Here is a 72,089-nt window from a genome sequence, read left to right on the forward strand (position 1 = left end):
TTAAAACAAGACTCAACAAATCCATCTCATACTTAGTGAAATGTTTAAACAAACATTTATACAGTAAAAACATTATATAATTTCAACAGTTATCTGAAATGTCTGGTAATAATAACCAGGAACCTGGAACCTGTCTCACTGAAATACACTATTCATTCGTTTCATTTCATTTAGTCATTTTTTTTGCTGTTTCATTTCATTTAATTCTCTTCATGAGTTGTGAAAGTCAGTGAAGCAGAGGAAAACTAAACACTTGGAGCACTTGCTTCTTACAATGCCCTTGCATCCTGGCATTTTGCATCTGCCCTTCTCAGATGCATGCAAGGGCCAGTGGTCTGTGCGGTCTCTGCGGACAGGATCTGGCGGGACAAAGCTTTGGGGCCCTCTTTTATTTTTCCCCACCACAACAGCTTGTGAAGGTCTAATGTTTTTACCTTTAAAATATAAGCAAAAGTTGTAAACATAGTCTCAGAGTAGTTTCATGCTATGTAAGTCAATGGGACTCCATTAGGTTGAATGCACCAGGATGTTTCCATATTTGCATATAGTTGCCATATGGCAACAAATGTATTTTAGCATATTACAAAAAACTTATAAAATCAAAACTGAATTTAATGTTAAAAAATTAAAGTTTACTTACCCCAGATACTGATTTAATTTTTTTATTTGATGAAAATTTTCCAAAATTCTGAATAAAAGGCTATCTTCAGGAGCCCCAGACAGTGATGTTTGCATGTCAATGTCCATGAGCAAAAAGGACTGGCAAACAGGATATCCTGGTCATGTGACCTCATAAATTGTATTTTCTTAAAAGTTAAAGCCCCCTTTTCACAACTAACTGTAAAAACATAGATTTTATATCACAGCTTTAAAAAAAAACTAAGATAAAGTAATTGTTGCCATATGGCAACGCTATGCAATAGAGGGTTAGGCAATTGTATGAGTTGTAAATGGCTGGCAACAACTTCATATCACAGTTAACTTAATATTGATTCTTACGTTTTTTTTAATAGCCTACTTACGTTTTATAAGAACTAATTTAAGTAGTCTACATAAATTATATAAAGTAAAATAATTACTCCTGCATTAATTTATTCAATTTAATAGTTTTAGGAGAAAAGGTCCGGTTATTAAAAAAAGGTCAAACGGTAAATCTGATTAAATAATTAATGATGACATTCTTTGATATTAACACACTCAATGTATTTAATTGGTCTACTTTAATGTCAACTAATTTTAATCAAATTTTTACAATGGGTTGTCTACAAAAAGTCCAAGGTTAAAGGCTAACGTTAGCTATCAAAATATTTTCGGGGAAAAAAAAGGCGAAGAAACATACATTAACGGCTCAAATTTTGTTACAAACTATCTTTACAAATATTAAATGGACTATTCATATTTTGGTGTATCGATGAGCTGTAAAGTAGTTTGATTAAAAAAGAAATCGAATGAAAATGATTCGCTAAATAAAATTGACGATACTCACGTTTCGGCTTAAGTTATTCACATGTTTATCCGATCCAATTTGATAGGAGGCGCTGTCTCGAAAAACGAGGGGTCTGAGAATGCGGGACTCTGGGTGCGGGACTGTAGCTGCGTAGTCAGAGGTGTAAAGTCCAAGTTCAGGCAACTTTGGATTAGAAACAGCAAATACTCCAAAGAGTTTTGCAATAAAATGTGCAATAAATAAATGTGAAATATGAATGTGTTTTTTGTTGATAGAGTTGTGTTGTGTGTCTGTTCTAACTTTCACTAAACCTTTGCAGTGAACTTTAGTGCAGTGACAATACATGTTTGGCTCTCTGTTAATATTGAAAAACATGATCAAAATCAACAAATAACTTACTGCTTTCACAATTGTGATTTCAGAGTCAGAAATGTTTCCAAAATCTTTTTGATCAGATAGAGAACATCACAAATCAAGTGCTCTCTGTGACTGTAAGTCTTCAAGAGAAAAATTATCAAATAATCAAATATTTGTCTTATTTGCTCTCTTGACATTTACTGTGACTTTATTTATCTGATCAATAAATTAGACTGTGACGGACATTTTGACTCAAGCCTTCAACACTTCAGTAGATATTTTAGAGTCATCATCATCATCATCTTCATCATCAGTCAGCCCAGCTGAACTAGCGTCCTATGGAAACCGTATCTTAAAAACCAGCGAGAAACTCATCTCTACATTGGTGAAGCCGACAGACACGAGTGACAATGTCAGTTTTACTCTTGCTGTTGTAGGTGAGTGGAGAAACTGATGATGAAACTGATATTATATATGATGTCAGGGAGTTTATAGACACTGTTAGACCTTACCAGGCTTTTTTACAGTAAAATACTGGCAACACTTTTTTTCTGATAATTGTACAATTCTTTACTGTAATCTACAGTATGCTACTGTAAAAATACCATGCACTAAATTAAAACTCGAGTTAACTAATGAAACCGACTGTCTTTAAATTGACCAACTGTTGTTTTAAATGTATTAACTAAATTTTTAATGCACTAATAATGTGAGCAAAGTATAACCATGAACTTTGAGACGACTAAAAATTTAATTTTAAACTAAATTTTAAATAAAGAGATTTACACTGGGTCAGCAACTACACAGTCACTGCATGTTAAATAAAGCAACATGCAGCAAATCTTAAAAGTTTCTAGATCTTCTCCTAGACTGAAGCACAGGCTCTACTCTTCTGCACAATGGTGACCCAAAAAAACTAAATTTTACAGTAAACTACTGGCAACAGTGTTGCCAGTATAAACCTGTTTTATTACTTACAGTTTATTACTGTTAAAATACATTCTGTGGGTGTGTCTTTTTATCTTACACTGTTAACCCTTTCAACCCCACAGGAAAATCCACACTACAAAGAGTAAAAGTAACATTGAGATAGTAGGCACGTTTCCATTACAGATTTGCGCAAAACTTTTGCGATTTTTTTAAAATATCGATAAAATCTTTTTCGAAATGATGTTATGCGACTACAGCGTCATTTTTCCCTCTAGCGATAAATCATTCCAAAAATCATGGCAACGGACGTTGGTAGGTTTATATATATCACAGCCACATACCGCACTAGACATTATTATTATTAATGGAAGGAAGCGTTATCCAAGCATTAATGGCAAGGAAAGACCCTCATACTGTGAGTGGCACATATGAGGTGTTTCTGGGTGTTTCTCACTCATTTCTGCTTCGAGGTCTTGATTGTGGCACCTCTATGAGGTTTAGAATCCATTATTTTTGTAATTCTTTTGTCTTTTATGAATTTAATAAAGAACTCTGTCTCGTATTCTGTCCAAACACACCGTGCCTTCTAAGTCAGGTGACTGTAAATGCGCAAAAACTGTTTCCATTGCAGTTTTGCGAAATATTCCTTTTTCGAATTGCCTGAAAAACCACCTCATGCGAGCGTAAAAACTTTTTTGCGATAAATTGGAATTTTTGCAAAATTGACGTGTTTCCATTAAGCGTATTTCCAATTCGCAATTTCTATTTGCGCAATTTGAAGGGTAAAGGAAATGCAGCTACTGTTGCAGTGAGATAATTAAGGGAATATGTAAGTGATTGTTGAGCATTAGTGATGAACACCTGCTGTTAACAAGCAGAATCACTGAAGGAAAGAGGAACACACAAACAGAATATAGAGAAACACAAGAAATACAACTGACTTCCAGCCATTACACATTATTACACTTATTATTAACCAGTATGACTTTATTTCTGTCATACATCTACAGAAGTTGTTATTGAGATGTTAACAAGCAGAATCACTAAAGGCAATAAAAACAAAAGAACTACAATTGAATTTCAGCCAGAGCCTTAGATGAAATCAACTCAAGATGAAATAATTAAATCTATCAAGACACACAGAGTCCTCCAATGATTATTTGTAGTAATGTTGTCATTTCTGTCTTCCTTAATTTTCTATTGCACTGTTAACCCTTGCTGTAAAAAAAGGCCAAATTCTGACAATATCATACCATTTTCCATTAAAACAGTAATATACCGTAGAGAACAGAAATAGCCTACAGGAATATACTGTAAATTAACAGTGCTCAAAGTCGACACTCAGAGGCTGTTTTCCCAATCACACCCTATACCCTCATTCACTATTCCCTGAACATTAGTTCACTAATATAGTCCCCTTGAATGTAAAGAAGTGAGTGAATTGAGAAACTGATGAACACCTGATAAGCAGAATCACTGAAGGACAGAGAAACAAGAACAGAAAAAAGAGAAACACAAGAACTACAACTGACTTCCAGCAACACTGTGTGTGAAACCAGTTTACAAACCAGTTTACGATTATTTCTTTCATACATGTACAAAAGTTCTTGTTGAGAATTAACAGAGATTTAGTTAATAATAAAGTTTGTTGTCACCATGATGGAGATCAGTATTTGCTTTAGTTGGTCTCTTGTCCCTTGACTACTTTCCATTCATTTCTCTCTGGCTGCTGTAAGAGTGAGTTTATAAAACACATTTGTTATGGCAAGAAAGAGCCAAGAGGAAGATGACCAGGTGTTTTTGGATTTTGTGATGATGTCACAATCATCCTGGACATGTCTGATTCTCTGATCTTTTCTCCATATAATATTTTAATTTATGGGTATTTCATACTTAGCATGTACCTGTCAATCTACAACATGAAATCAATATTTCTGTAATCAAGTTTTCTGAAGAATATCATAATCATATAGTGCTTTAAAACATTTTGAACTCCTAATTATCCTGGACACACACAGACATCAAACACCAGCACATGAATCTCAACAATGGTGACAATCAAAAGTTTCATGTCGCAATGCATGCTGGGTTCCAGGATAATATAAACTCCCAGCATGCACTGCTGCATGAATAAAAAAATATTGCCACCACTGTTGAGATTAATGTGCTAAATTGTGATATCTCTGTGTTTCTTTAAGACAGAGTAGTTCTGTTTGTCTGGTTATGCATGATGTGTTAAAAAAATGAGTCATTGTAATTTATTGCTGTAGTTTCACAGTAGTGCTAATGTAACACTTTTGATTGAGGATTAAACTCTGAATGAGTGAGAATGAATTTCCTTAGTGAATGAACAGGCATTATGATGATTTTGTCATCACAATCATTATAACTACAATCATTCATAAACTGTGTGTGTGTGTGCACAAGTGTGACTTGCACAAGCAGCTCAAGCAGCAACAAAAACACTAACGTTATAGCATCAACATCCCAACTAAAGCAAGCACTGATCTCTATAATGGTAACTTCAAACCAAACATTTTCAATTAAACATCTCAATAACAACTTCTGTAGATGTATGACAGAAATAAAGTCATACTGGTTAATAATAAGTGTAATAATGTGTAATGGCTGGAAGTCAGTTGTAGGTCTTGTGTTTCTCTATTTTCTGTTCTAACAGCAGGTGTTCATCACTAATGCTCAACAATCACTTACATATTCCCTTAATTATCTCACTGCAACACTGTCTCAGTGTTACTTTTACTCTTTGTAGTGTGGATTTCCCTGTGGGGTTGAAAGGGTTAACAGTGTAAGATAAAAAGTCACACCCACAAAATGTATTTTAACAGTAATAAACTGTAAGTTATTAAACAGGTTTATACTGGCAACACTGTTGCCAGTAGTTTGCTGTAAAATCTTGTTTTTGGGTCACCATTGTGCAGAAGAGTAGAGCCTGTGCTTCAGTCCAGGAGAAGATCTACAAACATTGATGATTTGCTGCATGTTGCTTTATTTAACAGGCGGTGACTGTGTAGTTGCTGATCCAGTGGAAATCTCTTTATTTACAAAAGTTTTGTTGTGGTTTCAAATGAAATAAATTCACAGTAACACTTTGCTCATGTTATTAATGCATTATAAATTTTAGTTAATACATTTAAATGACAGTTGGTCAATTTAAGGTAGTCGGTTTCTGTAAGTGAAATTAGTTAACTCGAGTTTTAGTGCATTTTTACAGTAACATACTGTAGATTACAGTAAAGAACTGTACAATTAACAGTAAATTACTGGCAACAGTGTTGCCAGTATTTTACTGTAAAAAAAACCCGGTAAGGTCTAACAGTGTGGGTAAGCTTTGGAAGTCAGGCTATAAAGCGGAAGGAGGTGGGCTCTTTGGCCAGCTTGTTCAATGCCATTATGTCACATTTAACTTTGTTCTCAGTTTGTAACTTTAGTTAGGAGCGGGGAGTCCCAGCTTGACTTTATTGTTGTCTTTCTTTTTCTTCTGTTGCTGAGTTCCCTGTCGCTCATGTTTGGTTACTTTTGTGAGTCGTTTGTATTGTAATTAGGGCTGGGAATCGATTACAATTAACTAATTAATTGCACAATTTGCTATAATCAATTGCAATTAATTGCATTTCCCCCAAGCTTGTAATCATCTATATTTAAACTTACACCTAATTAAATTAAACAAGACAGGAAAAAAAAAAGGAACAGAAAATAGCCCTATATTAAAATAATATTAAACATCAGTATATCGATATATTATTATTTTTTTTCAATAATCAATCAACATAATCAATTTAACAGATTTTTTTTTTATTTTTACTAATTATCAAAATAAAATATAATCCTACAAAGCTATTATTAGGCATATTTTCTGCCTTTTCAATAGCAGCCGCAACAGAAAATCATTAAAACGAGGTAACAAAAAGTGCTGCGTTAATTGTTTTTTTTTTTAATGCTTTAGACATTTCAAATGAATCGCAAAGATTAAAACGTTAATTCCAATACAAAAAGTATTGATTTATTTCAAAAAAAGAAAGAAAAAAATGTACTGACCCCAAATTACTGACCAGTAGTATATATTGTTGTTACAAAAGATTTCTATTTTTTTTTTTTAAATTGCTTATTTTTATTTTTATATTTTTACGTTTTATTCATCAAAGTATCCTAAAAAAGTATCACAGGTTATGACAAAATATTAAGCAACAGAACTGTTTCCAACTTTGATAATGAATCATCATATAAGAATGATTTCAAAGGATCATGTGATAGACTGGAGTAATGATCCTGAAAATTCAGCTTTGCATCACATAAATAAATGAACATTTAAAGTATAATAAATTGAAAAACAATTATTTTTCTGTATTTTTGATCAAATAAATGAAGGCTTGATGAGCAGAAGAAACTTCTTTCAAAAAACATTAAAAATAGTAATGTTTCCAAACTTTTGGCCTGTACTGTGTGTGTGAGTGTGTGTGTGTGTGTGTGTGTGTGTGTGTGTGTGTGTGTGTGTGTGTGTGTGTGTGTGTGTGTGTGTGTGTGTGTGTGTGTGTGTGTGTGTGTGTGTGTGTGTGTGTATCCAAGTAATACACATGTCCACTTTGAAACACAATGTTAATCCTGCCTCCTAGTAGGTTTAATTTAAGCCTCGAATTAGTCCTGGAGTAACTCTAGTCTTCCAGGAATCTCCAGGAAATCATCTTATTAAACTCTGGACTAAACTAAATCTAGGACTATTTAAAGCCTTGACTGAGAAAGCATATTTCTGTTAATCTGGTTTAAAGTGCAATTTTAGTCTAGGATTAAGTTTAATCTCTGTTCGGGAAACCACCCCTAAATGTTTATTTTTAGATTTAATTTGGCTGCTGTATCTGAGTTATAACAGCCAGATGAACAAAGAGAAAAGGTGATCAGGTGGTGTTGGTTATATTTTAACATAATCCTCATTAGACCTGAATCACTGATCTCATTTAGAGCCTAATCTCTGAATTAAATGTATATTGGTCATAACAGCATCACAGTGATTCTACAGAATAATATCCAGATTTTTCAATATTATCCAAATGATTTCTTAAAAGTTGTTCTAATATAAAAAATAAAACAATTATTTTTTGACAAAAAGAATATTACTAAGACAATTCAGATAATAATTTATTCATACTGCAATGCATGATGGGAGCATTGAATGAGTCTTGATTGGTGGCACCCAGAATGCACTGCAACATGCTTTATTATTGTCACCATTGTTGAGAAGAACATGCTGATTCTTGATGTCTGTGTGTCCAAATGAAATCCTATTGATCAGAACAACTTTTAAGAATTTTTTTGGATTATATTGAAAATAGTATACTGTAGAGTCACAGTCTGCTGTAATCAACAAGGTAAACCTAACTCTCCAAATGAGTTTTGTAATTCAGGTCAAATAATGATTATGTCAAAACATAACCAACACCACCTGATCTGTTTTTCTTGTTGTTCATCTGGCAGTTATAACTCAGATACAACAGCCAAACAAAATCTAATGTTCTTAGTTTAAGGCTCAAGAGGCCAACTAAAGCCAACACTGATCACCATAATGATAACTTTTAAAAAAAGAGACTTTCTCCTTCAGTGATTCTGCTTGTTAACATCAGGTGTCTTCAATAATGCTCAATCATCACTCAATCAATCACTAAATTATCTCATTAACTTTAACACTCTTGAGTCTGGAGCCAAATAAACTCCAAGGAGAGTTCATGTAAAGGTCCCCTACTATGTCCCTTTTCACAAGATGTAAAATAAGTCTCTGATGTCCCCACAGTGTGTATGTGAAGTTTTAGCTCAAAATACCCAACAGATCATTTTTTTACAGTATGTTTAAATTGTCATTTTTTGGGGCTCAGAAAAACACGCTGTTTTAGTGTGTGCCCTTTAAATGCAAATAAGCTGCTGCTGCTGGACGGCACAGGGGGCGGAGCTTCATGAGCTCGCGCTCAGTCTCTCAGGACAATTTAATCTCACGGAATGATGATAATATCAGAAACTCTCAGTAACGGTGTTCATTTCGACCCGGAGTTGGACAATAATGCCTACAGAGTCAGAGTGCTGTATAGAGATGGAACAGGTATAGTTTAGTAGTTTAATTACGGTTATAACGCATTTGTCATTTGCTTGTATCCATTATTAATAGCCTACAAGTCTGCTGTTTCGGACCAGGTCCAAATGATGATCAAACATATAGCAGCTACTGATGAGTTTAATAAAGTTTATTGTACATAACACAAAAGATGAAGCGTCAGTTTTACTTCAGAAAATCACCGTAAGAACTGAGTAAACACAGTAAGTTATAAGAAGTGCGCAAGTACATAAACAAATTTCGGTAGAGTTGAGGGAGCATTTTCTTTAAAAACAAAATAATTCCACCTCGTCTTCAGCGGCTGCCTCAGATTTCGGGAGTAAATAGAGAGAGCTATGTGGATTAATATATCCAGCCACACAACACCTACAACACTTGGGAGACATTCTCGTCAGTGCAGCAGCTGTGAACTCGATCAGGGTGGGTCTAAGTTGAAACGGCAGTGTCTGTCAACACTCGTGGGTGGGGCCTGTGCTTAGTGACGTCACTAAAACAGCATTCTGAAAACAGGTCGTTGGGAGACACTGCTGATGATTTATGGGGATTAATAAAAAAGGAGTGAGTGGACTTTTATCACTATTGGCTGGTTGTGTACACACACTGCCAACACACTTTTATGTCCAAACAGCATGCAAAATTTATTAATTTTGCATAATAGGGGACCTTTAACACTGGAGATTTTGCTGTGTGAGTTCATGGGTGGAAGAAACATATGGCAGGACTTTTACTTTCTGACCCCTGGACTTTCCACCTCTGCCCTTGACTCCTAGACATTTACATTAGGGACTGTAACAGTATGGTCAAATAATGCACTACTATTTTTCCTTAAGAAAAGTGGTCATTTGTTATTAATAGATTTTATTCATTATCAATATTTTGTTGCAAAAGAGCAGGTATTCTGATTTTTGATTTTTAAATAGATTGTAGGAACTTTTTTCTTAAGACACCCACATCAATCAAGAATCAGTATGTGAATTTTAACAATGGTATAACATTCATGGTTTCCAGCATGCATTGGCATGAAGCATGTCACCATTGTTGAGATTCATATGCTGATCCTTGATGTCTGTGGGTTTCTTAAGGAAAGAGTTTCTGCATTATACATACATATAATGTCAGGTTTGCATCGTCTCTCTTTATTCCAGAGCATTTGATGTTTTGGATTTATTGTCTTTGAACTGATAATGAAGTTGGCATGATACATTTACCTGGCATAATAAATTGTTACATTTGATTTTATTCAGACTGACTCTGAAATTGATTTCCCAAGTAGATTAAATGGATTTGTATGTTACCGCAAGTTTTGCATCAGATTAGTGATGACTAATATTTGGTACTGTTTCAAGTGTACTTGGTTTGCAAAGACAAGAAGTGAATTTCCGTTTAGGGCAGCAAACATGCTGCTTGACCAACCTAAATATGGGTGTGTCTTACCTCTTTTTTAATTTAATGTTACTTGTGTAAACGTGAATGTGACCAATCTCAGGTATATAGCAATTACTTCTGTTTGGTGACCAAAACTGATGAGCTTGTGATCGTGAGACCCGCGTTAAACTGAAGATGTGAGGACCTCTGAGCGACATAGTTTCGTATTCTGGAACAGGTAAAATATACTTAAAGGGTTAAAAAGAATAATCAAACATTTGCTCACTTTTAATGATGCTAAGATATCATTAAAACCTTTTCATTTTTGGAGTCAGATGAAATAACGAGGTAATATGAGAAAATGTATTTAATTTAATCTTGTTGTGTTGCGTAAAAGGAAAGGCAGTAACGCACAGAGACCTTCACCCGTCTTTGCAAAAACTCCCATTTGGACTGTTACAAAAGCAAAACCAGTTGGGAACTGAAGCACTTGAGTACTTTAGTATACAGTGTACTGAAATATCTATCTTGCATTTACATTTAAACACTTAGAATGAACTGAAAGCAAACCTGAAGGGTTCAAACTACATAAGAGATTAAACCCAAACACTTTAATTGTTTGTATTTTGTGCAAATTTAATTATTTAATTGGACTTTTAAAAAAGCAAATAAATTAATATATCACATAACTGCTTGTTTGTTTGTTTGTTTTTTAATCAGAGGTCGAAGTCTTCATGGTTGGACCACTGGTCAGCTTAGATCAAATCCCACGACTTACCACGACAAAATCTTCTGTAGACATTGATCTCATTGGGATCGCCAATACCAACAGTAAAAGTATGTGAAATGTTTTAGTTTGATTAAATTAACAAAAACTTAGAAAGAGTAGTCATAAGGCACAAAACCACATTTAATGTCATTTTTGAGTTTTTACAGCAAAATCCCCAGTGTTAAATTAACACTGGTCAGTGATTATATAATCCACACTTAGAGTGTTATGAGTAACACTGAAGCAGTGTTGAAGTTAATGTGATAATTAAGTGATTAATTGAGTGATTGAGCATTATTCTAGACACCTGATGTTAACAAGTAGAACCACTAAAAATCACTAATTTGAAGTTACCATTATGGTGATCGGTGTTTGCTTTAGTTGGGCTCTTGACCCTTACATTTTAACTTTAGATTTAGTTTGGCTGTTGTAACTGAATTATAACTACAAGATGAAGTAAGAGAAAATGTGATCTGATGGTGTTGGTTATGTTCAAACATAATCAATTTTTGACCTGAATTACATTTACTTTATTGATAAGATCAGCACTGGCCTTGTACAATATAATAATTTTAGCATTTCCAATATAATCCAAAGGATTTTTCAAGTTAATCTGACACAAAAAAAATAATAACTTAAAAAAACTTACGTTACGGCACACCAAGACATCAAGTATCAGCTTATGAATTTCAGCAATAGTGATAAACAGCATATTCAGATAAACAGATCAACTCCGAATATTAGAAAACAAGCGACTAAAAAGTCACATAAAAACAGCAGAAATTAAATAAAATAGTGATAATAAAGGAAATTAACAAGACAATTAACCTCATTATTTATTCATGCAGCAATGAATGATGGGAGCCATAAATGAGTTTTGATTGGTGGCACCCAGAATGCACTGCAACATGCGTTATAATTGTCACCATTGTTGAGATTCACAGGCTGATTATTGATGTCAAAGTGCCTAAATGAAAAACTAGAAAAATAAAGAAACATTTGGTTTCAGTACAACTTTAAGAGATTCTTTGGATTACATTGAAAATGATAAAAATATATGAATTATGCAAGAACAGTGCTGTTATAATCAAAGTAAACCCAACTCAGGCTCTAAATGAGCTCAGCGACTCAGGTCAAAAATTGTTAAAACACAACCAACACCATCAGATCACTTTTTCTCTTTGTTCATCTGGCTGTTATAACTCAGTTGCAGCAGCCAAACTAAATCTAAAGTGAATAATGTAAGGGTCAAGAGCCCAACTAAAGCACACACGAATCACCATAATGATGACTCACAATTTGTGATTTTCTCCTTCAGTGATTCTGCTTGTTAACATCAGATGTCTTCAATAATGCTCAATCATCACTCAATCAATCACTTAATGAGCTCATTAACTTCAACACCGCTTCAGTGTTACTTATAAAGGCGGGCATACACTGTGCAATGTCTGTGTGATTTCAGCAAGGTACCTACTCACACTGAACGAGTAGATCACATGCGATGTAAAGCCAAAGCTCAGTATTTATGTGCTCACACTCTACGGTCAAATCATCGAGCTGCGACTTCACTGCTCACACTATACATGTGAAATATGCACGAATCAGCGCGATATACCCTCGTGCTGGGTTGCGCGTATATAGATGATATCATGTATCCAGAGATATTGTCAAAACAAGCATCAGCTATCAATATCAAGATGATTTAGCATTTCCAATTTATGTATTAAATTATTATTAGTATTATTGTATTATGAATATGATTATTATTATTAGGGAAAGCCTAGGCTTCTTTTATTAACAAACGACGCACGACAAAGCTGAAAATCGTCCCGACCCGAAAAAGTGTCGCACAAGTCAGAATTCAGCTCAAAATCGGACGGTGTAACACTCTGAGAGTGTGGATTTTATAAACACTGAGCAGTGTTAATTTAACACTGGGGATTTTGCTGTATTGTTATTAGGGCTGGGCGATTTAAATCGCGATATTGTCATGCGCATCTCGTCAGTAAAGCCGGTTCCTTGATTATTAGTAAATCAGCATCACCTGCTTTCAGATGGAGCGGCATTTAGTGCTGATGAGATAATTAAGTGATTAATTTAGTGATGCTTGAGCATTATTGAAGACACCTGATGTTAACAAGCAGAATCACTGAAGGAGAAAATCACAAATTGTAAGTTACCATTAAGGTGATGGGTGTTTGCTTTAGTTGGGCTCTAGACCATTATATGTTTACTTTAATATTTACAGTTGTTTGTCTGCTGTTATTGATTTATAACAGTTAAATGAACAAAGTAAAATGTGGTCTTATAGTGTTGGTTATGTTATATTTAATAAACATTGTTCTGATCAAAAGATATTCAGACAAATTCAATTAAAACACAGACATCAATAATCAGCCTGTGAATCTCAACAATGGTGACAATAATAAAACATATTGCAGTGGCTGCCACCAATCACAACTCATTAATGGCTCCCATCATGCATTGCGGTATGAATAAATTATGATCTGAATTGTCTATGTAATTGACTTTTCCTAATTGAATATTCTGCTCGTCACCATTGTTGAGATGCATAGGCTGAATCTTGACATCTGTGTGTGCCTAAAAGAATGATTTTTTTTTAAACAACTTTAAAGAAATCCTTTATATTATATCAAAAATTCTGGGCATTTATGCAGATTCACAGCTATGCTGTAACCAACAACATAAATCAAAGTCAGAAAGAAGGATCTTAATGAGTTCAGTGATCAAGTTCAAATGATGATTGTCATAATATAACCAACACCATCAGATCACTTTTTTCTTTGTTCAACTGGCGATTATAAGCCAGATACAACAGCCAAACAAAATCTAAAGTTAATAATATATGGGTCAAGAGTCCAACTAAAGCAACCATTGATCGTCATAACGGTGGCTTACAATTTGAGATTTTCTCCTTCAGTGATTCTGCTTGTTAACATCAGGTGTCTTCAATAATGTTCAATCATCACTAAAATAATCACTTAATTATCTCATTAACTTCAAAACACTTCTGTTTAACTATGCATTTAATGAATGAGCACTGTGCCACTGTTCGTCCGAATGTTTGTACTGTACTGTATTTTATTTTTTTAACTGTTTTAATTATTCTTATTTCTTTTTATTATTTAAATTATTCTTCTTTCTTTTTATTATTTTAATTTCTTCTATGTAAAGCACTTTGAATTGCCACTGTGTATGAAATGTGCTATATAAATAAACTTGCCTTGCCTTGCCTTGCCTTGCCTAACTTAAACACTCTTGAGTGTGGACTCATACACTCCCAGGAGTGTTAATTTAACACAGGAGTGTTTGCTGTGTACAAAGAGCCGTAGTTAACTGACAAGCTGAGCCATATCGCATTAAATATCGCTGGCGATACGTCCGCGATATTGATGTGATTTGGCTCAGCTTGTCAGTTAACTACGGCTCTTTGTAGTAAATGCCGCTCCATCTGAAAGCAGGTGATGGCGATTTACTACTAATCAAGGAACCGGCTTTACTGACGAGATGCGCATAACAATATCGCGATTTAAATCACCCAGCCCTAATTGTTATTGTTTTAGTCAGAGGTTGCCAAAGAGTAAAAGTCCTGCCATATGTTTATTCCACCCATGAACTCAGTCAGCTGATTTCACTAATTAGTTCTCTCTCCTGCTGAATTAGCAAATCCAGGTGATTTGAATAAAATACTGAGGAGGACTTTTACTTTCTGAATTTGGACTTTACACCTCTGCATAGCAATGCCACATGTCAGCCAAGAGCAAAGAAATAAACCAGAACTGGACATTATCGTAGCCAAACAATCTGTGTATATTAAATGTAGAGTAATTTCAGCCACAGTCTCAGATGAAATCAACTGAAGAGAAAAGAAGACTTTAAATCTGTGAAGATCTCAGCAGAGGAGGATTAAACAACTCCACAAATAGCATTACCAGCTTCACTTATTACTAACCAGACTGACTTTATTTCTGTCAGATTTCTACAAAAGTTTTATTGAGAATTAACAGAGGTTTAACTCTGTTTCATTTGAAGTCGCCATAACAGTGATTAGTGTTTCCATTAGTTGGGCTCTTAACTCTTATTATATATTTTATCTTTTTTGGCTGCTACACAGCAAAAACTCCAGTGTTAAATTAACACTCCTGGGAGTGTATATGAGTCCACACTCAAGAGTGTAAAGTGTTAAAATATGAGTGTTAAATTAACACTCAAGAGTGTTAAAGTTAATGAGATAATTAAGTGATTAATTGAGTGATGATTGATCATTATTGAAGACACCTGATGTTAACAAGCAGAATCACTGAAGGAGAAAATCACAAATTGTAAGTTACCATTATGGCGATCAGTGTTTGCTTTAGTTGGGCTCTTGACCCTTATATGTTTACTTTAAATTTTGTTTGGCTGTTGTATCTGAGTTATAACTGACAGATGAACAAAGGAAAAAAGTGATCTGATGGTGTTGGTTATATTATGACAATCATCATTTGAACTTGATCACTGAACTCGTTAAGACCCTTATTTCTGACGTAGATTTATGTTGTTGATCACATAATAACTGTGATTCTGCATAAATATCCAGAATTGTAGATATAATACAAAGGATTTCTTAAAAGTTGTTTAAAAAAAAAAATCTTTCTTTTAGGCGCACACAGACGTCAAGGTTCAGTCTATGCATCTCAACAATGGTGACGAGCAGAATATTCAATTAGGAAAGGTAAATTACATAGACAATTCAGATCATAATTTATTCATACCGCAATGCATGATGGGAGCCATTAATGAGTTGTGATTGGTGGCAGCCACTGCAACATGCTTTATTATTGTCACCATTGTTGAGATTCACAGGCTGATTATTGATGTCTGTGTTTCTAAATAAATTCATTTGAAAGTCTTTTGATCAGAACAATGTTTATTAAATATTTTGGATTATATGAAAAATACTGATAATCATATGTAGAATCACAAAGCTTCTGTAGTTACCAAGTTAAACCAATAAGTTTTTCAGATCACAACATGATTATGTCAAAACATAACCAACAACATCAGATCACATTGTCTCTTTGTTCATCTGACTGTTATAAATCAATAACAGCAGACAAGCAAAATTTAAAGTAAACATATAAGGGTCAAGAGCCCAACTAAAACAAACACTAATCTCCATAATGGTAACTTACAATTTGAGATTTCCTCCTTCAGTGATTCTGCTTGTTAACATCAGGCGTCTTCAATAATGATCAATCATCACTCAATTAATCACTTAATTATCTCATTAACTTTAACACTCTTGAGTGTTAATTTAACACTCATATTTTAACACTTTACACTCTTGAGTGTGGACTCATATACACTCCCAGGAGTGTTAATTTAACACTGGAGTTTTTGCTGTGTATGACAGTGTGCTTGTCAAACACATTTGCAGCAGAAAAGAAAGCTAAAGTGAAATGAGACTGGGTGATGATGGTTACCTGTTGATGGTTTTATAATCATCATTAAACAGACTGATGCACTGAGGTTTTATAATCTAACAATTATGTTGTTACACTAATATATTCATGTCACAAAACCCTGTGTTACTGCAGCATGAGATCCAGCAATATAACAATCAGTTTAAATCTTTAAACAAACATGAAATTAAAATTTTGTCTTGTGTTGACACACACAGATATCAACAATCAGCGACAATCACACATATTTAGATAAACAGATCAATTCAGAACATCACTGAAAAGCTTTTCATTCACAAAAAAACAATAAAAGCAAATATTTAGAATTAAACAACATTATAGGACAATTCAGCTGCATAATTTATTCATGTTGCAATGCATGCTGGGAGTTTTGTACTATGCTGGTACCCAGCATGCATTGCAGCAAGGTACTTTTGACTTTTGACCATTTTTGAGATTCATACGCTGATTGTTGATGTCTGTGTGTGTCATATTAAACTGACTTTTTCTTGCACATGTTTCTTAAAGTCTTCTAACTTATTGTTATAGTACACAGTAAATTCTCCAGTGTTAAATCAACACTGCTCAGAGCACATATGGTCCCACTCTACAGAGTGTTAAAATTAACACTGAAGCAGTGTTGAAGTTAATGAGATAATTAAGTGATTAATTAAGTGATGATTGGCCATTAGTAGTGACACCTGATGTTAATAAGCAGAATCATTGAAGGAAAGAGAAACAAGAACAGAAAAAAGTGAAACACAAGAACTACAACTGACTTCGAGTCATTACACATTGTTGCACTTATTATTACCAGTTTGACTTTATTTCTGTCATTCTTCGAAAAAAATGTTCTTGAGATTCAACAGAAGTTTAGACGGTAATGTTTTATGGAAGTTTTCTTTTCAAGTTACCATTATGGTGGTCAGTGTTCTCTTTAGTTGGCCTCTTGACTCTTTTCATTTTGTTAATATTAATTTTTCTCTGACTGTTCCAACATTGTGTTTATAAAGCACATTTGTTACTGCAAGAGAAAACATGACCTGCTCACAATATGCTTTGATGATAATGACATTATCATCATGAAGTGTCCTGATTCACTGATGTAATTAGTCTAAATCTTTGACTATATTCTTGATGTTTTGTTTTAGTATTAGTGATTGTAGCTCCTCTGAGATTCTACAGTTTGAGATCCAACAGCAATATGAAAAATTTTGAAAATACTTTGTGCAAATAAGTTATTGTGTTTAAACACACAGACATCAAGAATCAGCATATGAATCTCAACAATGGTGACAATAAACAAACTAGTGACAAACAGATCAACTCTGAACATCACAAAACAAGCTACTAAAGTCAGAACAAAACAATAGCAAAATAAAAGCAAACAATGAAAATTACAGGACAATTCAGCAGCATAATTTATTCATGCTGCAATGCATGATGTCAGCCATTGATGCGTTCTGATTGGTGGCTCCCATCATGCACTGCAACATTAAGCATTTGTTTGATTGTCACCATTGTTGAGATTCATATGTAGATTCTTGATGTCTGTGTGTGATTTTGAAACTTTCAGATCATTAAAAAATTGCTTGAAGTAACTACTGTAGTGAAAAATTAATTAAACATGTGGATAATCAGTTTATAATGATGGGTGCTATCATTGAATCAGGCCACTAGTAATTTCATCATCAAATCATAACCAGGTCTGCATTTTCAAAAGCATCTTAAGCCTAACTTGATCTCAGACCAACTGCAACAAATGGTCTGTACAATCAAATTAGGCTTGCAATGTTTTCAGGAAACACAGCCAAAGTCATAGTTTCTCTTGCTACAACACATATGCTCTATAAGCACAGAGTTGGAGCAGCCAGAGAAATACTAATGTTCAATAGGAAAGAGTACAGAGCCCAACTAAAGCAACCACTGACCACCATAATGGTGACATGAAACGAAACATTCCATAAAACATTACCATCTAAATTTCTGTTAAATCTATATAAGACCGTGTGTAGATGTATGACAGAAATAAAGTCAAACTGGTAAAATAATAAGTGCAATAATGGCTCGAAGTCAGTAGTTCTTGTGTTTCTCTTTTTTCTGTTCTTGTTTCTCTTTCCTTCAGTGAGTCTGCTTGTTATCATCAGGTGTCACCACTAATCAATATTATGGCCAATCATCACTTAATTAATCACTTAATTATCTCATTTACTTCAACACTGCTTCAGTGTTAATTTTAACACTCTGTAGAGTGGGACCATATGTGCTCTGAGCAGTGTTGATTTAACACTGGGGTTTTTACTGTGTATTGCTGGATCTCATGCTGCAGTAACACAGGGTTTGTGTTGTAAAAATAATATTAATGTGACAACATTATTGTTAGATTAAAATACCTCAGTGAATCAGGCTATTTCATGATGATTATAAAGCCATCAACAGGTAACCATCATCACCTGATCTCATTTCACTTTAGCTTTCTTTGCTGCTGTAAATGTGTTTGACAAGCACACTGTCATAGCAGCCAAAAAAGATAAAAGATATACTACGAGTTAAGAGCCCAACTAATGGAAACACTAATCACTGTTATGGTGACTTCAAATGAAACACATAGAGTTAAACCTCTGTTAATTCTCAATAAAAACTTTTGTAGACGTCTGACAGAAATAAAGTCAGTCTGGTTAGTAATAAGTGAAGCTGGTAATGCTGTTTGTGGAGTTGTTTAATCCTCCTCTGCTGAGATCTTCACAGATTTAATGTCTTCTTTTCTCTTCAGTTGATTTCATCTGAGGCTGTGGCTGAAATTACTCCATATTTAATATACACAGATTTTGTGGCTATGATAATGTCCAGTTCTAGTTTATTTCTTTACTCTTGGCTGACATGTGGCATTGCTATGCAGAGGTGGAAAGTCCAGGTTCAGAAAGTAAAAGTCCTCCTCAGTATTTTGTTCCAATCACCTGGATTTGCTATTTCAGACAGGAGAGAGAACTAATTAGTGAAATCAGCTGACTGAGTTCATGGGTGGAAAAAACACATGGCAGGACTTTTACTCTTTGGTCCCTGGATTACCCACCTCTGGTTTTTGTATTGTAATATTATATTTATTGATCAAAGTATCTCTGTGATTCTACAGCATGAGATCCAGCAATGTTTCAATATTAGTGTGTATTAAGTACAATCAGTTATTTTGAAGGATATTGAAATTATACAGTGCATAAAACATTTTGAACTCCTGTATTATGTAAGTTATGTAAATAGTTTTGTATGTAAGCTTCTGTTTCTGTCACACAGGATCAGCTGCTGTGGCTTTCATGAGTTATAACATAATGGAGAATCTACTGAAGCCCGACTTCTTCAACACATCAAATGACACGATTAAAACCATGATGTCCACTGTGATCTCAGCTACTCTTCCCAAAACCACCAACACTAAACTCACCAAACCAGTCAACTTCACCCTCAAACACATCAGAGTGAGAGACTGACATGTGTTTTTGTCCAACCTGAGAACTGATGAACATCTGAAAACATCTAATATTCAGTGTTGTTATATTTTCTGCATGTTCTTTCTTCTTTTTGCATGAGTTTGACCCCAACGGTTCCCTGTCCTGTGTGTACTGGAATATCAGCGAGTGGATTGTAGATGGTTGTTCTGTTTTAGAGACCAACAGCAGCTACACTGTGTGTTCCTGTGTTCATCTGTCCACATTCGCTCTCATCATGCAAACCAGCCATCCACCAGAGGTACGAGAACATTTATAGTGAGCATTGAGGAACAGCACAGATTTGCCACTCATGTACTCTGACATTTTTTCTCAGAGCGACTCACTGATGGAGCTGTTGAATTTGGTGTGTGTGATCGTGGGGCTGGTGTTCTTCAGTTTGGCCCTGTTGACCTTTGCCCTTTGTCAGTGGAGTCCTGGAGTGAATAATGTAGCTCGAATCAACCTCTGCATCAGTCTTCTGTTGGCTCACCTTCTGTTCCTGCTCACACAACAGTTCCTGAGCCTCATACGCCCTCATCAGGTGAGAATGATGAAGAAGCCCTACAGCTCAGCACAGTCTCACTGAGAATCATCATAACCGTCTCTCATGATCTCCAGGTGTTGTGTGCCTTGATATCAGGTGTGCTGCACTTCCTCTTTCTCTCCGGCTTTGTGTGGATGTTCATTGAAGCTGTGCTGCTCTTCATCTGTGTGAAGAACCTATCACAGATCAGCTCCAAAAAGAGGGAGGTGCTTAGCAGTGGATTCCTGTGTGTGATTGGATATACGGTTGCTCTGGTTGTGGTGGCCGTGTCTGTCGGGCTGCTTCCTGAAGGATACGGCAGCAAAGAGTGAGTTGTTGTTATTGTTGCTGTTTTGTTGTTTAAAGTCAATTTGATTATAAGCAAACAAGGCAGCTCTGGGCTTTTGTGCCATTCCTGCCATCTGATAAAATAACATTTTCTACAAACACTGTACAAAACACACACACACACACACACACACACACACGCACACGCACACGCACACGCACAAAGAAGTAAACACCAGAAATCTTATTTTTGACAAATTAATTCAGTTCTTATATTGTGTTTTCCACTAACCAGCTGCTGGATTAAAATTGATAAAGGTTTTATCTGGAGTTTTTTGTGTCATACTAACAGTAAGCACATTTCTTATTTGTTATTATTTAATTCATATTAAAGAGAAAACAAGGTGGTTAATTATTCTTTACTACTTTTTAGTTAAACATGATTCTCTTCATCAACATCATCATCAGTCTGATCTCAACTCTCAAAAATCTGAACGCTGAAGTTTCACAGATGAAACAAACCAAGTAACAAACATTCAGATTTGAACACTCCATGGAAGACAAAAAAAGTCAATAAAGACACATTAACTCTTTCTCTGCAGGATTATGGTATTTAAAACACTGGCTCAGTTTGTGGTTCTTGGTTGCTCCTGGATTCAGGCTTTCTTCACTAATGGCAGGAAGGAGCTGGAGATCCTCTTCCTGATCTTGAACTCCCAGCAGGGAACCTTCATCTTCCTGGTCTATTGTGTCCTCAATGATGAGGTCAGACATCACTCAATTTACCACTATTTCATTCAAAACTGAATTGAATGAAATAATATTACAGTTGTTTTCATGGAGCCCTGTTCTTACTTTGGCAATCCTTGTCTTTTATAGAGAAATGTCAGAGGCAGTTGTTAAAAAAAAGTCCCCCTGTAGTCAATAATTTTTTCCCTCCAAACTTATTTAAACATTTTTTGAAATTCTTCATGCCTTAAAACAGTGTTTCCCAACCCTCCTCCTGAAGGACCCCCAACACTGCACGTTTTCTTTAGCCATTTCTCAATACCAAGTACGCAAAGTTCGGACTTGAGTCCTAGGTAGTTTGGACTTGACAAGTTCGACTCAGGAGAACGAACTCCCGAGGACAGGAGGACAGGAGGACGCAAGTCCGATAATTCTGCAAATGGAACAGCGGCGTACTTGATAGCGTCACTCAGCTCGCTCTGGCTACTCCGGTTATCTCTTTATGTATATCTAGGCTACAAATAAAACAAAATATGTTATAAACCACCACTCTGCCTCTTTTCATTTTCATTTAAAAAAATCTTAAACATAATGGCCACACAAATGTGGTTCAGGCAACGCAATTGATTCACTGCATATTTATAACAACACGAAATATAAAGCACAACCCTGACTCTTTTTGTTTTCATTTTAAAAGTATGATAAATAAAAAACATTATAATATTGATCATTAAAACTAACATTTAGCAAAAAGAGACAGGGTTGTGTCATTTTATTTTATTATATATGTACATACAGTGAAGAGAATGTAGGCAACATGTATAATAAAATATTTTATGTTTTAAATATATAAAATAAAATGACATAACCTTTTTTGTTAAATGTCCGTTTTAATGATCAATAATAGCCATTATAAAAGTATAAGTAGCCTAAAAGGTATAAGAAGCTATACAATAATAAAGCAAACAATTCAGTCAAACATAAGTCAGCTCTCTAGGCTACAACGTGAAGTTAAATAGACTAAATAAAGCTATGAAACTTCACTTTGCCCTCAGCTTAACGTTTTGCCGGGGAACAAATTATAGATTAATGAGACAAATAAAATAAATAAATAAATAAATCGTCCGTTAGATATACACAAGACGATTTATATCTCATGTTAAACCACTAGACTGGAGACATCCGAGCCAGCGGCAAACGCAGCTGCACTAACCGAGGAAAGGCTGTTCTCGGCGGAGTACATGAGCGGCGAGCGTCCGACTGCCTGGTTCTCACAACTCCGAAAACGTCAGATCAAATTTTCAAATAGGCGCTATCTTTATAAATAAACCAAAGGTTTGAGCTTTAAACAACTACATTCTCACCTAAAAAACTACATTTCGTGACACAATTAAAGCAGTATTTTTAAATTACGTGGGGTTTCTCCTCTGCTATTGACGCTTGCTGGTTCGTGTGAGATGCATTCTGGGATACCTGGCTGTCTCAAGTCCGCACAAGTCACCTCTCAATGCATCCTCGGTAAAAGAGGCGGATCAAGAGCACATCCGGGGATTTGAACTGGACTTGGCTAGATGTGAACTTTGAATTGGAACAGTACTTGGGCAGCGACTGATGACGTTTCACAAGTCCACAAGAACACAAGTACAGACAAGAACGCATATTGAGAAACGGCTTTTGTCTCCCTAATCAAACACACCTGATTCAGCTCATCAGCTCATTAGAAGAAACTCAAGGACAGGGATGGGCAAATGCTGTCCTGGAGGGCCACTGTCCTGCAGAGTTTAGCTCAAACCCTGATAAACTCTCCTGTCTGTAGCTTTTTAGTAATCCTGAAGACATTGATTAGCTGGTTCAGGTGTGTTTGATTAGGGTCCCAGATAGATAGCAACCATCAAAATAATGTCAAATACAGAGGTGGAAAGTCCAGGGGTCAGAAAGTAAAAGTCCTGCCATATATTTATTCCACCCATGAACTCACACAGCAAAAACTCCAGTGTTAAATGAACTCTCCTGGGAGTTTATTTGGCTCCAGACTCAAGAGTGTTAAAGTTAATGAGATAATTTAGTGATTGATTGAGTGATGATTGATCATTATTGAAGACACCTGATGTTAACAAGCAGAATCACCAAAGGAGAAAATCTCTTTTTTTAAGTTGCCATTATGGTGATCAGTGTTGGCTTTAGTTGGGCTCTTGAACCTTAAACTAATACCGTTAGATTTTGTTTGGCTGTTCTATCAGTGTTATAACTCTCAGATGAACAAAGAGAAAAGCTGATCTGACTTGAATCACAAAGCTCATTCAGAGAGTTAGGTTTACCTTGCTGATTACAGCAGTCTATGATTCTACAGTATACTCTTATCAATATAATCAGCATTTTCAAAATAATCCAAAAGATTTCTTTAAAGTTGTCCTGATCAAAACACTTTGAAAAGTTTTTTTTTTTTTTTTTTTTTTGGACACACTGACACCAAGAATCAGCCTGTGATTCTCAACAATGGTGACAATAATAAAGCATGTTGCAGTGCATTCTGGGTACCACCAATCAAAACTCATTCATGGCTCCCATCATGCATTGCGGTATGAATAAATTATGATCTGAATTGTCTTACTAATTTCCTTTCCCTAATTGAATATTCTTTTTGTCACCATTGTTGAGATTCATACACTGATTCTTGATGTCTGTGTGCGCCTTAAAGAAAGATATATATATATATATATATATTTTTTATGATGTGTTTAACTCCAGTGTTAAATTAACTCTCCTGGGAGTTTATTTGGCTCCAGACTCAAGAGTGTTAAAGTTAATGAGATAATTAAGTGATTGATTGAGTGATGATTGAGCATTATTGAAGACACCTGATGATAACAAGCAGAATCACTGAAGGAGAAAAATCACAATTTTAGTTACCATTATGGATATCGGTGTTTGATTTAGTTGGGCAGTTGACCTTTAAATGTTTAACTTTAGATTTTGTTTGGCTGCTGTATCTGTGTTATAACAGCCACCAGATGAACAAAGAGAAAAGGTGAACAGGTGTTGGTTATATTTTAACATAATCTTCATTTAACCTGAATCACTGAACTCATTTAAAGTCTAATCTCTGACTTAAATGTATATTGGTCATAACAGCGTCACAGTGATTCTACAGAATAATATCCAGATTTGTCATTATAATCCAAATGATTTCTTAGAAGTTGTTCTGATATTAAAAAAAAAAAAAATCTTTCTTTAACCCTCTGGAGTCTGAGGTGTTTTCTGGGCACTGGAGGTGTTCTGACATGCTCTGACATTTGTGCTTTTTTCAGTTATTTATAAACATGTTAATGGCAAAGGTGTAAATTCACTCTATATAGCACAAACAGGGCTACCAAAATATGTGATCACCATGCATGCACTGAAAAAAACTACTTGTAAGATTTACTTAATAAAATCCTCGTAACAATTTGCACAAGTATATTTTAAGTAAATTTTACTGCTATAATATCAAGTACAACTTACGTGTCATTATCAAGTAAAATTTACTTAGTATTGAATGTAACGCTCATGAAGAAATTAAGTAAAAATTACCTATTTACATTTCATTTAGAAGTAATATTTATTTAAAGTAATTAAGTAAAGTTTATTTATTGTTTTATAATTAGGAAGCTTGCTTTTATGAAATTATTAAGTAAATCTTACCATTTAATGAAGTAAATAAGTAGATTTTATTTAAGTTTTTTTGTTTTCATTTACTTAGTTTTATGAAATTATAATACTCCCTATAATTATGTAAACATTGCTAATTTCTTTTTTATAATCATGAACATAAATAAATTAATATTTTCTCTATATTTTTCACGAATCACACAATTAAAATATATATTGTATACAATTAAACAGTTTATTTTTCAGTCATCAAAAAATGTTCTTCATACAAAAATGAACATTCACAGTCATCTCTTGACACAGGTGAATTCAGCAAAAATTCAGAATTATACTGTAACCCTTGTTTTAAACAACAAATGTATTAAAAAAAAAAATATATGCAAAACATTCAACATTCAAAACAGCACTCTGAAATAGTGAACTTTTAAAGAATACCATTACAACTTTAATGTATTAAAACATGAACAGCTGAATGTTTAAACAGTTACATCATACCACCATAGCATTTAATACAACTTCATCCTTAATCTTTGAACTTTTGGGTAAAGATTAAAGGAGAACTCCGGTCATTTTTTGGTCAATTTGGAGTGCTGTCAGTACAGAGAACAACGACAAAAATCGGTGTTGCCTACACCGTGTTATCCTCTTTTTAAAAATTTGCACCCTGTTGACTTCAATGGGGCAAGTACTAAACCTGCTTTTAGCCTCGTAACATCCTTGATGTGTCATTACAAGTGCACAGGTCATGTGAGTGATTCCTTCAGAGTGAACACGGGTGAATCTGACTGCAGTAGATGTGAAAGATATGGTTAAAAGTGATGTTAATTCAGCCAGTGAACATACCTGTATTTACTTCCTGTTTTCGGTTCGAAGTCCACAGTAGTCGATTGTCGAGTTCTCCACTGTTGCTGAGTTACCTATGATCTACTGCAGTCAGATTCACCCGTGTTCACTCTGAAGGAATCACTCACATTAGCTGTGCACTTGTAATGACACATCAAGTATGTTAAGAGGCTAAAAGCAGGTTTAAAACGTGCCCCATTTAAGTCAACAGGGTGCAAACAGGGCAGCAAAAAAAAAAAAAAGGATAACACGTGTAGGCAACACCGATTTTTGTCGTTCTCTGTACTGACAGCACTTCAAATTTACAAAAAAAATATTAAAATTGACCGGAGTTCTCCTTTAAGAAGGATGGATGCATCAATTGGATCTTCTCCATCAGCACCATGGATGGACGACCAGTATTTGAACGGTGTGCTGAGTGATGTCACTGCAGCTGTCCTCCTGCATACAGTTTAGAAGAAAAAATATAAATCTTTTGAGAAACAAAAATAGAAAGTGACTTCATTATCACAACAGAATGAACACATACACTTACTAAAAAAAGTATTATCTCTACGATCAACTTAGCGCACGATGCTTTTAGAAACACAGACCTTATTTTGAGACCTCATTTATGCACGATTTAGTGCAATTGAAAAATTGTAGCTTTATGTGTAGACCTTCCTGGGCAATATTCATTAAGAAAATTCAAACTTTTCCATAGTCAACAGTATAACGTTAACATTACTTAACGTTACAGCAGGAAAGCGGTTAATGTTAATTTTAAGGCCTAATGTTAGCAAGCTAACGTTAGCAGTTACAACGGTATCCAATCAGTTTGAAATTTTTACACGAAAAACAGTGCTTTGTGAATCTATAAAACTATTGAAAACTTTTCTGATTAAATATCCGTTAACTAATGTAGGAAGTGAAATGTAAAGGCGGGGTTATAACGTTAATGTACTATGGATAACCCAGACCCGTTACACTAATACGAGGCCATGTTATAAGATCCATGTTATAAGACTGCGGGCAGTTATACGATATTGTCTATTGAGTCAAGTAAACAAGAATCATCAATCAAAATCCACACAGACCCATCTTTTATTAAATGTAAAACAGAAAGACAAACTTACCTCAAACACGACAAAAAGCAGCCACGCAGCAGCTCGTCAATCCGTCTGACCTAAAGTGGCAGTTAGACTGTCTTGTCCAAACACGCATGTGCGGATTCAAACGCGCTATACTTTTTCGATTAAAATTTACTTAAAATTACTATGTTTATGTGAAGTGACTATAAAATGTTTAAATATTACAAGCAAATATATAATAAGATTTACTCTTTCCAACCAGTTAATTTATTACTTGAATTAAATGTGTAGATATTTCAAATTTTACTTAGAAAATTCTAGTTCTCATTGAATTTTAATTTTATAAAGTAAAAATTATGATGGTTAATTTAATATATATTACTATACCAAAAAGTTCGTTTTTACAGTGTGTATATATATATATTTTTAAGAGAATAATGCTTATGCGTGATTATTGAAAAAATTAAAAATGAAAGTTGCTGAAAGAAGACCTCAAAACTCATAATAAATATGCATGAATAAGACTTTTGAGAAATGGATGTTCTTCCTTCGAGTTCTGGCTTCAAAATTATGTGAAAATAGTCTTGCTTTATCGTTCAGATAAAACAATACATTGATTTAAATTGATGTAAAACAGGTTTTGCTTGGAAAGCCATTATGCGAGTGGGCGTGAACGAGGAGTGGTTTACACCTTGGAATACAAAATGTCCCACCCATTATGCATAATGACTCTGCATAATTAGCCATTCATTCAGGTGTGACTCTGACTGACTGAGCCACAATGCAAGGACAAAAAATTAGAAGAAGACTTATATTGACCATTTAAGATTTTGCTTACATCTATCTTGTAAATATGTTTTGCTATTTTATTAAAAAGGTTACAATTACAACAATAATTAAAATTTCAACAATATTTCAAGTGTACTCTTTCTTTGTAAAAAAAAAAAAGATTATAGGCCTACATTTTAGGCCTATCTATGTATTCATTAGTTTGAATATAGCCAAAATTGGAACAGCTAACATCTTAGTTGATGACTTTATTTTATATATATATATATAAATTGCTAAACAAAAGCTTATTTGATATATATATTCAGTATATTCTACAGTAAAAACTGTACTCAAATCTAGTCAACAAAATGTTGTCTTTCATATTTCGCCTGACTGTAACGTTGTTTTTATGAAATATTAGGGCATATAAATGTTAATTTGCAGTGTATTGCTTATACAAATAGCCTACATTTTATTTCAACATATTTCAGTCGATTTTTCTCATCTCAGTATAGTAATACAGTTTGCTAAAACATCATCATTCATCCACACACGCGATTTAAATTTAAACTGTCTTTTTGCGAGCTGTGGTAAACAGCGCGCATCTCTGCCGTTCATTCATCAAAAACAGAAACCCGATTCACGTGAGAAGAAAAAAAAACTTACAGTATTCCCAGCTCGCTCCTCGATATACCCGCACTTCTGAGGTAGGCTACTTTTTTCATCAAAAGCTTATGTGGCAGTATATTCTACAGTAAAAACTGTACTCAAATCTAGTCAACAAAATGTTGTCTTTCATATTTCGCCTGACTGTAACGTTGTTTTTATGAAATATTAGGGCATATAAAATTCCAGTTTAATACGTATTGCTACGTACAAATACGTACAAATAGCCTACATTTTATTTCAACATATTTCAGTCGATTTTTACTCATAGTAATACAGTTTGCTAAAACATCCTCATTCATTCACACACGCGATTTAAATTTAAACTGTCTTTTTTGCGAGCTGTGGTAAACAGCGCGCATCTCTGCCGTTCATTCATTAAAAACAGAAACCCGATTCACGTGAGAAGAAAAAAAAACTTACAGTATTCCTCAGCTCGCTCCTTGATATACCCGCACTTCTGAGGTACTTTTTTCATTATTGTTATTGCTCACAGCGCTGCTGAGACGGTGTTAAAGTAATGATCTGAATAAACTGATATGGGGGCGTTCACAGGTTTGCTTGGATTGCCTCATTCATTTGCGTTTGAATAGTGCGCGCTCTCCGTAGGCGGAGTCACATTACATTTGAATTAGCTCTAATGAGGTCGACTGGAATCGCTCTCTTTTAATACAGATTTCACAACATGAGAATATTTGTTTTTTATATAAATTACTTCATTTAAGAGAAGAGAATTCAAGCTTCATGCCTGTATGTCTGTTTGCCTATTTGACTGAGTATTCGCTGAGTTATTGTTCATTTTCGGACGCGTTTCAGAATGGACGACACTGGCAGATAGAAGGCAGAACTCGCATCACGTTTATTTTTCTTTATTTGGCAAAAAGCACAACACTTTGTTTTTATTGTGAGTATACACAAAAATAATACACATTTAACAGAATCGATTGATGTATGAAACTTGTTTTGTAAAATCAAAGTCAAAAGAGTATTTTGGGTCTCAATTCAACTCATAAGGAAAAAAGCGAGCAGATCACGCCGGCGTGATCTCCGACCTCTGAGGGTTAAGGCGCACACAGACATCAAGAATCAGTGTATGAATCTCAACAATGCTGACAAAAAGAATATTCAATTAGGGAAAGGAAATTAGTAAGACAATTCAGATCATAATTTATTCATACCGCAATGCATGATGGGAGCCATGAATGAGTTTTGATTGGTGGTACCCAGAATGCACTGCAACATGCTTTATTATTGTCACCATTGTTGAGAATCACAGGCTGATTCTTGGTGTCAGTGTGTCCAAAAAAAAAAAAAAAAAAAAAACTTTTCAAAGTGTTTTGATCAGGACAACTTTAAAGAAATCTTTTGGATTATTTTGAAAATGCGGATTATATTGATAAGAGTATACTGTAGAATCATAGACTGCTGTAATCAGCAAGGTAAACCTAACTCTCTGAATGAGCTTTGTGATTCAAGTCAAAAGATGATTATGTTGAAACACAACCAACATGACCTGATCAGCTTTTCTCTTTGTTCATCTGAGAGTTATAACACTGATAGAACAGCCAAACAAAATCTAACGGTATTAGTTTAAGGTTCAAGAGCCCAACTAAAGCCAACACTGATCACCATAATGGCAACTGAAAAAAAGAGATTTTCTCCTTTGGTGATTCTGCTTGTTAACATCAGGTGTCTTCAATAATGCTCAATCATCACTCAATCAATCACTTAAATTATCTCATTAACTTCAACACTCTTGAGTCTGGAGCCAAATAAACTCCCAGGAGAGTTCATTTAACACTGGAGTTTTTGCTGTGTGAGTTCATGGGTGGAATAAATATATGGCAGGACTTTTACTTTCTGACCCCTGGACTTTCCACCTCTGCTCCCTTGTCTGTTTCCATTGCTAGGGCTGGGCGATTTAAATCGCGATATTGTTATGCGCATCTCGTCAGTAAAGCCGGTTCCTTGATTATTAGTAAATCACCATCACCTGCTTTCAGATGGAGCGGCATTTAGGGCTGATGAGATAATTAAGTGATTAATTTAGTGATGCTTGAGCATTATTGAAGACACCTGATGTTAACAAGCAGAATCACTGAAGGAGAAAATCACAAATTGTAAGTTACCATTAAGTTGATGGGTGTTTGCTTTAGTTGGGCTCTAGACCATTATATGTTTACTTTAATATTTACTGTTGTTTGTCTGCTGTTATTGATTTATAACAGTTAAATGAACAAAGTAAAATGTTATCTTATAGTGTTGGTTATGTTTTGACATAATCATGCTGTGATCTGAAAAAGGAAACTTATTGAGATAGTTTGATTTAACTTGTTAGCAGCAGTTTTGTGATTCTTCAGCCTACGATTATCAGTACTTTAATTCAAAATATTTAATAAACATTGTTCTGATCAAAAGATATTCGGACAAATTCATTTAAAACACAGACATCAATAATCAGTCTGTGAATCTCAACAATGGTGACAATAATAAAAAATATTGCAGTGGCTGCCACCAATTTACAACTCATTAATGGCTCCCATCATGCATTGCGGTATGAATAAATTATGATCTGAATTGTCTATGTAATTGACTTTTCCTAATTGAATATTCTGCTCGTCACCATTGTTGAGATGCATAGGCTGAATCTTGACATCTGCGTGTGCCTAAAAGAATGGTTTTCTTTTTTAAACAACTTTTAAGAAATCCTTTATATTATATCAAAAATCCTGGGCATTTATGCAGACTCACAGTTATGCTGTAACCAACAACATAAATCGAAGTCAGAAAGAAGGATCTTAATGAGTTCAGTGATCAAGTTCAAATGATGATTGTCATAATATAACCAACACCATCAGATCACTTTTTTCTTTGTTCAACTGGCGATTATAAACCAGATTCAACAGACAAACAAAATCTAAAGTTAATAATATATGGGTCAAGAGTCCAACTAAAGCAACCATTGATCGTCATAACGGTGGCTTACAATTTGAGATTTTCTCCTTCAGTGATTCTGCTTGTTAACATCAGGTGTCTTCAATAATGTTCAATCATCACTAAAATAATCACTTAATTATCTCATTAACTTAAACACTCTTGAGTGTGGCCTCATACACTCCCAGGAGTGTTAATTTAACACAGGAGTGTTTGCTGTGTACAAAGAGCCGTAGTTAACTGACAAGCTGAGCCATATCGCATTAAATATCGCTGGCGATACGTCCGCGATATTGATGTGATTTGGCTCAGCTTGTCAGTTAACTACGGCTCTTTGTAGTAAATGCCGCTCCATCTGAAAGCAGGTGATGGTGATTTACTACTAATCAAGGAACCGGCTTTACTGACGAGATGCGCATAACAATATCGCAATTTAAATCGCCCAGCCCTACATTGCTACCCTTGTTTTTCATTGCTTACACCTGTCCTTCTTTAGCCTCTTGTTTTCCTTGTGTATGTATTCCCTGTGTTTTAGTTTCCTTGTGTCGGTTGTTGTCTTTGCAAGTTTTGTAAAGCTGTTACACTCTTGTTCCTTGCATTTTGTTCCTGGTTTGGATTTTTGATGTGGATTATATTTGTGTATTTGGAATCAATGTTGTTGCATCTGAATTATTGCTCCTTCGTTTCCCTGCTGCTTCATAAGATATGTTATGATTACAGTAAAACAATGTTTTGGATGTTAAATCTCAGGCCATTTCTGCAAATGGTAATTGTTTAAAAAAAAAAAATAATTAACCAGTCTTTTGATAAACACTATTGATGTAGAACTTCTAAACGGTATTATTTAATCGTTTTTGAAACTGTAACCGGTACCGTGGCAATGGCACCGTGGTGAACAGATTGACTCCTGTAACAATTTTCAATTTTCAATTTTATTTAGTTTTCCCGGTCCTCACAGACAATCAATCATAAATAAAAAATAAAGTTATACATAATAACCGAAAAGGTGTAGGCTGAAGCCTCTGCTTATTAAGCCTACCCTTTGTACACAATTATCAATCAAATGAGCGCCACTTTTTCACTAATAGTGATTAATACAAGACACACATACATATACAAAATATATAAAGAAAAAAGAAAGAACAAGGAAAAATAAAAATATTTTAATACCCGTTAAATTAAATAATTATTAACCACCTTGTTTTTAAACATTTTCTTGAATTTACAAAGTGAATTACACAATTTTAATTCCGTATGCAAATTATTCCATAGATTAACCCCTTTGACAGATATGCATCTATTTTTTGTATTAGTTCTTGCCCTTATTTTTTTTAAACATATGCATTCCTCTTATTCCATACTGACTTTCTCTTATTTCAAACAGCCTCTGAATACAGTTTGGAAGCAAATTATTATAGACTTTATACATTGTCTGTACAGTATAGAAATTTACTAAATCAAAAAATTTTAAAGCATTCAAATTACTAAACAATTGATTAGTTGGCTCGTGATAGTCAACATGTTTTATTATCCTTATTGCTCTTTTTTGTAACATATATATTGGATTTATATTCTTTTTATATGCATGTCCCCAAACCTCCACACAATAGATCATGTATGGAACTATGAGCGCACAATACAAAATATATAATGAATTTTCATTCAGAATATGTTTAGTTTATGTAATATTGCAATGGATTGTGACATTTTTCTTTTTACATGATTAATATGTGGTTTCCACAAAAATAAAGTAGTGTGAAGTCCGCACACTGACGTTAACTGCTTCCAAATGGATTTTATTAAACAAGGCAACGTTTCGACCCTCAGGTCTTCATCAGGCACAATATCAGTGTGAAGTAAAAACAACCTTAAATAGACACAGGTGATCACCCTAATTGGGCACACACACACAGAAACATGTAACAAGTACAGATCATGTGACAAATACAGATCATGTGACAAGTACAGATCATGTAAAAAAAAAAAGAAAAAAAAAAAAGATTAAATCTCTTCACTAAAGGGATAGTGTCAAAAAAAATAATAATAATAATAAATGATTAAGTCTATTCACTAAAGGGATAGTGTCAAAAAAAAAAAAAAATTGTCTCAACAGATAAGATAAGTCACTATAAAAAAGGCTTAATATCAAAATCCTCATTCAACCCTGAAGGTGACAAAGTATTTAAGGTGTAGATCCAAAAACATTCCCTTTGTAATAATTTCTTCTCATAATCTCCTCCTCTTGAGGGTTTTATGACCTTTTCTATACCGATGTATTGCAAAACGCTGACATTATGACCTACTTGTCTAAAATGAGATGCTATAGGACTACGCATATCTCCAGTCCTAATGTTGCTACGATGTTCACTAATGCGAGTACGCAATTGTCTGGACGTTTTACCCACGTATGCAAGACCGCAAGGACAACGGATTAAATAGATCACATGAGTAGAGGCACAGGTAATAGTACCCCGTATCGCAATATTACGACCAGTGCGTGGATGACTAAAATATTTACATTTGTGTGTAAAAGCACACTGGGCGCAATTACCACACCTGTAATTACCTGGAGGAAGAGTAGGAATGCATTGTTTTATACGTGAAGGATATTCAGATTTTACAAGCAAGTCACGAAGATTGTTTTGTCGTTTAAAAACTAGTTTCGGACCATTTTTAAAGACACCTGATAATTTAGGATCACTTGAAATAATATGCCAATGATTATTTAAGACTCTGCGGAACTCTGCACCTAATGCGGAATACTTCGTAGTACAAATGGGAGCATTAAAAAATTGCGTTTTATTATCATGCTTTGTTCGTAAACACTGCATTTGAGATGTCTCGTCGAATTTCTTCTTGGCATTTTCAATCCATTCTTTTCGGTAACCACGATTCAAAAATCTTTTTGTTAAATCAGTGGATTGTTGAGTGTAAGATTCATCTGTGCTGCAAACTCTACGCACACGCTTAAATTGACTGATAGGTAAACTCCTAATTAAAGGTCTAGGATGGAAACTATCGCCTCTTAAAACAGTATTACGATCCGTTGGTTTTCGATACAGATCGGTATGGAGTTTCCCGTCACATATGTACACACGAACATCAAGAAAACTAATACTTATTGGATCGCATTCCATAGTGAAATTCACATGCTCAGTCCTTGAGTTAAGATAATCCAAAAACATCAACATCTCTGCAGGTGTAGCCTTAGTGATCATAAAAATGTCATCAATATACCGCTTGTAAAGCAAAATCTTAGGAAAAAAAGAATTTGACTCATTTAAAATGAAGTCATTTTCAAAAACTCCCATATACAAACAAGCATAATTTGGTGCCATTTTACTACCCATCGCAGTACCTTTTACTTGTAAATAAAAATCATCTTGAAAACGAAAAAAAATTGTTAGTCAAGACAATATTAGTTAAATCCAATAAACATGCTGTGCTGGGTTTTTCGAGATGGTCCTCAATGCAGAACATGAAATCCACGGGGAGGAGTTGGATCCAGATCCAACTCCTCCCACTATACATACTCCGTCCCCACGGCGCCCCACCACCAGATTAACCAGCATATGGTGAAGGTGGTCGCCATTGCTCTCATCAATGTAAGTCTACATTTTGATTTCTAATATAGTCGAGATAGATTAATAATTTAGTGTGCGTCTTTAAGTAATGATCACACTTATATGGTAAAGTTTTGACAGTGTCCATACTTTTTGATAACGCCAAGACCTTAAGTTAACTAAGTTAGTCCGCCAAACTGCCATCCATTAATGGTAAGTTAGGTCGTTTAAAGCGTTAACGTTAGCACGCACGTGTAGTAATTATCCAAAGCTAATTAGTTTAGCTAAATAGATATACACGTGATACCTTCACGTGTATCTAATTTAGCCAGGGGCGGATCTACTGGGGTGGCACGGGGTGGCAGCTGCCACCCCTAGTAAAGGTCTTGCCACCCCAGCTGCCACCCCATTGATGTCAGCCCAGGCCGGCTGAAAATAAGACGACATTTACCGTAAAAACCTTCGTTTCCTGGGCGCCCCTAAACGCATCATGACTTGAGTAAAAAATACTTAGCTACGTCCCTGATTCGAACGTGCAGAGCGGCATTCTGGCTCACACACAGCGAGTCTGCTGCGGTGCGGTGGCCCTGCAACCCAACTGGAGAGACTGAGTCGCCCCAGAGCCTCTGAAGGTGAAGTGAGTTTCCCCAGGTGTAGTTTAAACACACGTTTAACTTAAAGTTACATTTGTAATGAATGCATTGTATGCTAAATATGATTCAGCATCAGCAAAAACAGCAAGTCTAATACGTTAGCCGAAATCAGCGGCCAAATCGCTCCCCTCGTGATTTGTAAGAGCACTCTTCCCTTTGATTAGCCTAATTTTGATTTTAGTAAAGACAAGAACAGCTTAATAAAAAATATAAAATATTGTTTGTATCCATAACGTTTACTGATGGTCGCCGTTACGCCGACGTTACGTTACAACACACAGTTAGGATCGATCATTTGATTAGCTAAGCAGTCCTATTAAATCCAATTCCTCTCAGATATCACAGCAATGAAACCAGGTTATAACTGGGGAAATAACAAATACAATAGGAGGATTAAGTAGTCTAAACATAAAGTGTGTGCATGTGATAAATCTTTCTGATTTATTTCTGATTAAAACCGTTGTCTTTCCAAAGTTTTCACTTTCTTTGTTATTTTTTAAACCATTTACTGGTTTTATAGGGAAGCCTCAAGCCTCAAGACGTATCAAGTGGATTACATGCATGGTTGTCCCAAGGACCACTGGATTCTTATGGTATAATGTCTCACAAGTCACTAGCAATTTGTACATTGTAGAAATTTTGCCTCACAGAATACCAGTGTTTGTATTCCTTGTACAGTGAGTATGTTGATTTTATACAACCTTGACTTCATAATCACACTGTTAGATTTTACTTTACAATAAAAAACAGTTGGGTCATCATCCCTTACTTTTTACCCACTACATACATATATACCAAAAACAAAGACAGATAAATTGAAGAACTGGGCTTTTGGGCCATTTATATTTTCTTTTGTTTCTCTTTTCTGTTTATTTGCTCACAGTTGCCAGCATCTGTTCTGGAGGACATTTGTATTGATGTAGTTCTCCAGGAGGGTGACGAGGCAATTTTGAAGCTGGCCCTTGTGTGCACTCGCTTCAGAGACCTTGTGACACGGGAAGGCTTCAGGAGACGAGCCCATTTTCTTTGGCTTGACAGTAAGTGTTAACTGTGTTTCCTGCTTGTTACTGTGTTACCTGCTTGTTAACACTGTGCAGTCAGAGTTTTTGCATAACTTTTTAAAAAGTTACATGTTTGTATAAAAAATTCAGGTGATTTTTGCCTGATTGGCTGGTTAATGAATTCCAGCCTTGTGTATTTTTGAATGTGTGATTTAAAAAAAAAATTGTGTGTACAGGTGTCACAAATTGGACTGTTTTCTCACCGTACTACAAGACGGAGTACTACAAAATGTACAAACTGGAAACGTGTAGGCAATGTGGAGACATATACAAACACTGCACTCCAGGTATGCATTGTTAGTTGTTGCCATGGAGTTTTACTTTCATTGATGAATTAAAACATTTAAAAGAATAATGAAGATTGAAATATTTGCTGTCTTTGCTAACCCACAGGATATGGAGGTCGAGGAAGAAAGGGGGAACTTTTTAAAATAATAAGTGAAGACACCCACCCAGATTTCTGCAGCGAGTTCTGCCAGATCTGTGCTGATCTGTGCTGAAAGGATGAATTGCTAATTGTGAATGTCCAGTGTTTTCCCTGTAATGTTTGTCATTCTGCCTGTGCTCCCAATGTGGTTTTCCTTTGTTTTGCCTTCAAAGTTTCCCTACTGTTTTCACAATGTCTGTTTTACCTACTGTGTTAATAAACATGTTTTTTTTCCTATTTAATTGTGCTGGTAATTAATATTTTCATGCATGTATGTAAGTGAGATGCTCTTATGTTATGTAAATTAAGTCAGATTCCCTTGAGAAGTCTTTATAAGTATAAAATTAGTGCTGCTATAATTTAGTCACTTACAGTTGCATAATTTGTAGTGGAAAGAGCAAACATATTTTCTACTTGAATTTAAACTTGATTTAATATTTCTCAAAAGTAGAAGCGCATAATTATTAATATACTTAAGTATTTGAAATCAAAGTGCATGTGGACTACTGAGAGGGGTAAAAGATCAGCCAAACAAAGAATACACTTTTTAAGAGATTTTTATTCTTGCATGTAACAAGGAACCACATGTTTTTCAGGGAAGATGAAATGTAAGAATTTTTAATCAATCTTTTTGTTTTGGATTATAATTAAACACTTTTTCCAAATGAAAAAAAAAAATCATTTTAATTAAATGTAAACATTCACACAATGTACAAACTACAGTGTTTGTAACTTTTTCAACTTTATTAAATAAGATTTGTTTTCAGCAAGTTTGTTTTTCAGTCAAAAGTCAAATCATCTTCATTTATATAGCGCTTTTAACAGTGTAGATTTGTTTCAAAGCAGCTTTACAGGGATAAACTTATAATTTAAGGTAACGGAGATTGTTTTGGCTTTATAGCGGTTCTTTAATAAAGTTATTTTCCAGCTAAAGTTAGTTTTGATTGATTCGCTTCCATCGCAACAATCTGTTATTACATTAGAAGCCGCTAAAACGACACCATTCTCTCTACACAGACTTTAAACGCGAACCTGTGAGAAACGCTAGGAATCTGACGACCAATCAGAATGCAGTGGGAGGAAATCCAACTCCGCCCCTCGGATTTGGATCCAACTCCGCCCCTTGGATCCTCCGCCCCTTGGATTTAATCCAACTCCTCCCCGTGGATTTCATGTACTGCATTGAGGTGCTACTGGGTTTTTCATCCACATGTCTTTGTGTTAAGAATTGTTCTAGAGCTAGTAAACCTTCAGTGTGAGGAATGTTGGTATATAAACTCTGAACATCAAAAGTAGCAAGAAGCACATCATCAACAGAAAAGTCAACACGATGTAATGATTCAATCAAATCCATAGAATCTCTTACATAAGATGACAACCTGGGTACAAGTGATTTGATATAAAAGTCCACATAAGAAGAAATGTTCTCAGTGAGACTACCAATACCACTCACAATAGGACGACCTTTCAAGGGGGTATCTAGTCCTTTGTGAACCTTAGGCAAGGTGTATATAATGGGTGTAATTGGAAGATCTACTTTGAGAAAATCATATTCATTTTTACTGAACTCACCGTTTTCAAAGTGTGACAATAACTTAGAGTGAATACACGCTTTCATTTTATTAGTAGGGTCAGCAGGTAAGGCTTCATAAAAAACATGATCATTCAATTGTCTGCGAATTTCTTTTTCATAATCTGAAGCTCGTTGAAGTACAATCGCTCCACCCTTATCTGCAGGACGCACTATCACAGTATTGTCTTTGCTAAGATCAAATAAAGCATCCCTCTCCATTTTCGACAAGTTATTGTAGACTTTATATTGCCTTTTGTTCTTAAGTAAGTTTTTTACATCAAATTCCACAAGCCTACAATAAGTATCCAAGGACGAATTTCTATTCTTAGATGGAATAAAGGTAGATTTTCTTTTGAAAGGAAGACGAGCCATGGACTGTTCAAGAGTAACACTGCCATGTGTGGTAACAGGCGGAACATCATTAGATGGGAACAATTGTTCATTTGTACCAAAGAACTCCCGAAGTCTCAGGGTTCTAAAGAATTTGTGAAAGTCAATCATAGTATCAAAATCATTGGTTTCAGTAGTAGGAATAAAGGAAAGCCCCTTGCTCAGAGCAGAAATACAAGGTTTTGAAAGTAACTTATCTGAGAAGTTCATTAACGTATCCCCTGGTTGCTCCTTGTCATCCGTGGAGGTAGAGAAAAGCCTTTTTCGCTTGCCCCTTCTACATCTCTTCTTGATCTGTTTAACCTTCGATCCATTCGCTGACTGTTGGGCTGAGTACGGCCTAAAAAAGTGGATCCATTTCGCCGTCGTCCAACAGGATCAGAGTCAGAATCACATGAGGTTGAAGAGGCCCAAGTTCTGTTATCACCAGGTTGTTGGCGCCTACGAAGTACCACAGTAGCAGCCCGATTACGATGGAACACATTAGACTCTGGTTTTCCATCCTTCCAAAAATAGACCTTTCCATGTTGATAGTCAGCATTGTCTCTTGCAAACTTTGTACGTTTAGTCGCTCTGATCTCTTTAGACAACTCAGCACGTTGACGTTCAAGATCTTTTTTGAATTCTGTGAGCTTACTTTTTGTCACCACTTCACCAAGTTGAATCTCCATTTTCTTAAAATCCAGTCTTGTTGACTCAAGTTGTTTGGTAGTCTCTTTAATCACCAATGCCATCAAGTCAAATGAGCATTTGTTCAATATCTCACACCAACGGGTGCAAAAGTCCGGATTCTCCAGACCAAATGCAGGAGCTTTTTGTAGACGTAGTCCTCTTGGTATAATTTTCTGGCGGAGATAATCGCTCAGGGTAACTGCATGATAATATTGCTTAATCTCCCGTTGAAGATGATGCTGAAGTTTATCCATAAGTGATTCGACATCTATCGCACATGAGGTATCATTTTCATCAAAGATAGAGTCTTTTAGCAGAATCTCAGAATAATCTGCTTCACTGAACTCAAATGTCTTACTTGAAGAAGGACAGTCTTCATCTGCCATAATGGAGCCAGCAAAAGGGAGTGCAACAACCAAAGAGATCACTGAAGAATCAAAAACACGAAGCACAAAAGCACTCCCTTTTGCTGGCTCCATTATGGCAGATGAAGACTGTCCTTCTTCAAGTAAGACATTTGAGTTCAGTGAAGCAGATTATTCTGAGATTCTGCTAAAAGACTCTATCTTTGATGAAAATGATACCTCATGTGCGATAGATGTCGAATCACTTATGGATAAACTTCAGCATCATCTTCAACGGGAGATTAAGCAATATTATCATGCAGTTACCCTGAGCGATTATCTCCGCCAGAAAATTATACCAAGAGGACTACGTCTACAAAAAGCTCCTGCATTTGGTCTGGAGAATCCGGACTTTTGCACCCGTTGGTGTGAGATATTGAACAAATGCTCATTTGACTTGATGGCATTGGTGATTAAAGAGACTACCAAACAACTTGAGTCAACAAGACTGGATTTTAAGAAAATGGAGATTCAACTTGGTGAAGTGGTGACAAAAAGTAAGCTCACAGAATTCAAAAAAGATCTTGAACGTCAACGTGCTGAGTTGTCTAAAGAGATCAGAGCGACTAAACGTACAAAGTTTGCAAGAGACAATGCTGACTATCAACATGGAAAGGTCTATTTTTGGAAGGATGGAAAACCAGAGTCTAATGTGTTCCATCGTAATCGGGCTGCTACTGTGGTACTTCGTAGGCGCCAACAACCTGGTGATAACAGAACTTGGGCCTCTTCAACCTCATGTGATTCTGACTCTGATCCTGTTGGACGACGGCGAAATGGATCCACTTTTTTAGGCCGTACTCAGCCCAACAGTCAGCGAATGGATCGAAGGTTAAACAGATCAAGAAGAGATGTAGAAGGGGCAAGCGAAAAAGGCTTTTCTCTACCTCCACGGATGACAAGGAGCAACCAGGGGATACGTTAATGAACTTCTCAGATAAGTTACTTTCAAAACCTTGTATTTCTGCTCTGAGCAAGGGGCTTTCCTTTATTCCTACTACTGAAACCAATGATTTTGATACTATGATTGACTTTCACAAATTCTTTAGAACCCTGAGACTTCGGGAGTTCTTTGGTACAAATGAACAATTGTTCCCATCTAATGATGTTCCGCCTGTTACCACACATGGCAGTGTTACTCTTGAACAGTCCATGGCTCGTCTTCCTTTCAAAAGAAAATCTACCTTTATTCCATCTAAGAATAGAAATTCGTCCTTGGATACTTATTGTAGGCTTGTGGAATTTGATGTAAAAAACTTACTTAAGAACAAAAGGCAATATAAAGTCTACAATAACTTGTCGAAAATGGAGAGGGATGCTTTATTTGATCTTAGCAAAGACAATACTGTGATAGTGCGTCCTGCAGATAAGGGTGGAGCGATTGTACTTCAACGAGCTTCAGATTATGAAAAAGAAATTCGCAGACAATTGAATGATCATGTTTTTTATGAAGCCTTACCTGCTGACCCTACTAATAAAATGAAAGCGTGTATTCACTCTAAGTTATTGTCACACTTTGAAAACGGTGAGTTCAGTCAGGGGCGGACTTTACCATTAGGCAAAGGTCGGCAATTGCCTTGGGCCCCGAGCTACCTAGGGGCCCCCAAAATGCCCTATTAACTTATGCTTAAGTTTTTTTTTTTTTTTTTTTTTGTCAAATTATATATTTCTAAAACTCCATTTGCGAAAAATGGCATCAATCATTAGTGTCGCAGATAGGAGGGGGCCCCCCCGCCTCACTACATTGGACTATTCCATTATCTCACTTTTACTGCGCATCTGCGAAAGTGAAAAGGCTGTGCCAAAAAAACTGACGGAGAAAAATAAGTGATTGACAGACAGAGTGTACAGAGTAGACAGAGTAAAAATGAAGCGAAGCTAGCTACCCAAGCGGTGCTGAAAAAAGGAGGAAGCGGGAGGAAAGCAAAAAGTCAGAAAAAGTGCGCGGCGCGAAAGATAAACAACACGCAGTAACAGGAGGACTGGGAAATAGAGCAATTGATCCCCAGAGCAAGACGAGTCTAAACGCGAAAATTTTAAGTTTCGAAGTTACCCAAGCGGCTCAAATAAAAGAAAAAAAGTGAAAAGACGCTGATAATAAGTAGGCTATTTGGGAACGCTGCCAAAGATGACAAACTTTTTATGGATATTGTTGGGGATACAGATCAGGAACAACAACGTCCAACGCACAGAAAAATCGTGAAGCAAAGAGGACACGGAGATCGACAGACAAAACTGAGCAGTTTATGAATCATGATATTTAAAAAAATCTCAGCTCTCAGATTCTGTCAATTCTATTACGAAATTCAAACCGTTTTGCCGTTTTAATGTGACGTGACAGATTCCTATAGCGGCATGTGAACTGATCTAATTCTAAAAACTACCTAATAGTAAATAAACACAAATTAACAATGTTGAAAGATACGTATAACTTACCGAAATGTATATTTCTCATTCATAATATCGATCAATAAGTGTTTTTCAACTGCGGAAAGAGGTAAAACAGCTGGAGAACAATCGCCACATAACATTTACCTCAGGAAAGCCATTTAATTGGCTAGAAAAAAAAGAGCTATAGAGAGTATTTGGCTAAATATGTGTACTATATTACTTATTTTAACCTTAAATTATACCAGCTGATAGGGCTTTTTTTTTCTTGAGAAAAAGTAACGCCTGTCTTGTGAAACGTTACCTAATATTTATCCAAATTAGTCAATATTGATTCAAATCACAAGAATTGAATCGAAATGGTGAAATTTGCCAAGCAAAAACAAAAAACAAAACAAAAAAAAAACACATAGCTTACCATAAATTGTACCATGTAAACATTGTAACATGTTTCTGTTTAGGAGTAAAGAAGTGTATGCAGGGTTTAAAGGGGACGTTTTTTTTCTCCTCTCTAACCTTTACTTCCCCGATCCCCGTATAGCTTTACCTGCCTATCCACCATTCAGTCGGTAAATTTTTTTCTCGTTCTCTTTTAAAGATTGGATGGGTAGGGGCCCATAGCCTACCTTCGCCTTGGGCCCCCGATTTGCTAAATCCGCCACTGAGTTCAGTAAAAATGAATATGATTTTCTCAAAGTAGATCTTCCAATTACACCCATTATATACACCTTGCCTAAGGTTCACAAAGGACTAGATACCCCCTTGAAAGGTCGTCCTATTGTGAGTGGTATTGGTAGTCTCACTGAGAACATTTCTTCTTATGTGGACTTTTATATCAAATCATTTGTACCCAGGTTGTCATCTTATGTAAGAGATTCTATGGATTTTATTGAATCATTATATGGTGTTGACTTTTCTGTTGATGATGTGCTTCTTGCTACTTTTGATGTTCAGAGTTTATATACCAACATTCCTCACACTGAAGGTTTACTAGCTCTAGAACAATTCTTAACACAAAGACATGTGGATGAAAAACCCAGCACAGCATGTTTATTGGATTTAACTAATATTGTCTTGACTAACAATTTTTTTCGTTTTCAAGATGATTTTTATTTACAAGTAAAAGGTACTGCGATGGGTAGTAAAATGGCACCGAATTATGCTTGTTTGTATATGGGAGTTTTTGAAAATGACTTCATTTTAAATGAGTCAAATTCTTTTTTTCCTAAGATTTTGCTTTACAAGCGGTATATTGATGACATTTTTATGATCACTAAGGCTACACCTGCAGAGATGTTGATGTTTTTGGATTATCTTAACGACTGAGCATGTGAATTTCACTATGGAATGCGATCCAATAAGTATTAGTTTTCTTGATGTTCGTGTGTACATATGTGACGGGAAACTCCATACCGATCTGTATCGAAAACCAACGGATCGTAATACTGTTTTAAGAGGCGATAGTTTCCATCCTAGACCTTTAATTAGGAGTTTACCTATCAGTCAATTTAAGCGTGTGCGTAGAGTTTGCAGCACAGATGAATCTTACACTCAACAATCCACTGATTTAACAAAAAGATTTTTGAATCGTGGTTACCGAAAATAATGGATTGAAAATGCCAAGAAGAAATTCGACGAGACATCTCAAATGCAGTGTTTACGAACAAAGCATGATAATAAAACGCAATTTTTTAATGCTCCCATTTGTACTACGAAGTATTCCGTATTAGGTGCAGAGTTCCGCAGAGTCTTAAATAATCATTGGCATATTATTTCAAGTGATCCTAAATTATCAGGTGTCTTTAAAAATGGTCCGAAACTAGTTTTTAAACGACAAAACAATCTTCGTGACTTGCTTGTAAAATCTGAATATCCTTCACGTATAAAACAATGCATTCCTACTCTTCCTCCAGGTAATTACAGGTGTGGTAATTGCGCCCAGTGTGCTTTTACACACAAATGTAAATATTTTAGTCATCCACGCACTGGTCGTAATTTTGCGATACGGGGTACTATTACCTGTGCCTCTACTCATGTGATCTATTTAATCCGTTGTCCTTGCGGTCTTGCATACGTGGGTAAAACGTCCAGACAATTGCGTACTCGCATTAGTGAACATCGTAGCAACATTAGGACTGGAGATATGCGTAGTCCTATAGCATCTCATTTTAGACAAGTAGGTCATAATGTCAGCGTTTTGCAATACATCGGTATAGAAAAGGTCATAAAACCCTCAAGAGGAGGAGATTATGAGAAGAAATTATTACAAAGGGAATGTTTTTGGATCTACACCTTAAATACTTTGTCACCTTCAGGGTTGAATGAGGATTTTGATACTAAGCCTTTTTTATAGTGACTTATCTCATCTGTTGAGACAATTTTTTTTTTTTTGACACTATCCCTTTAGTGAAGAGATTTAATCTTTTTTTTTTTTTTTTTTTTTTTTTACATGATCTGTACTTGTCACATGATCTGTATTTGTCACATGATCTGTACTTGTTACATGTTTCTGTGTGTGTGTGCCCAATTAGGGTGATCACCTGTGTCTATTTAAGGTTGTTTTTACTTCACACTGATATTGTGCCTGATGAAGACCTGAGGGTCAAAACGTTGCCTTGTTTAATAAAATCCATTTGGAAGCAGTTAACGTCAGTGTGCGGACTTCACACTTCTTTATTTTTGTTTATATCACTCAGTTGTCCTGCACCTGAGCCCAATCTGGGTGTTTGGGATGTGCACACCAGCTTCGTGTTTTTGATTCTAATATGTGGTTTCCAACATAATTTATGATCTATTATAATGCCTAGAAATTTATTTTCATATACTCTATCTATTTCCTCATTGTTAATCCTAATTTTAACTTTATTAATACTCTTTCGATTACCAAATATTATGAACTTTGTTTTACTTAAATTCAATGACAATCTATTATCATCAAACCATTTTTTTAAGATCATCAATTCAATTTCCACTGTATTCAGAAGCTGTTCCAAATTTTTCCCTGAACAATATAAATTAGTGTCATCAGCAAACAAAACCATTTTTAATATTTTTGACACTTCACAAATATCATTTATATACAGTACAAACATTATGGGGCCTAACACCGAGCCCTGTGGAACTCCGCAAGTAACTTTCATTAAATCTGATCTAACATTATTTATTTGGACAAATTGATATCTGTCATCAAGGTAACTTTCTAACCAAAAATAAGCTTTGCCTCTTATACCATATCTTTCCAGTTTCCTCATTAATAGACCATGATCAATAGTGTCAAAAGCTTTTTTTAAATCCAAGAACACCCCCACAGTATATTCATTATTATCCATTGAAGTGGAAATCTCTTCTACCATTTCCATCACTGCCATTGAAGTTGACCTATTTGCTCTAAAGCCATACTGATGTTCACTCAATAGTTTATGTTTATCTATGAAGTTGTCTAACCTACACACAAATAGTTTCTCCAAAATTTTAGAGAACTGGGAAAGCAGAGAAATTGGTCTGTAATTGGAAACAAGATGTCTATCACCGCTTTTAAAGATAGGGATAATTTTAGCTATTTTCATATTATTTGGAAATATACCTGTGAAAAATGATTGATTACAAATATATGTAAATGGTTTTACTATATATTCTATAATATTTTTTAATAATGACATGTCAATATCATTACAATCAGTTGAATTTTTTTCTTACAGTTATTAACAATATCAAGTATTTCCATTTCATGAGTTCCCCTAATAAATATTGAATGGATATTACTAGGGATATCTACTTCATCTGGCCTTTCCTCATTTCTTTGCTCCACAATCTCTTGTGCTAACTTATAACCAACATTTACAAAATACTCATTAAATGTATTGACAATGTCATTCACTTTATTTATAATTCCTGAGTCTTCATTTACAAAATAATTTGGGTAATCTACTTTTCCTCTATTCGTTTTAATTATACTATTAAGTACTCCCCATGTTTTTTTAGTATTACTCTTATACTTGTTCAATAATGTATGATAATAATCCTTTTTACTAAATCTTATAATACTTACTAATTTATTTTTATAAATTTTATAATTATTTTCAGCTTGTTTTGTCATTGTTGCAATAAATTTCCTGTATAATGAATTCTTTTTTTTACATGCCTTCTCTATTCCATTTGTAATCCATGGTTTGTCCACATTTTTTCGCTTCCTTACAAACTTCTTGTAAAAACAATGTTTTTCATATTTTTCAATCAGTATGGTTAAAAAAGCATCATAGGCTTTATTAGGATCTTCATTTTCATAAACCTCACTCCAATTAAGTTTCTTTAAATCCTCCCCAAGGGCAACAGTGCCTTCTGGTATTCTATGTCGAATCATTTTAACATTGTTTGTCCTATTTTCATTTGGTTTTGTAAAAAATCTTTGAAAGATCGCAAAAGCTGGAAGATGATCAGTCATATCATTTATAAATAATCCTCCTACAATTTCCCCTCCAATTTCATTTGTATATATATTATCAATTAGTGTAGCAGTGTCTGATGTTATTCTACTTGGTTTTGTAATCACCGGAAATATACCTTTACTATACATTGTATCAATAAAATCAGATGTTCTCTTATGTCCATTTGGATTTAACAAATCAATGTTAAAATCTCCACATATAATTTGTAACTTGTTCTCATTCCATTTATTTAACACACCTACTAATCTATTCATAAATGTTTCAATACATGTTCCTGGTGTTCTATACACACAACTAATTATTATATTTTTAGATCTTTCAAAGTCAATTTCTATGGTTAAGCATTCCAGAATGTTTTCTATAGTCCATGACATACTTTTAATCAAACTACATTTTAACGCTGTGTCAACATATAATGCAACTCCTCCTCCTTTTTTGTTAACTCTGTTAATCGTAAACAAATTATATCCATCCAATTCCACATCTTGTGCTTTCTCATTATCAAGCCAAGTCTCTGACACAGCAATCACATCAAATTTATTAAACTTGCACAAAAAAATCCTTAATTTGTACAAAGTTTTTATAGAGACTTCTACTATTAAAATGTATTATTGATAATGCCCCTTCCATTTCCACATTTCTATTAAATTGTTCTTCTGTATAGTACTCACAACAATTATTATTTACATTATTGAAAAAGTGGTTTTCTGGGTCTATGTCATTATCAATCTCATACATTTTGTAATCTGTGTGATTGAAAGTTTTTAAATTTAAATGTTCATACAGTGACTTTGTAAATGACCAGACACACAGTCCTTATAAATTTTAACAAACTCCCCATCGTCAATATCTCTAAATGGAAACAAGAAATCCTGATCAAGGTCCATCATTTTATATTGTTGATCCATATGAACAGTCCACATAGTTCACCCTTGTAGCCACGATTTACATTTATCATTTTACAAGGATATTCCTCCAAGCAATCCTCACTTATCCGTACTGTTCCAATTCTTTAAGTTCTCTTATTGTGAGTACTTTGGCTTCTTCAGGTGTTCCATTTAGCCGTATCATAACTTTACAATTCCTTGTCCATGTAGCTTGTATCTTGTTCTGTTTCCTCAGAGTACGTGCATGTCTTGCAATGTCGGCGTTCTTTTTTGTAAGATGTTCATTCAGGTATACCCCCGTTCCCTTCAGCTTCTTTGCCTGCTTCAGTAACTCGGTTTTATGCTTGCGATTCATAAACCGAACAACTATGGCGGGCTTCGCTCCGCTGTTTCTTCGTGGAAGGGTATGACAGGCCACAACATTATCGCAGTGGATGTACATTTGTTTACTTTCAAAAAACTTGATTACTTGATTTTCCAGCGTTTGAAGTTCCTCTGGCAGGGCATTTTCACCAACTTTGTCTCTGGCCAATGCACTAGCATACGTTTGATGTTTTGTTTCCAGTCCGCTTATAATTAAATCCTCCATTCTTGTGTATTGTTCCAAATCATCAATCCTTCTCTCTAGTCCTTCAATTCTCTTATCTTTCTCTTTCACGAGGTTCTTCAGTTGTTTGACTTCATCCATCAGATCAAGTAGCATAGCTTGTTGTTTAGCAACTTTGCTCAATTCATCCGACATGAAGTTTAGAGATTTCCTAATCTCCTCCAACTCTTCCTCAACTGCGCTACTGATTTTCTTCGGTGGCATTTTGTTTCGTTTTTTTGTTTTGTTTCAGTACAAGTCAGCTATATCAATTTAGTTTAGTTTAATTATTGTCACTTTGTTCTTTCTGAAGTAACTGCATGCAACAAGGTGCCGCCATCTTGAAATCCCAACTGAATCGGGATTTAACACAGGAGAGGAACGAGGAGACAGTGTGTCAGGGTCGAGCTCTCTGCAGTAATTTATTTAAGAATTTTCTTCAGCAAATACATCTCTATTGTTTAGAGTCATTTCATGTTTCACATATTACATATTCAGTGTCTTTTTAACGTTACAATGAATTTCAGTGTCCATGTCAATACAAAATCCATAAAAAAATAAATCTCTAAGTACCAAATGCATGTTCACTTACTCTTCGTGCTTGTATTTTACACTATTTATCAAAATGAAATGTAAAGATAATGGTAATATTCACCAGCTATGTTTAGGATACTTAGAAACTTTCATTCACAGTATTTTATCAGTATCACATAAATACAGTACTGCAAATTAGGGCTGTACTAAACCAAAGAAAATCTTGGTCGACTGAAGTCCTGAAATTTTCGACTAAAAATCGACTAAAATCGACTAAAAATTACGTTAGAAAAAAAAAACGTTAAATTAATTAGATGCGCACTGTGCGCAGTACTTGGTAGCCTTGTTGTCCGCCTAAATGAATTATAAATAAACATAAACAACTAGTAGGCTATTTGCAGTATATTAAATCGTTTTTGACCTAATTATTTTGCACTGAAATGAGTCAGACACTCACCTCTGACAGCGCTGCATCACGTGCACCTGCGCAATATCATAGCTTATGATTTCCGAAAATAGCTACTATGTTGTCAACTAGTGGTCATCACAAGAACTGTTGAGGAATATGCAACATAATTTAGACAATTATTTTTGTCTTATGTTATAATAATAAGTTATAACTTGTCAGACACTATCATTTCACCATGCATGTCCTCGCACCGAGCGAGGCTGAACATGAGCTCAGCTTCGCAGCTGAGACACGAATAGACTATTAACTTAAAGCTTTTACTCTTAATAAACACAAAAGGCACGTTCACTTTAATAAAAAAAATAATATTTATTAAACAAACCAGATCAAGAGCAGAAACGAAATAAAGTGCATAACGCATCCAGCTCAAAACTAACACAACCAACAGCACAGCGCAATTGCACATTAGGCTCCAAATAAAAAAATAAAAAGTTAGGTTATCACACTAAAACATTGAAATATGCAAATTCTGATATGTTCATATAGCCTACTCAAAACAGACAGGGCAAGCTAACGCAGACAAGTGAGCTTACCACTTATAGATGATATGTCATGTTTGTCGTCGAGCTGTGGAAAACTGTTGCTTGCAAACTTTGCATTCGACCTTTTTCCTGTTATCAATTTTAATAAAATGCTGCCACACTGTCGATTTCTTTGTTGTTGACATGTTAGAAGAGGACTGACTATTAAACGCTCTCACAATTAAATAAATAATATTCGGCATTAAACCTTCTACGCTCGACGCTATCTCTTGGGTTGGGCTAATCCAAAAAAGGTGATAACAAGGGGGGTGTTTTGAAGACAGACTGTTACAGTGAAACAAGGGTACTCTGAAAACACCCCCATTAGCAGTAGTGCTTTCCACCTGATAGGGCTGGGCGATATATCGCGCGATATTGTTATGCGCATCTCGTCAGTAAAGCCGGTTCTTTGATTAGTAGTAAATCGCCATCACCTGCTTTCAGATGGAGCGGCATTTACTACAAAGAGCCGTAGTTCACTGACAAGCTGAGCCATATCGCATTAATATCGCGGACGTATCGCCAGCGATATTTAATGCGATATGGATCAGCTTGTCAGTTAACTACGGCTCTTTGTACACGGCAAAAATTCCTGTCAAATTAACACTCCTGGGAGTGTATGAGTCCACACTCAAGAGTGTTTAAGTTAATGAGATAATTAAGTGATTAATTTAGTGATGATTGAGCATTATTGAAGACACCTGATGTTAACAAGCAGAATCACAGAAGGAGAAAATCACAAATTGTAAGTTACCATTATTGTGATGGGTATTTGCTTTAGTTGGGCTCTTGACCATTACACGTTTACTTTAGACATTGTTTGTCTGCTGTATTTGAGTTATAACTACCAGATGAGCAAAGAAAAAAAGTGATCTGATGGTGTTGGTTATATTATGATAATCATCATTTGAACTTGATCACTGAACTCATTAAGATCCTTCTTGCTGACTTCGATGGTTGGTTTTGTTTACAGCATAACTGTGAATCTGCATAAATGCCCAGAATTTTTTTATATAATATAAAGGATTTCTTAACAGTTGTTTAAAAAAAATCTTTCTTTTAGGCACACACAGATGTCAAGATTCAGTCAATGTATCTCAACAATGGTGACGAGCAGAATATTCAATTAGGAAAAGTAAATTACATAGACAATTCAGATCATAATTTATTCATACCGCAATGCATGATGGGAGACATTAATGAGTTGTGATTGGTGGCAGCCACTGCAACATGCTTTATTATTGTCACCATTGTTGAGATTCACAGGCTGATTATTGATGTCTGTGTTTCTAAATAAATTCATTTGAAAGTCTTTTGATCAGAACAATGTTTATTAAATATTTTGAATTACAAGTAAAGTACTGATAATCATAGGCTGAAGAATCACAAAACTGCTGCTAACAAGTTAAACCAAACTATCTCAATAAATTTCACTTTTCAGATCACAGTATGATTATGTCAAAACATAACCAACACTATCAGATCACACTTTACTTTGTTCATTTAACTGTTATAATCAATAACAACAGTCAAACAACAGTAAAAGTTAAAGTAAACATGTAATAGTCAAGAGCGCAACTAAAGCAAACACCCATCACCTTAATGGTAACTTACAATTTGTGATTTTCTCCTTCAGTGATTCTGCTTGTTAACATCAGGTGTCTTCAATAATGCTCAATAATCACTTAATCTCTTAATTATCTCATTAACTTTAACACTCTTGAGTGTTCATTTAACACTCTTATTTTAACACTTTACACTCTTGAGTGTGGACTCATATACACTCACAGCCCCAGGAGTGTTAATTTAACACCGCTCCATCTGAAAGCAGGTGATGGTGATTTACTAGTAATCAAGGGAACCGGCTTTACTGACGAGATGCGCTTAACAATATCGCGCGATATATCGCCCAGCCCTACCACCTGATGAAATGAGCGCGCCTCAGCGCGGCAAAACTGATGAAATAAACGCGGCAGAAAATCGACCAATCAGAATTTTGGTCGAACCAGAACGTAGGCCTATCGACCAATTAATCGACTAATCGACTAGGACAGTACAGCCCTACTGCAAATCATGCTCAGAACTAATAAAGTGCTCCAAGTGTAACTTCAAATCTCATTTTAAACTGTAAGCATTCTTGTCTAAACCCATTGAGCAAAAAACATTTTCAACCGATGGTGGGGAACTAACATACAGTGAGCTAACCAATACTCGTTAACATTGAAAGCTCATAAAATATCTTTGTGTGCGTATGTACGTGGGAAAGTGTGTGTGTTGAGCTGACTTGCTCCCTAACGTAATGTGTGCGTTGTCAGTACAGTTACTCTGCCAGGCTTTGCCCTCTCGTTTCAAACTCGTTGCAAACAAAATCAGAAACAGACTCTAATGAAAATTACTTCACTAAAACAGTCACTCATATCCCAAACATTTAGCATGGCTAAATTCTAGCTCTGAGGTGTGTTTGTACATTTACCCACCTGTAACACAGAAGAGGAACGAGGAGACAGTGTGTCAGGTTCGAGCTCCCTGCAGTAATGAGAAACCCACAACTCACGCAGCTAAACCCGTCACCCGACCCTACCCCTGCTGGCTGGCCCGGAGCAAACACTACAAAATTCACTTTGAAGAAGGAAAATCACATTAAAATATAAAAAAACAAAACAAACAAACAAAAAAAAACACTTGGGATACCGGGATATTTATTGTGCTCGTACCATAGTTTATATAGCAAGTCTAGGGTGTTGGTTGAAACCAACAAATTGAATAAGTTCATATAGAAAATAAAGGAGACAGTCAGATGAGCTGAAATAATCCATAGACAGACAAAGACAGACAAAGACAAAGATCTTAATTATAACATATATGCAACATTGCTCCTTATGGATAATGACTATCAAATGTCTTACGATCGTGTGACTAAACAGGGTGTACAATAAATGATTAGATAGACAAAAAAAAATGCAAACATATTTATCCTAACATATCTGTATTTAAAATGTGACACAACACTGTAGATATCTGAGAAATAATCAAATAAGTGAAGCTGGTAATGCTGCTTGTCCAGCAACTGATGGAAACACTAATCACTGTTATGGTGACTTCAATGAAACACAGAGATAAACCCCTGTTAATTCTCAATAAAAACTTCTGTAGTCGTATGACAGAAATAAAGTCAGTCTGGTTAGTAATAAGTGAAGCTGGTAATGCTGTTTGTGGAGTTGTTTAATCCTCCTCTGCTGAGATCTTCACAGATTTAATGTCTTCTTTTCTCTTCAGTTGATTTCATCTGAGGCTGTGTCTGAAGTCAGTTGTAGTTCTTGTGTTTCTGCTTGTCTCTTTTTCTGTTCTCTTCTTTCCTTCAGTGATTCTACTTGTTAACAGGCTTATTAAGGCTGAAATTACTTCATATTTAATATACACAGACTTTGTGGCTCAGATAAGGTCCAGTTCTGGTTTATTTCTTTGCTCTTGGCTGACATGTGGCATTGCTATGGCCTGCTTGTGGCCCAGATCTGGCAAACAGGAGCGGTCCGCCCAAGTGCCGTCATTCCACGCTGCATGTGGGCCAGATCAGCATTCCACAACTTTCAGCATAAACGTAATAAGCTAACATTTAAGAACAACTAAACATCTAAGTCCAGTGCAAATAATGTATATACGTGAAAAATAACAACTTTTATCTGAGGGTGAGTAGATTTCGGACTACATGTGGTCATGTTGTTTTTAAATGCTGCCTGTGAGTTAAACAAAGAATGTATGAATAAAGCCACCAGATCTAAATGGTGGAGAGCTGAGCTGTTCTTCCAAACAACAGAGTCAGAACAAATGTCCAGATGAGACATGAGCCAAAGATCATAAATCCTTACCAAGAATCAAATCAAAACCAAGTATTATAAAAGTGAAAAGGTTGTCCACTGTATGTCTATGTAAATCACTAACTCTTGTTTTCCTTTTATTTAAATGAGTGAGATGTTCAAATCTGTTTTCTCTTGTGAAATTGGATATTTTACTCTAGTTGTACTATTTGTACACAATTGTGTTCTTTATTGGAGCATTTGAATACTGGTTTTCAACTTACTGTCAAACAACACAACCCTTTATTGTCTATAAAAGATGTTCAGTATATTCCTGAAATTATGTAAATAATGTTTGACGAAAGCAGTGTTAAAAGCCACAGTTTTTGTATATGCGAGGTCTGTGTGTTCTAGACTGAATGCAAATGAATCTTCCTTGGAGGCCGTAGTGATCAGTTTACTGTTAAGATGTTTCTCTTTAGACTACAGTTACTAACAAAAATAGTTGTAAATAGTTGTCACTTCTCACTGAAGTGAATCAGACTTTCCAGTGCTAAGAGAGGATTCAAGAAGAGCTTTATTTGATGATTGTATACTATAGGCCAGGGATAGGCAACCTTGGTCCTGGAGTGTTGCTGTTCTGCAGAGTTTAGCTCCAACCCTAATCAAACACATCTGAACAAGCTAATCAATGTCTTCAGGATAAATGGCTAGGCAGGTGAGGTTTTTTTTCAGGGTTGGAGTTGGACTCTGCAGGAGAGCGTCACTCCAGGACTGACATTGCCTATCCCTGCTATAGGCCTATATTCTGCCAGAAAACCTGATGTTGTGTTTTTAGTTGCCACTTTTGCATGGGAAAAAGTTGCTTGTTAATGGAACAATTTAAATATGGGCTTTTCTCAAACTAGATTAAGGAGTTACTCTGCAAACAATTATGATTTTAACTGCCAGAGTACAGCTGCTAAATGTGCAAACATGTTGTCACATTAGCAGAAGTTCAGCAACATTTCAAAAGGGGAAAAGTTCCATGATAGTGTAGTGATGTATGAAGCACCACTCACATGAGCAACATGAGCATGAGAGAAATCTGCATGGGGAAATTTCCACCCTCATGTGAAACTCTATACTGTGTAGATATTGGACTATTGGAATCCTTTTTTTTTTTTTTTTTTTTTTTCACGCAATTCCATACAGGTATTATTTTCTTTATTATTATCTGACATTCTTATTTTGACAGTCTGGCATTTAGAAGTAAATGTCAGAGGCAGTTGCTTATTCTGTTACTATTTCCTTCCTGTGATGGAATGTTCAAATGATCCAAAACTATTCAAAAACTGTCCAATATTCAAATTTAAACAAACACAGAATTATTTTAATCTGCTAAATATGATATATTAAATCAATCTATCTTCCACAGATTAAAAAATGAGTTATGTCAATTAATTAATCAGTAAGTATTCATTTTAAATAGACAGAAATTCTGGTCACAAAGTCTAAGCATAATTACCGTCAGTAAATTCTCCACTATTTGTATGCCTTTTTTGTTGCCATTATTGTTTTTATTGCATCTATTAATCAGAGTTTGAGGGATGGATGAGACTTGAAATGTCCATCCAATTGAGGAAGTTAAAGAGAATGTTGGAAGGTTGAGAAAAAATAATAATAATAATGATTACCAGTAGATGCCAATGTTACAGCAACATCACAGTCCATTTGGAGTCCTTAAGGGTAAACCTGATAAAAACCTGATATTGAATTACACATAAGATGCTGTAGAAGGTGACTAAAAATACACTGTATGGGAACTAGATATGTGAGTTATTGTTATGTAAATGTTTTATTTAAATTTGAATATGACTAGGTAACAGTGAACTTATGGGAATGATGGACAGATAACTTCTCTATAAACATCTCAACACATACAAATATCTTGTTCAGTCAGTCGTGTCGGGTGAGGATCACTGTATATCAGCTTATATCAGGTAAGATCTTATTTATGCTCATAATGATTCTCATAAGTCTCTTTAAATCAAACACACTGTGGCATGTATTGGTGTGTGATCATGGACTGAGGAGTCATTTGGAGTAATTCTATTCATGTTCTGACAAGGGCTGACCTCTTAAACCGCTTTTAGAAATGTGGTTGAACTGGAAAAAACTGGTTGAAACTGCGTATGGATACTAATACTCAGTTTACAGTGTGTGATTTTAATATTGAGATACTTGTATTAAATACACTCTGATTACTCGTGAGCACTGAAAACAATAAATAACACAAAGATTATTAAGTATGTTTTACAAAAAAAATAAATTTCAGTCTTTCTGCTTCAAAATGTCAGTTAAATTCAATGTTACTTGCAGAATCTTTGTAATTACTTGTGAACTTAGCAATTTATGAGTGAAAACTGTTTCTATCTCTTCTCTCTTTTTTTCCAGTGCCCTCGTAGATCTTCAATTGCTTTTTAATATATTTAGTTTTTGACTCACACTTTGTGATTATATGATGATTCATATACGATAATTTCTGTGATCAGTTTTGGTTTACTCTTTTGGAAATGTTAATTCAGTATTCAGTTGCTCATTAAGTTAAATTATTCTTAATTTAATTGCTTAACTTAATAGGAACTTTTCATTCATTTTAAACTATCAATGTTTAAAATTGTCCTCTCTTTCAACATGTAAATTGATAAATTCAGTGGAATTTTCCATAAGTGTTTGAAAACAGAGGGGACACAAACATAAGTCATGCATCAATGCCAAGCTCATTTGTTTTTTTCCTCTGAACCGAAAAGAAAACTCTTCCTCCTGGCTTTTGGATAAAGTGAAATATCGGACTGTCAGAACTGTCAATGGATTCCTCTCTTCATAAAGGTGATTTTTCTTGTCATAATTAGCAAAGACTAGTTCATGCTGCCCAAAAATCCTTTATGAACTACAGTCATCTGCAGTCAGATGATGAATGTAGTTTTCTCAAACTCTAAATTGCAGTATAGTCCAACACATTTTCACGTGTTTGTTCTTATTTATTTTCCTTATTATTTCATGACAGGTTTTAAAAGAGGACTAACTATCATCTTTGTTATGCTGTGTAAGTATGAATTGTTTTTTGTTCCATAACATGTCAAAAGGAATATTCTACATATATATGACACTGTTTGGGTTACATGTTTGTTGGAGCATCTGAAATTGTTTGGTCTTCAGATATTAGTTTTTTAGGCCAGCTGACAGTTATTTCATTGTGCACTTTGAAAGTGAAATGTGAAGGCCAATATGATAACTCATATTGCCATTTGAAGCCATTTTTGCTGTGGCGCCCAGGGAGCGATTGAGGGTTTGGTGCCTTACTCAAGGGCACCTCAGTCATTTCCTGCTGGTATTGAGAATTGAACCCACAACCTTCGAGTTAAACATTAGGCCATGACTGCCCCGTTGATTTGTATTATTATTTTTCAGATGTCTTGACACTAAATTTGGCCTTTACAACTATCACACCAGAAAAGACTACAATTGGTAATGTATTGTGCTTTGAACTGAGCTGTTGCCTTTTTCCTGTATATGCATGTCATTAGCTTTGCATTCCTTCATGAGAGGTAAAGTTGGATCTGTATTAGAGTATAAATCTTGTGAAATCAAAATGTTTATTGTGATTCATTATGAAGGATACTGTAAGTGAACTGCTTCTAATGTTAATTTGTACTGTATTACTCAAGCTTGGCAATACTGCCTCCCATTTATAGTTTAATATTTTGCTAATAATAACAAGATATATAAATGCTCAGCTGCACTTCTGGATAGATTTTTCTACCTTGTTTATAAACATGTACATTTCTTAAAATATTTTCATTAGCTAATCTGTCAGACCCCTGCTATAACCACACTGTGCTGGATGAACCATGGAGAGCTATAAATTATACAGATTTCATCAATTCATATTACGTTTGTGACACCAATGTCTCCTGGAGCGGCTGGTATCGTCTTTTCATTGATGGCCTGAGCGCTCAGATCTCAGACACGTGTGTTGAAGTTGATAGTTGTAGCACTGATGTCCCACTCTGGATACGTGGTGGACACCCAACAGTTGAGGATGGAGTCGTCACTCGAGATGTTTGCGGTTACTATGACAATTACTGCTGCTATTATGGGTCATATCCCATTAAAGTAAAAGCCTGTCCAGACAATTATTATGTCTATGAGCTGGTTGCACCAACTGTGTACTGTGCAGGATACTGTGCAGGTAATTATATTCACATGAGCTCTTTCTACACATTCATGATATCATATGTGTATCTGTTCATTAATCACTATTCATCCAAACTTTCAGACGTTAGCAGTATTAACACCAGCTCTACAACTGTCTTACCAGTGACCATCTCAACTGGTAATGTTACACATTGTCTCTTGACTAATTTTCTGGCCTGATGAATGTGATGATCTGTACTATGAAATATGACTGAGTGACTGGGCTTGTGTCAGTAGGTGAAGATGTTAGAAATGCAGTTAAGAAACTTTTTCCTTTGCAAACCACCATCTCTGGCTGCACATAAAGACCAAGTGAAATGATAATTTTAAAATAAGTAAATGTAGGACAGGTATTAAACATACTGACATCCACTTGGGTGACTATGTTTTATTTGTACAGAAACTGCATTTGCAGTGGCTGATATACCAAAAAGACATTTATTCTTTACCCCAGGATGTATCATGCATTTTATTTCTGAGGCCTAACATTACAGATTTGTGTTATTTGTGGCATTGTTTTCCTCTGCTGAGATCTTCAGAGATTTAATGTGGTCTTTTATCTTCAGTTGATTTCATCTCCAGAAGTCAGTTGTAGTTCTTTTGTTTCTCTTTTCTTCAGTGATTCTGCTTGTTATCATCAGGTGTCTTCAACAATCCAACAATCATCACTCAGTTAATTATTTAATTATCTAATTAACTCTAACACTGCTTCAGTGTTACTTTTAACACCCTGCTGGTGGTTCCCATATGAACACAGAGCGGTGTTAATTTAACACCGGGGAATTTACTGTGAAGAAGGTCTTTTATTAGACCAGCAAGATAAAAAAAAACACACCAATGCAATAAAACACAATGACAGTTTTTGAATTGTTGTGTGAACTCATCTTCATTTAATAGTCCACTGCACAGACACAACTGGTGACTCTTCGTGGACACACAGACATAGTTTGATGGACTGGATCAGAAGTGTTACAAATGACCACAGAAAAACCCTTTGCAGACACTGTAAATCCGGCATTGGGTGTTCTCCAGTTATGTTAAGTACATGTTAAGATAATTAGGGAGACCAAAACATTAAATGTGTTATTTACTGTCCTCTACAATTGTAACCAGTGTTGTGGGCAATGCATTACATGTACAGTAAAGTACAGTCATGTTTGATATGAGATTCTTTAGGTCTGTGTAGCGTGATACTCTTGTAACACAAAGTTAATATTTATTTGTTTAATAAACCACTGCTATTTAAACTCTAACCACAATTAATTTTAAGAAAATGTATTACAACATTTTTCAAGCATCAGAATTTTTATATATATATATATTTTTCATTACAGCTAATCTCTCTGTTGACCCCTGCTACAACTACACTGAGCTGGATGAACCATGGAGAGCCAACAGCAGTCAAACACCAAACTCGTACAAGTGTGACACGTCTGTCTCCTGGAGCGGCTGGTATCGTCTCTTCATTAACGGCCTGAGCGCTCGTATCCCAGACACATGTGTTGAGAAGTATCACTGTGGCACTGAAGTCCCGCTCTGGATACGTGGTGGACACCCAACAGTAACAGATGGAGTCGTCTCTCGAGATGTCTGCGGTCACTGGGAAAATTACTGCTGCTATTACGGGTCTTTTTCCATTAAAGTCAAAGCCTGTCCAGACAATTATTATGTCTATGAGCTGGTCAGTCCAACCAAATGTGATTCAGCATATTGTGCAGGTAATTATAAATGCATGAGCCCTTTTTATTGTTTGTTTGTTGATTCATTGGTAACATCAGTAGTCACACCAGAGACAGCCTCAGCTGGTAATGTAGTCTGATGTTTCACTTCCTTTCAAAAGATGCTCTGTTATAATTAGTGCTTTCACAAAGAACACAGTAATTCAGTATCTGAGTCTGATTTATCACCTGTTTTCAATCTGTTATTGTTTCAGTTCCTTTACAGCCAGGCACTTACACAACATTTACCAGTTCTACATCTACAACTTCTACCAGTTCTACATCTACAACTTCTACCAGTTCTACATCTACAACTTCTACCAGTTCTACATCTACAACTTCTACTAGTTCTACATCTACAGGTGAGTGTGACTCTATAAGTAGCATTATTGATTGACCTCTTGACCTTGTCCCGTCCCCTGCCCTTGGGTTGACCTTGACCTCACATGACAGTGATATTTTGAAGAACGTTGGTAACCAAACGACTGATGGACCCCATTGACTTCCATAGTAGGAAAAAAAAAATACTATGGAAGTCAATGGGGACCAGCAACTGTTTAACTGTTTAATTACCAACCTTCTTTAAAATATCTTCTTTTGTGTTCAGCAGAAGAAAGGAAATTATACAGGTTTGGAACAACATGAGTGTGAGTAAATGATGACAGCATTTTCATTTTTGGGTGAACTATCCCTTTAATATTGAGACGAATATTCTCACATTTTGACTTTTCTTTTCCAATCAATTTATCAATAGTTTTCCATATTATTCTACTATAACCTTGTGCATTTCTAATGATTTCAAGAAAAAAACTGGCTTTGGCCTTTCTAAGCTCAGCTGTAACTTTATTTCTTTGACTTGCAAAGGCAAATCGATCCATTGTTAGTCCTGATTTTAGAAATGTTTTTAGCGCCATATCTTGCTTTTTCATCATATCCCAAATAATTTTGTTGGGTGGACCAGACAGGGTGGACCAGACAGTTCAGATGGCCTGGATGGACTAGATAGTTCAAGTGGCCAGGGTGGACCAGACAGTTCAGGGGACTATGGCGGCGCGGCCTCCATGGTCCTATCAGGGGACCCACAGTAAATGAGGAACCGCTCAATAACAGGGCATAGTCCATGTATTGTTCAAGTGAGAAGTGAAATTTTCCGCCAGGCAGTCCATAGCGCAGGGGTTCGTCTAATCCACATCTAAAAATGTCCTTGAGTGCTACGTCATTAAAATCTACCTTGTGACAGAGTTCGCAAAAGTACTTGACATAATTCTCAGTGGTCCGGTTGTTCTGATGAAGACAAAGGAGGTCAACTGCTGGGTTCATGGTTTTGGGTCAAGTATTCTGTAACAGGATTCCACTGGAGGCAAGTTATAAAGAACCCAAGTGCAGTTTATTACAAATAAAACAAAACATAAAACAAAAACATGGCGTGATCCAAAATCTATCGTCATAGCCATGGTCGACAATGATGCATTCACCGGTTCCTATGATAAAAATCCATTTGCATTCAAACATTATGATCTGGAGTTCCTAGCCGTCTATGTTGATGGTCAGCAATTTCCCGCTAAGCCTCTACAACCAAATTTCAAAGCAGGATTGGCAGTGATTTTATCAGCTGGCGATGATGACCGGAAGATACCTTAAAAACCAGGAACTCTCTAGCGACAGGAGTGATTTCCTGGAGGAGACATTTCCCTCATCAAGTCCGGGAATATCAGACTCGTTTCAGACAACCATTGCCAAATACTGTTAATTTATTAATTTATGCTGTATTTGACAGCATCACTGAAGTGTCTAACCATAGACAGGTCCTGGTCGATTACTATTGAGATGAATACGGTACAACTCACGACAATCATGGATAAAATTACGTGCAGGACTCATTTTCTCTGTGTTTTACCGAGCGATCAACTACTCAAAACCCCTATAAGGATCCTACCATCGATGGGGATTATTAACACCCACCCTGCACGGATGCCGGGGGAGCATTGGGTCGCTGTTTATTTAGCCCAAGTGGGCCCACCTTGTTTTTTCGACAGTTTCGGCAACCCCTCCAACAGCACCCGCTTTCCAGTCACCATCAACAACTTTCTAGCAACCAATGATGTCGACGTATTATATTCCAACAGACGCGTCCAGGATTTTTCATCAGATACCTGCGGACAGCACTGCGTGTTTTTTCTATATCATTTAGCCAGAGGTTATGACTATAACTATGTGATGAAACTATACACCGATGATTATATTAAAAATGATAAAATGGTATCGCTCTTTGTGAAGAGATTAAGACTGTATGTTTGTAATGTTAAAATGTTTTTGTGTGGTCAGTGTGTACAGACATGTAATACTTCAATGAATTATGTTCGGCATATAAAGAAAAATTCTTAAAACCGTCGTATTTTTTATAGTCTTTTGTTTTCAGATTTAATCAAACAGTACATATCCACATCGTATATTAACATCCATGAAAATATAAGGAGTTGTTAAAATTCTAACCATTGCCTTCGATCAATATTCTGTGATTTAAACACGTCATCTTCTGCCTCTGGATACACAGAACGTAAATATCTTTGTGCTTTTTTAGAAGGACGAACATGGGGGGACGTGTGTATAACAGGTTTACTCTTTAGAGAATTAATCACACGTCTAACATGATGATTTGGCACTGTAGAAAAAGGGATGTTTAATTTGGCAAAAGCCTGTAGAAACTCTAGAAGGTCTTCTGTCATCCCGACTCTTTTGCGGGGCCGTAACATTTTTTAACAAAACGATCATGTGTGAACCTTGTACCACTGTACCCCTGAACACAATCTCCCCCAACTCGTTCCATGCGCTTAGTCCTTTAGCTTTAGACAACTTGTCTAATATGTATCGGCTGATTTTCACATTTCTCGACGGTACATTCTTAAGAACTTCGCCCACAACATCTTCCACAGCTCTGGCATCTTCAACGTTAGGATTTGGTTGTTCATCTTTATGACCGGGGTCAGGATTTTTTTTTATCGGCCACAAATTTTATTTCAGCTTTTCTCTTTTTCAGTTTTCAGTACTGTTGTTGATTGACCGAAATGGTACCATAGAAGATGTTAAGTGCTACTTCACACAGCGTTAAAATAAATTCGTTGGATGCCGATTTTAAATTAAGATGTTGTTGTTTAGGAGCGGCTTTATGTAGCAGTTTTAACATCAATAGATGTTTACAAAGTCTGGCGGACATGGCGATTTATCTAGTTCTTCTTTTTTTCTGGATATAAACCACTTGATGGTCGGAAAGCAACCCAGTTCTGAGACGGTATTGTTCAGGAGTTTTTGCTTTATAGTCTTAGCCTGGCTAACGTCAGACCAAGTCTCATTTGAGACTTGGTCTGGGAACCACGTGTTCATTTTCTCGTATTTGAGGTGTGGTTTACGAATGCCCAGAGCCGTATATTGGGCGCTATGAATGTCTATCAAATGCGCCTGTATGTAGCTCATAGCCAATCGCTTCAATTATACCAGATGACCCATGTAGAGCGGCAGAAATTCGACGAGGAAAAAGACGATGGGTCAAAGATTTATTTGTACACGATGGCGTTTAGCGAATATTACCGTTTGTGCAAGATAAACATGAGGGTAGAAGGTAACGTTGAGTCTGATGCCATTTTGGATTCATAGATATAAACAAACTGCTTCGGTGTCGTCATCGTCTTGCTGCTCCCTCCCCGTTCTGTGATTGGTTCCCTTTTTCAGGGGAAAATTTGGTCCATGGTGTCCAGACTGCCTAGCAGCGTGAATAAAATCGCGCTGCGAGCAAGGCAGTATGGGGAAACCCAGGCTATTATAGACTATCATTAGATAGCCAAAAGGTTGGCTGATCGCATCATGATAACACTCCATAAAGTATTTTGTGTTTCCAGGATACATTTGTCGTCCAAGCACCGCTACTTGATTGGCATCCCAAGGATTTTTAAACAGAATCATGTAATTGGTGTTTAAGCTGATGGTTCGGCTGGATTTACCCTGAACAAAAATTTTTTTGCAGTATATAAATAGCGCTGAGATTACGATGATGTACATACTGCGTAAAAACTCTTTGAAGTTCAGAGTTCCCGCTAGCTTGCTGCATGAGGTCATCCACAATTAGAAGATTTGTAATGGTGACAGGGAGTAAATCATCATCACTGAGGCTCTGGGGTATTCCTTCTACAAATGTAATGTCATACAATTTAATAATTCAATGTACAGGGGTTGCCAACAATCATACAATTTTTTTTTTTTTTTTTTTTTTCTTGGAAATTAAATTCAAACCTTTTTCCAACAAAAGTTGTACAAAACAAGACTTTCCAGAATTGGACGGTCTGCTTATAACACAACTAAATGGATGTTGAAGTCTGAAATCAATCATCCCGTGACCCTCTGTGCATCATCAGATCAGTAGCCATAAGGGAGCGTGGTGAAATCGGACAAAAGTCTGCATTTATTATACACCACCTTAAACCTTTTAATGACTGATTTGTTATGCAGTGTGAGACTCTTTTTATTCCTCACAATGTTTTCAGTGTGGGCCAGGATGTATTGCGTACTATCATGCAACGTCACATAGCTTGGGAATTTTTAGCATTCAGCGTTATACCCTTAGCTTTCATGCACACTTTACCTTTGGCCGTGTGATAGCCGTAAGATTTAGGTCCGATTTAAGATTTAGGATTTAAAGGGGACCTATTATGCAAAATTCACTTTTGTATGGTGTTTGGACATAAATGTGTGTTGGCAGTGTGTGTACACAACCACCCTACAGTGATAAAAATCCACTCACTCCTTTTTTTTTAATCCCCATAAATCATAAGCAGTCTCTCCAAACGACCCGTTTTCAGAATGTGGCTTTAGTGACATCACTAAAGCCACAGGCCCAGCCCACGAGTGTTGACTGACACTGCCGTTATAACTTAGACCCGCCCTGATCGAGTTCACTGCGAGTTGTACACATCAGCCATTACTGCAGCAATGCACTCACGTTCATGTAAACAGCACCTAGAACCAGCAAAAGTAATGATTAATAATATGTAAAATTGTAACGGTCACCAGCTGGAGTGCCCTTGAGAGCCACCAGAGGGCACTCCACATCAGACACTCATGTTCACTCTCAGACTACAATTCCCATACTCACTGCCTGGACTCATCATCTCTGATCACTCATCACATTCACCTGTACCTCATTATCACTGATTGCATTCACCTGTGTCCCATCTGTGTCTCAGTCTATTTATACCATGTTCATTCATTCACTCACGGCGAAGTCTTGTTAAGTGTTACACTGCATTTCTGAGCGTTTCCCTGGTTTTCTTGTTTCTTGGTTTTGATATCTTGCCCTGTTCCCTGGATTACTCTCTTGCCTCTGGTCCCTGGATTACTCTCTTGCCTCTGGTCCCTGCCTGTTTTGTTTGTTTGTTTCTTTGTTTTGACTGCCTGTCTGTGTATGACCCTTGCCTGTACATTGGATTACGCCTCTGGATTGCCCCAGCCAATAAAGCTGCATTTGGATCTCCTACTTTGTGTCTCTGAGCAGTTTCGTGACAAAAATATTACAGTGAGTCATTTTAATTGTTTATTAATAAACAAGTGTTTTCTGTAAAGATGAAGTTGACAATTACTGACTCGCGATCTTCGCAGCAGTGATCGGGAGAAATGCACTTTTCATACAGATAATTTTTTTTAATGGTTCTTCTGTAGATAATAGTTATATTTCTATTTTTTTTTTATTATTATTGTTATTTTTAGGTGTGTGAGGCGAGTAGACTACATTTTATGCTGAGTTTCGGTTCATGGATGATAGCTTAATCTCCAGTTCAGGCGCTGGCTGCTAGGCCTATATTTAATTTTTAGGCTAGGCCCTATTTATTAAATCCAGAAAATTGGATAATGAAATACTGATTAAAATTAAGATACAATTAATACAAAACGAAATTCGTTTTAAAGAAAGGCTTTGTGCTTTCTGTCTCTCTGAAAGTTTTAAAGCCGTCTTTTAGTGCGGCTTTCATAACGGTCGTGTGACGCATCCATAATGTCACGTAACATTGTTTTTTCCTCATAAATGCGAACACGAAACGATTTTTAAAAAAAGACAACCATCCACGACTTTATAACACTCCAGCAAAGTAGCCTACCTCTTTTTGGTCAACATCCTCCTTTTTGTAGACGAAATAGGCTAGTCCCAAATAGCTGATTTTGATTTTGTTGCGGAGGATCCTCTTCGTCGCGCATTTTTAGCTATAGGATTGCCAGTGAATGTTGGCTGTTGGCTGTGAGCGTGAGCGCGGCAGAGCAAACAATCACTGTTCAGGCACGCGAAACGCGTATGTCACCACAGCAAAAAGCCATACAACAAACTCGTGTTTACTGTGTGCTACCGTTCTCTTACACTATGCACTCAAAAAAATAATCTGTTGAACGAACTTAATTAAATTAAGGAAAGGTTTTCCACGAAATTGAATTACATTTTTCCAACAAAATCAAATTAGTTTGAAATAATTTGTTGTAATCTTGTTGTATGAATTTAAATTAATTTAGTCATTCCTGCTAGATAAAGTTTTGTCAGGTTAACTATATTTAGTTTTTGTCCTGCCTTAAATCACCAACATTATAATTTTAGTTAATTTGAATATGGTCACTTGTTCAATTTAATTGAAACCATTTTTTACATAGTAATATAATACTACTTGTGCAGGTCTGCGAGTGAGGTTTACACATAGTGTATACTGAGTGCCCACAGTCTGAACACGAAATTTAATGCACATATAGCGTAATACTGAGCCCACAGCCTAAACACAGTCGCCACTCTTCTGCATAATGGTAACCACAAAATTCAAAAACATTACAGAAAGTCCTCTAAGTTTCTAACATAACTGAACATTAACCCCTTGCTCATCACCCCCAATTTTGGCAAGTGCTGCATACATGAAATGCCCAAAATAAAAAGGTTACTGCTCATAAGTAATTCTGAATAGAAACATAACACACATACATTTAGAAAGCCAACCCTTGAGAGTTTATAGTTCAAGACTCAAATTTAACCAGACTGTTATTAATATTGAGATATATAACCTCAAACATATTTTGAACTAAAATAATCTAGGATCACCAGTGATCCCTGCCAGGTAAGGGGTTAAACACTAACATTAACTAACAACATCTTTCCATTTACTGAAAAACACATAAAATAACACTTTTTCCCTAAATTGACCCTCTTAATGCAGTCCCTTGCAAAGCATGCTGGGAACTACAGATCCACTGCCCAGTTAGATGTCAACAACAATGATTCATGTAGTTTTCACACAAATGAATTAAGTTGATTGAACACAATTAAATTAAGTTGTGACAATATTAAACAATCGTGTTACTTTTGCTTATTTTAATTAATTATTTTAACAAGAGGCCAAAATTCATTTTTTGAGTGACATCCGGTTAAGACGAACGAAAAATATTCATGTTGACTCAATTAAAATAAATTTGGTAAACCAAATTTTAAAAAAATTACATTGATTACATTTAATGAAATTAAGCTGGAATCATTTCTATGAAGGGTTGTGTCGTATATGCTCATTTTAATTAATGAAATTGAACAAAGAGCTAAAATCATTTTTTTGAGTGTGGGTGCTACTAACGTTACCCTTCGCATCGCATGTTCGGGCGATGTGACTATCGCTCATTTGCACATTGCGATGTCGATGTTAAAACAGAATATCGTTCAGCCCTAATTTAAACGTGCTGTAAATAAAATTCTGTTGGGTATTTTGAGCTAAAACTTCACATACACACTCTGGGGACATCAGAGAATTATTTTACATCTTGTGAAAAGGGGCATAATAGGTCCCCTTTAAGATTTAGGATTTAACTCTGTAATATAATCCCCATAGTCTATTTCATTCGTCAGCTCCCCCAAATGATACCCCAGAGACGGTTCCCAGTCACCGTCCCTAGACACGAATATGACTCTGTCTGTGTCTGAGTATAGCAGTCGGTCGCCGAGTCTGTCCATCAATTCGTACAATTCCAGTCGGGCGTGTGCCGTTGCAAATGCACCTACAAACACGTTAATATTGCACGTCTCACAAACATCGCCTTTGGCAGGTTTATGTTGGACGAGAGCTACGGCGTCTGAGACAAATCAAGGTCAAGGTCAAGGTAGCATTTATTGTCCACAAATGTGAAATATGTCAGTGTGTCAGTATTGCCAAAAACGATTCTGGTGAATTCTTCGGGGTCGTTCACCAGGATGGTTCGCTGTAATTCAGAATCATCCCCAGAGGCTATTCAATAGTAGTTTATTGATAGCCCTCTGGGCGGAGTTGTGCTTGATCTTTTCAGGGTCAAGTTGAATCCCCTCTTTTTCAAAATACTCAAGAATGTAACCCTCTTTCTCAGCATCCGTGTCAAAATTTGATGGGTACCCCGACGCTTGTTGTTTCAACCGCAAAAACGTTTTTACGTAATCGCCAAACAACGTATCTGACCGCTGTGGAAAATGCCAAACCTTGTCTATCCTGGTTATAACATAACCCTTCTCTACGGTTTTTAAAAAGCTTGATGCTTCGATCACAAAGTTTAATGGCAAACAAATACAATTATGGTATGTGTGTATACATAAAACCTCATATAAACGGATGAATCTATGTTGTATACCCCTCGTTGGCCATGCCACAAAGAATATGAACCATAAGCCTTCTTTCACGATGGTCTTCAGTTAACATGTAAAAGGTTTGAGCAAAATTATAGTCGTTCTCTATTTGCATATTATGGATGCAATTCTCTTCCACTTGCTGGTGCCGATATAATTCATTGTTTATTCCCTGCATATGGCATTTTTGCGCTTCCTGAATATAGCGATCCTGTGCATCTGTGTCTAAGAATCTGTTCGATGAACTGATCCAATCTGTGATGTGTCTCAATATGTACCCCTTCTAAGTGGTTACGAATATGGCTGTTCAGCGTATCTATTCTGTCAATTAAGTGAGCGAATCAGAGCACTATCATTCAATGGCACATCACTCCTAGGAGCCGATGGCTGAGACGCTTTTTGTTCCGGCTCTTTGTTTTCTTTCTTCTTCTTCTTCTTCTTCTTCTTCTTCTTCTTCTTCTTCTGACATGTTTCGTTGCTAACTATTCTTGAATGGTCTTAAGTGCACTTATGGTTCCATGTTATATAACGATGCAAATGTGTCAGAATCCAATACACCGGCTGTCAATATAATGCTTACATGTACTAATAATATAATGTTATGCTTTGGGCCGTGTTAAACTGACACTGTGCTTAACGGGTTTATCGCCACCCACAGGGCTGGAGTGGTTATAACATCTGTTTTGCATTGGTTTATTGAGATAAACTTCAAGAATCAGCACATGAATCTCAATAACGGTGACATGCTTCATGCAGCAATGCATTCTGGGTGCATAATACAAAACTCATCAGTGGCTCCCAAAATGCATTGCAGCATGAAGCATGTCACCGTTATTGAGATTCAAGCGCTGATTCTTGAGGTTTGAGTGTGTTTAAATGGAGCAGATGATCAAAATGTTTGTTATTATTATTATTGTTATTATATAGATTTTTCAAAACTAAACATGGTGTGATATCATGCTGTAGAAACATTATTGTAATCAATTTTATGAAATCAATAACACATAACATTACATGTTGATTATAGGCTTTTTCGACTTCATGCAGCTCAGTGCAGACCGATCGGCGGCTGACTTGAAGCAGCGCATGCCGGTTAGAAATTTTGTCGGACTAGATCCAGCGCCGACGCCACGTGACTGTGACGTATGCCATCAAAGTACCGCGAGAGCAATTCGAGAGTAGCCGGAGAACTCAGCCAGCGCAGCTTCTCAAGAGCGGCTGCACTGGGCTGCACGAGGGCTGATGATGACACAGCTGTTCCACAATTGGCCAGATTCACCGCATGACAACAATCACGTGTGTTTCGTGTTTATTCGAAAGTGTCCGACTTCACGTCTCCGTTTGCAGCTCCTCCCTGCCTGCACGCGGCTACTCTCGCCGATCGGTTACATCCAGCTGCAGCCGATGTCGAATACACCTTATGTCATTGTCATCATCATCAAGTAGCTGACATCATCTGATCATATTATAAACCATAACAAACAGTTACAGCAGCCAGAGAAAAACTAACATTAAAACATGGAGAGTCAAACTGCCCAACTAAACACCATAATGGTGATATCAAAACAAACTATTAATTTCAATAAATCATCAACATCTAAATATTTGTTAATCTCAATAAGAACTTTTCCACACATATGACAGAAATAAAGTCTGGTTAGTAATAAGTGAAGCTGGTAATGCTGTTTGTGGAGTTGTTTAATGAAGTTGGAGCCTGACATCCAAAGTTTACACGTCAACCCAGTTTTAATTTTCAACAAAAATTTGATGTCTGAGTGATGATGGAGTCCATGTCCAATAACATTTCTAGCTGGGGTGACTCACATTGTGGACATAATATGAGCACACAGTGAGTGTACTGTGCGGTTACACTTTTAGCTCAATGTGAACTCACATTTGTCTCGTTTCCACTGAGCGGTACGGTACGGTACCGTACCACTTTTTAGGTACCCTTCCATTGGGGTACCTAGCACAGTGGAATGGTACTAAAAGGTGGAGCTAGACTCACTGCGGGACGTTGATTGGTTGACAGAGAATCGTCACTTGCGCGTGCTACAAGGGGAATGACAACATAAGAAGCGCCATTTTTTAATATACAGTTTAATATAATACTACTGTTACTGTATCACGAAATGTAATTTTAAGAGTTTTTCAGGCGAGAATGTACACAGCAAAAAGTCCAGTGTTAAATTAACTCTCCTGGGAGTTTATATGGCTCCAGAGTCAGTGTTAAAATATGAGTGTTAAATTAACACTCAAGAGTGTTAAAGTTAATGAGCTCATTAAGTGATTAATTGAGTGATGATTGAGCATTATTGAAAACACCTGATGTTAACAAGCAGAATCACCAAAGGAGAAAATCTCATTTTTTAAGACACCGTTATGGAGATCAGTGTTTGCTTTAGTTGGGCTCTTGACCCATAAACTGTAAATATTAGATTGTCTTTGGCTGTTGTATCTGAGTTATAACTGCCAGATGAACAAGAGAAAGTTGATCAGGTGGTGTTGGTTATGTTTTGACATAATCATAATTTCACCTGAATCAGTGATCTCATTTAGAGTCTAATCTCTGAATTAAATGTATATTCTTGATTACAGCATCACTGTGATTCTACAGCATAATATCATTTTTTCTAACTAGTCTAAAGGATTTCTTAAAAGTTGTTCTGATAAAACAAAGTCTTTCTTTTAGGCACATACAGACATCAAGAATCAGTGTATGAATCTCAACTATGGTGACAATCAGAATATTCAAGTAGGAAAAGGAAATTAGTAAGACAATTCAGATCATAATTTATTCATACCGCAATGCATGATGGGAGCCATAAATGAGTTTTGATTGGTGGCACCCAGAATGCACTGCAACATGCTTTATTATTGTCACCATTGTTGAGATTCATAGGCTGATTATTGATGTCAGTGTGTCTAAATAAAGTAATTTTCTAAGTCTTTTTATAATAACAATTTTTAAGAAATATTTTGGATTATATTGATAATGATAAAAATCATTTGCTGTAGAATCACAGGCTGCTGTAATCAACAAGGTAAATCTGACTCTCTAAATGAGAGTTGATATTCAGGTCAAATTATGATTATCAAAACATAACCAATACCACCTGATCACCTTTTCTCTTTGTTCATCTGAGAGTTATAACTCAGATACAACAGCCAAACACAATTTAAAGTTAATGTTTTATGGGTGAAGAGCCCAACTAAAGCAAACATTGATCTCCATAACGGTGTCTTAAAAATTATATTTTCTCCTTTGGTGATTCTGCTTGTTAACATCAGGTGTCTTCAATATTGGTCAATCATCACTCAATGAATCACTTAATGAGCTCATTAACTTTAACACTCTCGAGTGTTAATTTAACACTCATATTTTAACACTGACTCTGGAGCCATATAAACTCCCAGGAGAGTTAATTTAACACTGGACTTTTTGCTGTGTAGTTGTTTAAAGCTCAAATCTGTGGTTCATTTATAAAGATGATTTTTTTTTCCCCCGGTTGTGAGATCCATGCGGTCAGTGGGTGCTCGGCGCTCATGTTTCCCGGCTGGATGAGCCTTTTCTCGGCTAGTTCTTCTGACGTTCGCCGCTGACTGTAGTGGTTAAACATGAGATATAAATTCGTCTTGTGTAGACCTAACGGGCGATCTTTGGTCTCGTGGATATATAATTCGTTCCCTGTCAATCGTTTTGGCTGAGG

At 35.9% G+C, this 72,089-nt stretch overlaps 1 pseudogene across 1 annotated transcript; it reads left to right on the plus strand.

The window, feature by feature from the left end:
* The first annotated feature begins 1,507 nt into the window (after positions 1-1,507).
* On the plus strand, positions 1,508-37,182 carry LOC308687920 (adhesion G protein-coupled receptor E3-like; annotated as a pseudogene). Its single transcript has 15 exons — positions 1,508-1,579; positions 2,037-2,241; positions 10,935-11,051; positions 19,740-19,921; positions 20,034-20,192; positions 20,268-20,474; positions 20,552-20,784; positions 21,040-21,095; positions 21,178-21,269; positions 21,347-21,509; positions 22,645-22,760; positions 36,142-36,214; positions 36,505-36,658; positions 36,859-36,969; positions 37,076-37,182. The product of its transcript is annotated as an adhesion G protein-coupled receptor E3-like (transcript).
* Positions 37,183-72,089: the final 34,907 nt, after the last annotated feature.

The sequence above is a fragment of the Scardinius erythrophthalmus genome, assembly GCF_964197995.2.
Source record: "Scardinius erythrophthalmus genome assembly, chromosome: 3".
NCBI lineage: Eukaryota > Metazoa > Chordata > Actinopteri > Cypriniformes > Leuciscidae > Scardinius > Scardinius erythrophthalmus.